This window comes from Leiobunum rupestre, chromosome 6 (genome assembly GCF_980474605.1).
Source record: "Leiobunum rupestre chromosome 6, qqLeiRupe1.1.hap1, whole genome shotgun sequence".
In the NCBI taxonomy this organism is placed as follows: domain Eukaryota; kingdom Metazoa; phylum Arthropoda; class Arachnida; order Opiliones; family Sclerosomatidae; genus Leiobunum; species Leiobunum rupestre.
This window is the reverse complement of record NC_143389.1, coordinates 20,062,834-20,134,922: the sequence shown is the minus strand read 5'-3', so window position 1 is coordinate 20,134,922 and position 72,089 is coordinate 20,062,834. Positions and strand designations below refer to the sequence as shown.

At 37.7% G+C, this 72,089-nt stretch overlaps 4 protein-coding genes across 5 annotated transcripts; all 4 read left to right on the top strand.

Moving 5' to 3' along the window:
- The first annotated feature begins 83 nt into the window (after window positions 1-83).
- On the top strand, window positions 84-2,943 carry LOC149940256 (uncharacterized). Its single transcript, XM_090179191.1, has 5 exons — window positions 84-137; window positions 327-690; window positions 1,337-1,711; window positions 2,326-2,390; window positions 2,470-2,943. Exons 1-5 carry the CDS (start codon window positions 84-86, stop codon window positions 2,941-2,943), a joined length of 1,332 nt encoding a protein of 443 aa, XP_090035317.1.
- A 9,267-nt stretch (window positions 2,944-12,210) lies between these two features.
- On the top strand, window positions 12,211-15,769 carry LOC149940255 (uncharacterized). Its single transcript, XM_090179190.1, has 2 exons — window positions 12,211-14,899; window positions 15,345-15,769. The coding sequence occupies exons 1-2, from the start codon at window positions 12,211-12,213 to the stop codon at window positions 15,767-15,769; spliced, it is 3,114 nt and encodes a 1,037-aa protein (XP_090035316.1).
- A 20,180-nt stretch (window positions 15,770-35,949) lies between these two features.
- On the top strand, window positions 35,950-44,760 carry LOC149940254 (mannan-binding lectin serine protease 2-like). Its single transcript, XM_090178082.1, has 12 exons — window positions 35,950-36,033; window positions 36,093-36,287; window positions 36,370-36,597; window positions 37,347-37,523; window positions 38,167-38,424; window positions 40,011-40,217; window positions 40,864-41,043; window positions 41,106-41,251; window positions 41,518-41,626; window positions 41,879-42,055; window positions 42,954-43,160; window positions 44,427-44,760. Exons 1-12 carry the CDS (start codon window positions 35,976-35,978, stop codon window positions 44,624-44,626), a joined length of 2,142 nt encoding a protein of 713 aa, XP_090034208.1. The 5' UTR covers window positions 35,950-35,975; the 3' UTR covers window positions 44,627-44,760.
- Window positions 44,761-50,172: 5,412 nt separating this feature from the next.
- Window positions 50,173-51,818, top strand: LOC149940253 (uncharacterized). Of its 2 annotated transcripts, XM_090178922.1 has the most exons (7): window positions 50,173-50,419; window positions 50,484-50,595; window positions 50,658-50,908; window positions 50,967-51,138; window positions 51,198-51,353; window positions 51,638-51,713; window positions 51,773-51,818. In XM_090178922.1, the coding sequence occupies exons 1-7, from the start codon at window positions 50,404-50,406 to the stop codon at window positions 51,773-51,775; spliced, it is 786 nt and encodes a 261-aa protein (XP_090035048.1). In that variant the 5' UTR covers window positions 50,173-50,403; the 3' UTR covers window positions 51,776-51,818. The 2 variants fall into 2 exon arrangements, with proteins under 2 accessions (XP_090035048.1, XP_090035047.1); XM_090178921.1 differs by having other exon boundaries at window positions 51,638-51,816.
- The last annotated feature ends 20,271 nt before the right edge of the window (window positions 51,819-72,089 follow it).

Below are 72,089 nucleotides of genomic sequence, written 5' to 3'. Positions count from 1 at the left end.
GAGATGGAGCAACCTTAAGATTTTAAGACGCCCTTCAGCGAGAGGAAGCAATCATTTCAGAAAAGATTAAAGAAGTGATACCGATGAATCTGACGAACAGCGAAGAGGAGTCATTTCAAGCCGCTACTTTGTGTTACGTATGTAGCACACGATTTACTAGAGAAGATATAAAAGTTCGGGATCACGACCACTACAACGGTTCATATCGGGGGGGCGTGTCCCCAAAAGTTGTAATCTTAAGCTGAAAGCTCCTAAACACATCCCGGTGTTTATTCATAATTAAAGTTCGTATGACGCTCATTTAATTATGCAGCATATCGGAACAGTTAAAGATAAACTGTATTCCCTCAAATTCGGAAAGGTACATTTCGTTTTCCCTTGAGAAACTACGGTTTGTGGACACTTTGCGATTTCTACCCGCTTCTCTACAAACCCTCGTTACCAACCTGACAAAAGAGGGATCTACAAAATTTCCTATTATCAATTCAAATTTTGCATCAGAAGAGGTCGCGCTTCTTTTAAGGAAAGGCGTATATCCGTACGATTACGTAGACAACACCAAAAAATTTGAAGACACGGTCCTACCACCGAGAGAGGCTTTCTTTAACACGCTGACCGAAGAGAAAATTAGCGACGACGATTACCAACACGCCAAAGATGTGTGGGAAACGTTTCAAATTTCGGATCTTGGTAAATAGAACGATTTAGTTAACAAATTTCATTTCATTATATCCTTTATATATATATATATATATATATTGTTTTTTTTTGTTTTTTTTTTTAAAGGGCAATATCATATGATGTTTATGTGACGTCAGATTGCCTTCAACTTGCAGATGTTTTCGAATCTTTTCGAACCATGGGCCTTACGTATTATCGTTTGGATCCGGCACATGCGTATACGGGACCCGGTTTTGCATGGTAAAGTGCCCTGTTCATGACTGGAGTTGAACTTGATCTCATTTTGGATTCCGACATGCATTTGTTGATCGAGAAGGGTATACGAGGTGGTGTGTCGATGATTTCTAACCGACATGCCGTGGCGAATAATTCATATCTACCAGAAACGTATAACCCCGAGCAACCTGACACTTTCATCACGTATCTAGGTAAAAATGTGTGGATTTTTTATATTTTTAAAAATAAAATATTTTTATAATAATTATATCAAATTAATAATTAATACCTATTTTGCCGTCAGATTGTAATAAACTATACGGGTCAGTAATGAAAGATCCAATGCCCATGAACAACTTTAAATGGTGTCAGGAATAACTCGACAAAATCCTAAGTCATCCCGATGAGCACGTCAACGGTTATACATGTATACTGGAAGTCGATCTAACGTATCCCAGCGAAATCCACGATGACCACAACGACTACCCCTTGGCACCGGAAAGACGTTCAATTTTAACGAAGGAGCTTTCACCCTACTCAAAGTCGCAACTAGAACATCTGAAGATACCGGTGAAGGACAGTTTACCTAAACTGGTACCTAACCTCAACGCCAAGAAAAACTATGTAGTGCACTACAGAAACTTAAAGTACTACGTTAGTAAGGGGATGGAAGTCACGAAAGTGCATCGCGTGCTTTCCTTTGATCAAGGAACGTGGTTAAGGGAGTTCATTAACTTCAATACAGAAAAACGTAAAGCTGCGGCCAACAATTTTGAACGAGATTTCTGGATTTTAAAGAATAACTCCGTTTTTGGTACGTACGCCTTTTAAATTAATAATTGGATGTAGTTTACATCTGCCACCAATACTAGTTTTGGGTGACATAGGGTACGCGACGATCGTATTAATAGTTGTGGACTAAACTAAGGTTAGGTTAGTTGTTAGGGTAACATAAAAGGTTTTCTATTTGGCATTTTTTTTCTCACCTACAAAAGAACCAGAAATTGGTTACCCAACCCAACCCAACCTATCCCAACCTATCCCATCCCAACCCAATCCAACCTAACCCAACCCAACCTAACCTTAGTTTAGTCTACAACTATTAATACAATCGTCGCGTACCCTACGTCACCCAAAACTAATATGTAAAGAACAGCCAGAATATTTTTGTTAATTTTGACTAATATATTTTTTTTAATCCATTTTCCTGGAAAAACGATGGAGAATTTACGGAATAGGATAAAATTTTGTTCTCGTTCAATCTCCGGAGAAAGCTACCAAAAAAGCCAATTCACCAGCTTTCGAACGGTTTACAATTTTCAACCAGGACCTTGTTGGAATTCACTTGAAAAAGAAAAGCTTGACGTTAGACCGCCCCATTTTCACAGGATTTGCAATACTTGAACTTTCCACATTGCTTATGTACAGATTTCACTATGACGTTATTAGAGCCCAATACGGACATAAGGCGCAACTACTATTCACCGATACTGGTACGTAACTGCTGATTTTCAATATATATTCATTCCATTTATTTTCATTTTAAAACTTATATCTTATAATTACAAATAGCCTAACGTATGTCATAGAAACAAAGGATTTGTACAAGGACTTTGGACAACAAGCCGACAAGTACGACTTTTCAGCGTACCCCCGGACCATCCATTATTCAGTATGCAGAATAACAAAGTTCTGGGAAAATTCAAGGACGAGATGTCGTCAATTCCCATCAAGGAATTTTGTGGACTTCGACCAAAAATGTATTCCCTATTGTCTGCTAATGGAGAAAAAAAAACAGCAAAGGGAATCTGCAAGCGTGTCGTCAAAAAATACGTTCAACACGAAGAATACCGGGATTGTCTCCTCAATCGTAAAGTAACGATCGCGCGGATGATACGCATTCAAAGTAAAAAGCACCAGGTATATACGGTTAAACAATCTAAATTGTGCCTGAACCCTTGCGACGACAAGCGGTACATTTTAGATGATGGAGTCACCACCTTAGCGCATGGACATGTCGATATTCCCACTTTGTCGGAAGATTAAAACCGGTTTTTTGATTTAATTACAAATGTAAAACAAAACAATTTTTATATATCTCTTTTTAACCCGCGTTCGCGCGCGAAACATTTTCATTCGTGTACCGCGGTACGTGCTGCTCGACCCAGCCCGCCCACCCGCGAAAGATGATTATGTGAAAATAAAATGAAATAAAAATTATTTGAAAAACTTTATTGAAAATTTCTTGTACATGAATTCTTCAATAATACGATCGTTTACATTTTTATTATTTTTAAACCTAGAAACAATATCATACATTTTTACACCCCTGCACATATTAGTAGCGAAATAAACGCAATAACCACCGCAAGTTTGACTATTATTACTCTGAAGTTGTTTAGAATTAAAAGTAACGGTTTTGCTATTTCTTTCGACAAAATCATTAAATTTAAAATAATCCGGTGGAAGTCAAAAGGAGTCTAGAAATACAGTATTGCGATTTGATGTGAAATATATTACAGTCCAGTGTTTCCCGTTCGTATTCGATAATCCAGTATTGACAATGTAAACGGATGGGAATATCCTCACATACTTTGGTAATTTATCGGCCGCAAAAACACCGCGAAATAATCTTTCGGTGTACGGATCTTTTCGCAATATTTTTGTCAATCGTAATGTGTCCATCAACTTGTGTAATCAAAGACAACAGTTCTATTCTTGTCGATTTCTACGAGGTTTTGATACTCAGCGTGGTATAGTACGGTAACCGTTTTGGGTAAATCTGTCTCAAACTTTAATTCTAATCTCACACTTCCGTTCCTGATCAAGTGAAAGTGATCTGCCGAGTGAGAGAGATCCGGGGTGAGATCATAAACAAATAGGCAAAATCCTTCGACGAATTCTTCTCGATTAATTAGATTTCCTTCGTCAATATTAAATTGTCCGGTTTGAAGAAATAGATTAATGTAGGATCTCATACTTAAACCGTTCCTGAAATTTGGAGTTAGCGGCTTATGGGGAAGACACGTACCATCTACGTATAATGCCACATGGTTTACGCCAAAGTTTTGGAAATTAAAAGGCGATTTCGAATAATCACCTAAATAGGCGCTTTGTTCTAATAATCCAATTACGACTTTCTTAGGAATTGGAGAATTAAATAAATTGTCACGTGTCGACATTTTCGATCCGACCGGAATAGAATAAGTGTTGCACTCACTTCTAATAATTGGATACTTCATAGAGCCACGTTCCAACGCTTTTGCGTGTGCGAGTATAATTTCCGGATTAAGTTTAACTTTTCTGATATACAGCGAAGCTGTTTCAAATTTAACTTTATATTTAATGTCGCCTATCGAGTGAATGCTGAACTCGTTCGGGTTTTTGATAAACCGGAATCTGAGGTTGAGCAAATTTGGTAGAAAGCGCGACTGCTGACACATATCGATGTGAACTGTTCCAAACATATCAATTGTACCTTTTTTCGAAAACGACATTATTTTCTTAAATCCTTCATTGCTCGTCAGTTGGTCAAATTTTCCGACTGTGTCTTTGTAGAAGAGAAAACTAGTTAAAAAGCTCTCTTTAGCCGGCCCTCCGAATGTTAATAGAGTTTGAATCATGCTTTTGTAAGCGCAATTCTGCGCGGATGTGGTAACCAATCTCTCATTCATAATTAAATGAACCTCGCTGAATAAGCTGTGAAGGAACAGATTTACTGGACCAACGGTTTCTTTATCGTAGTCGGGATCAGTACAATCAGGTTTCACTAATTTCACTTGTACGTGGAGAAGTGTCTTGGACAGATCTAAATAGGTCTCCGAGTTTCCGGGAATGTCGAAATTAATGTTCGAATTTTCGTCTGCGTTGGAAAGAGGATTAAATTCCACCCATTCTCCACTCACAATTCCGGTCTGCGTAAGCGGGACCTCGAAAAGATCTTATTCCGAGTTGGTATATTTTCCGGACTGATGATCAATTAGTGCCATTATTTCGAGAATATATCAGGAACTGACGAGATGAACCTTTCTACGCTTCCTTCTTATACCGTTCCCAGACCTATTTGGTTTTACCATATCCTTTAACTCCGAAAGGGTTTCCTTCCCGATAGTCGCACCGTGATTTTTCAGCGAGCTTCTAATCGGAACCTCTCTGGCAACATCGTCCGCGACTCTAGCGCCAGTTTTTAGGAATTTTTTCCCCAAGAATATAGCGCCCTTTTTTAACAATGGGACAGCTTTTCGAAAGGCAGACGCCAGTATATTTCCGAGCCCATAGCCACGTTGCGTCGATGAGCCTTGATAAAATTAAATTGATCCGCTCCCGACTTGCGATCGGTAATACTGGTCATAATCAATAGTATTATTTGAACCGAACCGCACTTGATTCAAATAATATTTTTCGTAATCTGACTCCCCTTCTTTAGATGTTATTTTCGTGGTGCGTTTGCTTCAATATCTAACAGAAAAATGTGGACCAAACACATTAGGGTTCCCTTTTATAACGACATTCACATTCTTCTAGGTCTAAAATGGAGGGTGATATGAACTTTTCCTCTTTCGAACTGAACTGGTACACCCATTAAAAAAATATTGTACAATAGTGGGTTACGTTTATTTCATAGAAATCTCTATCTACAGTGTCACCGTCTTTTCCCTGAACGCTCACAATCCTTAAAAGCGGTGCGCTACAGTCCCCTACAGCACGATTTTCTACAATATCAGAATATATAAACAAAGAATGAAGGCCTACATCCATATTGACGGTATACTTCGATAGCGTTTCCTTTTTGTTAATATTGAAATCCTCTTCGGTATTTCTTGTAAATCCAAGTATTGTCACTAGGTTCCCCGACATTTTTAAATAAACCTTGTTTTCCAATTTCACGTAAACCTTTCTCAAGTGTTTCACGTATTTAAATGTGACTGGTAACACCCGTGACTCTGTGGCGTTTATAATAGTTTCGCGTTTGATATCGAATTCGAATTGAATTAGTTCCAGGAGATCCTTGACGCATCCGTAATAACCTTTTGGAACGTCGATATGAGTCGGAAACTCGCGTTCGTTGTTCTTCGAAAGAGTTACGATACAATCAACTCTAAGATTATTCCATGTTCTAGGATAACTAATCTCAGCTAAACCAACCTCGTAAGAACCGTCTAGTTGAACGCATTCCGGAAGATACGTATGAAATTTGCTCATGGTATTCCCCTCGAAGAACTTCGAAGATGAATCCGATGGTAATGTGATGTAGAAACCCATACTACAATAATTTCTTTAACCCAACTGTCGAACGTGGGTGGATATCCTTTCCAGCGTACTAATTTCTCAACTTGCCCGTCGGGAGTCCGTCTGCTTCTTAAAATCTTCGCAATTATAAACGGACAATTTTCCAGGTCTTTACCGACCCGCTGTATTTCCTCCTTGTAGAAAACACCCAAAATGAGCTCCGAGTTGAGATCACTTAGCTTATATACCGGCGGATTTCTTGGAATTTTTCCACTACACGGAATAATTCCTCCGTCCAATTTGCTAAATATCCCTTTTCAAATGTTTTCTTATTTTTACTTATTCTAACAATATCACCGATATCAAAAGCAAACGAAATTGGCGGGGAAAAATTAATCTTCCCATATAAGGTCTTCCAAACTTTTTCCGAATTTTCCCTAGAAACGTCAACTGGTTTACATTTTATCGAGCTGTGAAAATTGTTGTTGTAAGATCTGACAACTTCTTTCAAAATATCTATATATTTATTTGTATTATTTTCAGTAAAATAACGATACATCCGTTCTTTAAAGGTCCTCTGGAAACGTTCCACAAGGGACGCCATTGGTTCAGAGTTCGTTGCGAAAAATTTAATGTCACTTTGTTTGAAATATTTCTGAACAGCCGAACACACAAACTCACTGCCGTGGTCGCTTTGAACTCTTTTGGGCCGACGTCCCGACGTTAATATATTTTTAAATGCCTCCACCATGGTTCTTCCCTTCTTATTTTTAACTACCACTACAAATGCGAACTTGCTGAAGACATCGATACAGCAAAGCAAATATCTATACCCCTTATTCACACATTATAAACTTTGTTAATCGGCCAAATCCACTTGCCATTGCTCATCTATACCGTAAACAATAGTTTGGTTCCTCTGAAATACACGCCTAACAGGTTTGTGCAGCGTGTATGTATCTTGATGTTTAAGGAAATTGTTTTACTTCCTTTAACGTTACCTTGGCGCCTTTCGATTTAGCCGCTTGATAAAGCGCTTTGGCACCCCCAAAGAAACCGGGCTCTCGGACATCGAAGTATATATCCTCTAGTCTATTCATTACGCGTACAGCTCGCGCTACTGTAGTAATGAAACGCCAACTCGGATAGTTCGAAAATTATAACTATAGCTACGATTAGGATCGCGGTCAGTACTTTTGGATATTTAAAAAAGGAATGAGTCAGACTGGTTACAACAGCAGCTTCCATCGCACTACTATCCATTGTGGTGGAAAAGTTGGAAATTAATAGAAAGTACAATTGTTTTTCTTAATAAGTAAAATTTTATTCAAAACGTTTCAAGACAATAAAATTTCGGAACCCGTTACCAATCATATTATCATTACTATTGTCAGATTTTAAATCTACAGTATCTTCCATTTTACATTTGTTTTTATTTTTATTGACTATTATTTCCCTAAATAGGGATTTAGGTACATTTTCCTTTACTAAACAATCATAAAACTCGTCAACTCCGGGAACGATTTTAATTTTTTTAGAATTTACCGCCCAATACGCCAAAAGATCTATAATATGCGAACCGGAAATGGCGTCACCCCGATATATTAATTCACCATTTTCGTTAAACTTAATATTTGTAGATTTATTTATCCATTTGTACAACGCCAAGCACTGATCAATATAATATCCCGGTATAACAGAGGTGATTTGCGTTTCCCAGTTTTTTACCAAAGTTTTTTTCTTTTCTTTCACTACTTTTTTGAGACGTTGCTGCAGTTTATGATTAAAAATATTTAGTTTTTCAGTTTGGCTCAATTTTCTTCGTTCCATAACATTGTTACGGTCGGTGTGCAGTTCGAGCAGAGAATCCACTTTCGGTATCTGCTCGTGAATTTTCCCCGCTTCGGTACTTCCAGTTTGGAGTCTTCTATAAACGTCTTCCGACACTAACATCATTTTCCGAGCCATCACTTGATTGCTTTGCCTATAGCGGCACCTGCCACAGAGCTAAGAATTGAGAGGATCGGGGCCAACAAAATGGGTAAAAATCCACCCGTTTGATTAAGAATCTTTCTTCCCCTTGATGGGGATAGCTTTCGATTGAATTTACGAAGAACACTTCGATGTTTCTTCAACCGCTTCTTGTGCTCGTCTGAAATTTTAACCGAACCACGTAAAACATTTATACAACATTCGGCTAAAGTTTTTAACTCTTCATTGCTGGCGTTTTTAACGGCGGCTTTTCTCTGACGCGCTTTCCCACTCGATAAATATTTCAAAAAGTTTATATTTTCTTGCACCCTATTCGACGGAACCATTTCGCGATTTTATGCGCTTTAACGATGGCGCAGCGATTGGGATCTTGATGGAACTCGCAATGTTGCGGTGGATTTAAACAGTATATGGTTGAAAGACGGGGGCAGCTCAAATCTTCCACGTTGCTAACATCAGTCTTTAGAAATTTGGAGAGAACTTCCGCTTTTTCTACCCCTTTGCAATAGAATTTAGTGGCTCTCTCTAGGATAAGTTTCGCGACGGTTTCTCGACTGCTATAAGCGTGTTGTCCCTCGTTCCAACGTAAGTCGCAAATGTTCCACGTTAGCCATCTACACTGTCTTTTATCCTCCGACGAAAGATCCGAAAATGGAAATGGTGGTCTGAATGTCCACGCTTGATAATCTCCCGTTCCGTCAACGTAAAGGGCCACTTCCTTAATGATCCATTCTCCCCTCGCTCTATAGAAGTTCGCTTCGATGAAACCCGTCATTTCTCAGCAGTGCATACGGTCGCCAATAAGTTTCGTTATAAGAAAACCCAACGGTTTAAACAGTCTCAAGGAAAATAAAGTTTACTTACATTAAAACGTCTTGAAAGAGAGGGGTTCGTTTGAGCTCTTTGGAGGTTTTCCTATTGACAGCTTTCCGGATCACAATGATTTTCATCAAAGATCTCCCCCACTTTTAAAGGAATCTCATACGGTTGAAGTTCGAGTAAATATTTATAGCATTGCAATAAATAAAGTACAATGTCGATTGGTAAAACCCCAATCAATAATCGTCATTAATCTAATCGACTAGATTGAGATATTTGATTTTCCCACTCATTATCACCACGTTGATAGATAAAAATTTCCGCAAGATTGATTATTTTGGTAAATATATGGCCGCTTGCTCTCCGGGTATAATTCCAGACCGAAGTCTATGTTTGTCATGCGTATTCGGTTTCAGATCAACCAACAAGTACCCGAGGGGTCGGACACTTACCATTATTTTGAACGGGATTTCGGGATTTCGTAGAGATTTTGGCGATTTTATCATTACTTTTTTAAGTGATTTTGTGATTTCAATGTTAATTTACCATAGATAGAGTTTAAAGATTTTGCGATTTTAGACAAAGTGTACGGGATTTTGAAAAATGTCCGACCCCTCGCAAGTACCCGTATGGTTCCGCTACGGCTTGCTTGAACGCGTCTATAACAAATTTGATATTTCCGGGTGATATTTGTATGCCAAGATGATAAATAGCTGACTGGTCACGTGGCGATTTAAAAATAACTAAATAGTGCGCATTAAGGTTCAAAGTTCGTATCTCTTTTCCGGGGTAGTACAAGTTTTGCATTAGAATCAGGATTGAGGTATTTCGGTGATAGCTGACTCTAACGAAGAGGTTTGTCACACCTTTGTTGTTCGCAATCTCGCAAAGCAAATCATCGAGTATAACCAAATTCTTTATATTCGGATCGAGGATATGTTAAAACAAAACCTCCCCCCCCCCTCTTCTTACTATTTTTCTTTTCTAAATTTGATTTGTGAATCTATTTAAATATATCACCCTTTACACGTTTGCGACAAGAACGTACACCTTGTATTTTCCAACGCCGATTTTCGCGGGCACATTCTTTAGCCGACGGTGACGATCGGACGCTCGTTCCCCTTTACCACCCGAAGTGTCAGCTTCAGTAGCGTTCAGTCCGGCTTGGGTATTTTTCCCTTGGCTTTTCTTGGAAATATTGCCCCTCCTTTTGTAAAGCATCTTTCACGAGCTAGAGTTTGTTAAATTGGAGGGGAAAAGGCAGAATCACGCTAAAACAGCAACGGGCCAACAGCGCCTAAAATTCTCTCCCGCGAACTCGGAATAAAAATTGCAATTAGTATTATTGTACGTTAACAAAACCAGTCGCGGCGATTATTAATTTGTAGACCCCTTTTGTAACATTTTAGTTTCCTCTTTTTGTAAATAAAGTTTGTATTAATTGTATCTCGCATTCGTCATTCCGCGTTGTTACATTAACCAAATTCAGATAGAGATAGACCTTTAGATTTTTCAGTTCAAAATATTCCCCTTAGTTATCACAGTAAATTGGTGCCGAAACCCGGGAACATTAACAACGGCGAGTTAGAACATTCGGATACTATACGGAACTTTATATTACAACGATGGCGGACGATTTAACCAGATTAAAGGCACGAAGAAAGAGTACGAAGCAAGCAACTACAAAGGTGAAAGACAAACTAGATGCTGAATTAAACAAAGAAAACCCGGACGCGGGTATCATCGAAGGAAATTTGAAGGTGCTAGAGAGAAAAGAGCCAGAGCTCCGGACAATTTTCAAACAAATCGAGGGACACATCACGGATTAAAAAGAACTTGAAAAGGAATTATAAGCCGCTCAGGACAACATGGACGACCTTACGGTGATAATGATACGGGTGACCCGTTTCATCACCGAAAAGAACCAAGCGACGATGGCGTTTCTACCTCCCGTTCAACATGCCCAACGGCCTTCAGTCAATTTTCCAAAGTTACAAATCAAACATTACAACGGAAAATCGAGTGACTGGCAAACCTTCTGGAGCACGTATGAAAATCAAATTCATAACAACTGTAATTACGACAAAGTGGTAAAGTACCAGTATTTCGTATCTCTCTTGGAAGGGGATGCCGCTAGGGACATAGAAGGGTTGCCAGCAACGGAGGCGAATTACAACGAAGCTATCAAAATATTGAGGGATGAGTTCGGCAGCCCAGCTATTTTAATTGGGAAACACATGGAAAACCTACTAAAGCTATACCTGAAGTTAAAGAGGCTAACGACGTGGCAGACCTAAGAAAATTACATGACACATGTAGAATCCAGATAAGAAGTTTAAAGTCATTAGGCCTCCTAAACGACTCCCAGCGGAGATCAACTTAGGTTTCAGCAGAGCGTATGCAGACGAAAATCACCTTAAAGTAGAAGATTTATTAGCTTTCCTTCAAAAGGAAATCACAAGCCGAGAGCGCGCTAAAATTCTTGGGAAATCGGAATCGGAACGAAAATCGAAATCGTCGACATCGTCTTCCGAAAGATCGAGCTTACGCGGCCAAACCAGCAGTCGCAGTCAACGCCCGTCGCCGAAACCCATATCCAGTGCAGGTGCGCTAACTACCGGATTTACGCCGCTTCCCTGTTTATTTTGCGACGCCACCGAGCATTTAACTTCTAGCTGCGACAAAATGTCCCTAGAAGATAAAAAGAACGCCCTAATAACGAAAAGGCGCTGTTTTCTATGTCTACGGGAAGGCCATTAATTAAGAGACTACCATCCTAGATACATGAGCTGCCGTAAGTGCGGTCATAAGCATCACCATTTGATCTGTGACAAGCCACCAGATCCCACTCCAACAAAACCCAGCGAGCCGGAAACTACGGGTTTAAAAGTAGCAGCCAGTGCGGCCGCAGTTTGCGCAGGGTCAATCCTCCTCCAGACAGCAGTTGCCATCGCCGAGAGCTCGTTAGGTGGCAAATCGCGTTCCGTGCGCTGCCTTCTAGATTCTGGAAGCCACGTGACATTTGTCAAAGAGAGCGTCTCAAAACAGCTTGAACTTAAGGTGATGGGCGAAGAAACGCTTGACCTGCATAGTTTCGGCGCTCGCAACGCCGTAAGAAGCAAGAGAAGAAAGGTACTCCTCAAATTGAAGAGTCGCCACGATCCCTATCAAAATGTAAGCCTGGAAGCCTATGAGATCCCTGAAATCTGCGGATCAGTGTTCGCAGTTCCGGACTCGGAACTCGCGCAGTAATTCCGAAAGAGAGGACTATTGATGGCAGATGCAGTAGGACTCGAGAAGACGAGACGAGACTCGTCTTCTATCGATGTTCTTATTGGCGCTGATTACATTGGAAACGTTTTGGTTTTAAATGGCCAAATCGAACGCTTTGGATCTACGCTAATTGGAATGGAAACAATTTTCGGTTGGACTGTACAAGGTCCAACGGCTGTCAGTTCGTCAACTATAGCAATCATTACAGTCACAATCATGCGAGTATCTGTAGAGGTCAATCAAGAAGACGATTTATCAAACCATCTGGAAAGCTTTTGGAATATCGAGTCTTTCGGCGTAAAAGACCAAGACCAAGATGTCAACACTGACAACCAAATTCTTGAAAACTTCGAGAAAAACACCGTATACAAAAACGAGCGCTATACAACAGCCCTACCTTTCAACTTGAACGTTTCGGAGCTCGGTGACAACCTTCAGATCGCTTCCATTCGTTCGCAAAATCAATACAAGAGACTTTTGCGAAACAAGCCTCTCCTTCAGGAATGCAACTCGATCTTCAAGGAACAACTCAATTCGGAAATCATCGAAAAGGTCCTACCAAGAGCCAAGTCATCTCATCTCATCTATCATATGCCATTCTGTACAGTTGTACGCGAAAACAGCGAAACCACGCGAACGCGAATCATCTACGACGCTTCCGCTCACGCCGTCGGAGTTCCATCCTTAAATGAATGCCTGGAGGTCGGACCGAACCTCAATCCAGACTTATATGACGTCCTCCTTCGATTCGGCGAAAACAAGGTGGCGTTCACCGGAGTCATTGCCAAAGCCTTTCTCCAAATCCGCATTCGAGAAGAGGACGGGGATGTATTGCGCTTCCTTTGGGTCGATTTGGACAAGCCGCAAACAGGCTCCAACTTGGAACTTTACCGTTTTACGAGCGTCCCTTTCGGAGTCAAATGCTCTCCATTCCTATTGGCGGCCGTAATACGATTGCCCGCCAAAAAGTTCGAGGCGACAAAACCGGACGCAAGCCGTATCCTGGACGATTCAATGTACGTAGACGACATGGTCTCTGGAGCCGCCAACGATAACAAAGCATATCAGTTAATCAAAGACTGTCAAGAGATTATGAGTTCCGCTGGCATGCAGCTACGAAAATGGAACAACATCCCAGAAATCGGATATGGTCCGAACATGACCGCCTTTTCCGAAGCCAAAGTACTGGGTCTCACGTGGAATAGCTCAGACGACTTGTGGACATTCAACATAAGTCATCTACTCCAATTTATTCAAGAGCGACGGAACACAAAACGATGGGTCCTCAAATCAGTGGCTCGGATTTTCGATCCACTAGGGCTAATCACGCCATACACGATTCGAGGAAAGATGTTTTTCCAGCAGCTATGGAAAGAAAAGGAAAAAGAGATAACATGGGATACAGAACTGTCCGAAGAGGTGGCGACCACATTCAACGTTTGGTGTGCAGAGCTCAAAGACTTGACGCAAATCGAAGTTCCACGACTCTATTTCGAAGGCAAGGTCAAATCGGATAGCTCCCTGGAAATACACTGTTTCACAGACGCAAGCCCGCGCGCTTACGCAGCCGTGGTGAACTTTAGGTTCCAGTCGGCGAAGGGAGAGATAAAAACCACCTTCATTACATCAAAATCGCGTGTAGCACCAGTCAAGTCCTTAACCATCCCACGCCTTGAGCTAATGGGAGCGCTGCTAGGCGCAAAACTTGTCAATCACTTGAAGAAAACATTGAGGACAAAACCTAGTCAAATCTACATGTGGACTGACTCCCGAATAACATTGGGTTGGATTCAGAGCCCGGCAGAAAAATGGAAGACCTTCATCCAGAATCGAGTCAGGGACATACAGAACATATCCGAACCGGCAAGTTGGCATCACTGCAAAGGCATTGAAAATCCCGCCGATCTCCCAACGCGTGGTCTTAAGATTCTCGACCTAAGGGCTAACAAACTCTGGTGGGTAGGTCCTCCGTTCCTGAGGAACAACAGAGAGTCGGAACTTCTTCCTGATGAGGTTGAAGACGTCGAATTAAATAACGTCGCGGACGAATTGCGTAAAACCACGCTCCTAATAACAGTAGCTCCGGAAGAAATACTGCCCATCAAGATGTATAGCTCATTGCGAAGACTGTATCGAAGCACCGCCTTTGCGTTAAGACTAATTCATAATCTCAAATTCAAAAATAACAAGAGAACTGGAGAACTCGTCTCCGAAGAAATTCGCGAAGCCGAAACATACTGGGTGAAAGCCGCCCAAACGGCAGCCTTTCCGGACGAAATTCGCCAGCTAAAAGACGGCAAAGGCATTCCTAAGCAATCGCCCATTCTAAGATTACATCCTAAATTGGATGACAATGGAGTTTTCTGCCTTGGAGGAAGACTGCAGAAGAGCGAGCTTTCCTACGAAAAGCGTCATCCCTGGATCCTCTCCCCAACGCATCATCTGGCTGACTTATTCGTACGCGCCGCCCACGAGAAAGTTATGCACGGAGGAACAAATCAAACCCTAGTCGCTATACGCGAAAAGTTCTGGCTGATAAAAGGTCGTTTAACGGTCACAATAAATCTTAAACGGTGCGTCATCTGCAATTACTTCCGGGCGAAACCCTCGGACACCGTGATGGCGCCACTGCCAGATTATCGAGTCAGACCGGCTCCGGTTTTCAACACTACGGGTTTGGACTTCGCAGGTCCGCTATATACGCGCGAAGAGGCGAAGTGTTACATCGTCATATTTACGGTAACCCGTGCGGTACACCTTGAGTTAGTGAGTAATCAGACCACAGAAAATTTCCTTTTAGCTTTCCGACGATTCGTGAGTCGCAGAGGAACGGTGCAAAGAATCGTTTCGGATAACGAAGACTTTCAAACGCGCCGACCATGAATTACGCGAGTTATGGCAGCAAGCCAACAATCCAAAATTCACGCAGTATTTAGCTAACTCGCAAATATCATGGGTGCTCATAGCTGATAGAGCGGCCTGGTGGGGCGGGTTTTACGAACGCCTTATCCGGTCCGTAAAATCCTCACTCCGTAAAGTTCTAGGTCGCGCGCGTCTTACCTACTAAGAACTCGAGACGACACTAATTGAGGCAGAAGCAACAATTAACGCTCGCCCTTTGACCTACGTGTCAGAAGATCCAGGTGAGCCCTATCCATTATCCCCCGCGCATTTCTTAGTCGGAGATCGTTTGACCGGTCTGCCACCGAGATCGGCAAGGCAGAACAACGTGCCGAATTCAACCAGAGGAGATTTGTTGCGTCGACGTAGATATCAACAAACCCTCACCGAAGGGTTTTGGAAAAGATGGAAAACGGACTATCTTTTAGAGCTACGCAGTGCCCACTTCAAAACTAAAAACATTCCTACTAAGCCATTAGAAATCGGTGACGTCGTTCAAATTGAAGAACCAAAGATGCCCAGGCTGGCTTGGAAGATAGGGATCATCAATCAAACATTTATAGGTCGTGATGGACAAGTGCAATCTTGCATAATAAGACTAGCCAACGGCACAAAACTGCGGCGTCTTATTCAGTTATTGTACCTTTTGGAAATTTAATGTTTATTTTTGATTGGACTTATAACAGTCCAATGGGGCGGAATCTGTTAAAACAAAACCTTCCCCCCCCCCTCTTTTTACTATTTTTCTTTTCTAAATTTGATTTGTGAATCTATATAAATATATCACCCTTTACACGTTTGCGACAAGAACGTACACCGTGTATTTTCCAACGCCGATTTTCGCGGGCACATTCTTTAGCCGACGGTGACGATCGGACGCTCGTTCCCCTTTACCACCCTAAGTGTCAGCTTCAGTAGCGTTCAGTCCGGCTTGGGTATTTTTCCCTTGGCTTTTCTTGGAAATATTGCCCCTCCTTTTGTAAAGCATCTTTCACGAGCTAGAGTTTGTTAAATTGGAGGGAAAAAGGCAGAATCACGCTAAAACAGCAACGGGCCAACAGCGCCTAAAATTCTCTCCCGCGAACTCGGAATAAAAATTGCAATTAGTACTATTGTACGTTAACAAAACCAGTCGCGGCGATTATTAATTTGTAGACCCCTTTTGTAACATTTTAGTTTCCTCTTTTTGTAAATAAAGTTTGTATTAATTGTATCTCGCATTCGTAATTTCGCGTTGTTACATTAACCGAATTCAGTTCAAAATATTCCCCTGAGTTATCACAGGATATTTACGTCTAAAAGTCCTTCAAGAAATTCCACCGCTGGAGAGTGACGTAGTACAGAATTAAACAAGGTAGATTGATATTCAGTGTAACACCATATTACTCTTTCGGGAACTGGCGATATACATATTTGTATATTCTTTATTAGGTTTGCAACAAACACGGACTTTCCCGATTGGGTTGCGCCACTTATTATTCCGTTAAAGGGGTGCTTTAGGCTTAGGTCTATTTCCATGACTATTAATGTCGAGGAACGGAGAACAAATGATATATATTTAGCAAATTTATTTTTATTTATAAGAGCATTTTTTTCGAAGTACAAATAATAATAGTTAAAATTTCTTTACAAAATTCGTGACTAAGAAATGTTTTGTTTAGAAATACATTATGGGTGGAATTAATATCGAGAGACTTTACGGCATCCGGGAAGGATGTCTCCACTCTCTAGGCCCATTCTTGAACTAAACAGTCATGTTCTAATTGTGATGGAAGGGAATACATACAACCGTTACACTTCATTTGAATTGATTCGCGCAGCTGTGACACTACGTTATTTGCAATAAGATCTCGAACACGTATGGTCTCTCCTAAGATAGTCATTACATTTTCGTATTTCTCAACTAAGTTCGTCCATAGCACGAACCCGATGTTAAACCCTTTCTTCGTCGGGAAGAGCATAATAATAATAATAATAATTTATTAGTTTCGTAACGGGTTTACAAATATGTGTGACACCAGAGGGCCAAGTCGGTTAGTCGACTTTTAGCCGGTTTATAAAAAGAAAAAGAAAAGAACAATGCAATATATAGACCGACAATAAATAAACTAGTATATTAATTAAAAAAACATCAAGTTAAATTTAAATTGAATTAAATAGGCAAGTTTAAGAACAATTAAATGTTACATACTATTAGGTAGGATCGAATACTGCCGTGCTAATTTTTTTAATTTGTGTAGACCGATATTATTAGGTGGGTTGAGTTGATTGAATATACGCGGACCGTTACCAAATATTGATTTAAGTTTTAGAGTAGTCCGTGCGTAGGCAACTTCCACAATACAAACACTTCGAGAAAAATATTTTGAGATTTTACTTATGTTAAACGGGTTATAAATATAAGAATTTAAACATTTAAAAATTAGAATTAAACTTTGATTAGTAATAATCTGGAAGACAGTTAAAATTTCGTTTGAATGGAAAAGAGGTTTCGTGTGAGCAAACATAGGCAAATTTTCGATTATTCTAAGCGCTCTTTTTTGTAACAAGTGTAATCGATTTAGGTTTAAAATAGATGTATTCGCCCAGATGGGCGTACAGAAAGTCAAATGACAATAAATAAAGGTATAATACAATTGCCTGAGAACTGTTTTCTTAAAAATGTGTTTGTTTCGCCCGATTAGATAGATCGCGTATGTTACTTTTTTGGAGATTTGATCGATATGAGTTGACCACTTTAGCTGAGTATCGTACCATAGACCAAGATAATTGTAAGTTTTAACTTCTTTTAAAAGAGTATTTGCAAGTGTAACTTGGGTTTCGTGGTTTCGATTTTTATTTGTGTTTGAGAATAACATATACACGGTTTTTTCAGTATTTAATTTTAAAAAATTATCCTGCAGCCATTTATCTATTTTAGAAAGATTAAGATTAGTTTTTTCAATTAGATTTTCTAGATTTGGACCTCCTAATAGGGTCAACGTATCGTCCGCGTATAAAGTCAGTGTGTCTGCGATGTCAAGGGCGGTAATATCATTAATGAATAAATTGAAAAGAGAGGGCGATAGGATCGAGCCCTGGGGGACACCTTGCCATGTTATTTTTTCATTAGATAAATTACCATTAACTCGGGTTTGATTTGTTCTATTAATTATATATGATTTGATCCAATTATATGATACACCCCATATTCCATATATATATAATTTGGCTAATAGTCTAGAATGATTTACGGAGTCGAACGCTTTTTTTAGATCTAAAAAAGTCCCAGGGCGTAGTTATTGTTATCAAGGTGATCTATTATTTGTTTATAAACATGAGTATGCGCAAGTTCGACATTTGAATTTTCCCTAAACCCAAACTGTTTTGGAGATATTAAATTGTATTTTATTAGGAAACCGAAGCCTTTTTGAGAAACACTTATCGAATAACTTTGCAAATACGCTTAATATTGTAATAGGTCTATAGTTTGATGGTAAATTTTTATCATTTTTCTTATGTATAGGTATGATTATTCCCTTTTTCAACCGGTCTGGGTGAACGACAGATTGATCAGGAAGACAAGAGGGGTTAATATGTAATTCGCGGCCAGTTTGATTATTTTCGGGGAGACCCCATCCCAACCGGGCGAGGAGTCCGAATCAAGATTTTTTATAACTTTTGATAGTTCATCCTTGTCTATTTCAAGAAGGGCCATTGAGTTTAAAACTGGTTTTAGAGTATTCAGGTTTCCAATGTAATTGTCATGAGGTATATCGATATCTGGTTTAGAGTTAATATATTCGTTAAACGTATTTGGATTAATATTAATTGAATTATTGTTGATTTTTTTTGCTATTAAGAAGCTCATTTATTATCTTCCACGATTTCTTTAAATTTAGTTCCTCCAATTCCAGAGCTTTTTTATAATATTTGGTTCTCGCGTTACTTACCAAGTTGTTACAGTTGTTACGGGCAGTTTTATAATTGTGTATATTTATATCTATTGGGGTTTTTCTTGCAATAACTCTTAGCTTATTTCGGTCTTTGATTTTAGCGATAATGTCTTTCGTAATCCATTTCTGTGATTTACTATTCAATACGTCATAAAATGGAAAATGTTTATTGTACAAGTCTATAAATGTGGAGTGAAATAACGAAAAAGCCTCATTTACGTTGTGGTGTCTCAAAAGAGTTTCCCAATTAGTTATTTCTATATGTTTTAAAAGTTAGTTATATTATTTTTAGAATAGTTTCTGATTTGGATTTTAGTTTTAGGTTGAAGTTGACAATCGTACTGAATACTGATCTCGTGAAATATATTAACTGCTGAAATACAATTAGAATAACAGTGGTCTATGAGAGTGCCCGTTTTAATTCTTGTAGGTTCGGTTACTAACTGTACTAGACCATAACACATTGTTAGGTCAGTAAGTTGTTTACTATAAGTAGAAGGATCTAATAGATTAATATTCAAGTCACCTATTAGGATTTTTTTACTGTGGACTGGGCCCATTTTTTCAATGATAGATTCTAGAGATGAAAAAAATCTTCAGTTATAGCACCTGTTCTATAGATTATAGCTATGTAGACGTCCTGTATTTTGATAGTAAAAAATTCACCGTAGGTCTCCAGTAAACAAGCCTCATTAACCACTTCTACATTTATTGTGTTTTTTATATAGAAACCAATGCCACCGCCATCTTTATGTTTTCTGCCAAGACCCAAAAAATTGTAATTCGGGTAGATGTCACCATAGTCATTTTTAAACCAAGTTTCTGTTATTGCGTATATGTGGATATCTTTAGGGATGAGGGTTTCACAGGAGCACAATAGGTTGCCGAAGTTCGCATTAGCGCTACGTACATTTGTATAGATTATATTAAGCATTGTAATTTTTTTTACAAGTTGAGAAAAAAAAGTAACTTTTATTAATTATATCATTATTTTTTAGTAATTTTTTCTGTGACATAGTCATATCTATAAGTATCCAACCCAATGGTAATAGAGTTTGTTGCTACCCATTTATATTTTAGTGGAAGTATAGTTTTGGCAAATTTTCTAAGGTTGTATCGAGCTAGTTGTTGATTGACTGTATAGTCATGATCAATAAATATTTGTGTACCTTTTAGCATAGTATTTTTGGATAAAATAGACATTTTCATATCGTAGTTTTCAGCTCTAAAGATAACATTTCTAGACATATTGGCTTTATAAGGACCCATACGGTAAGTTTGACTAGCTAAAACCTGTACTTCTAAGCCTAAATTCTGTGAGAAAATATCTTGTACTTTTTTGCAATTGTGTTCCTGTCTTCGTTCTCTTTATCTGGGATCCCTCTAAGCACTAAGTTATTGCGTTTCAGGGTAATTTCAACATTCTCAATGCGAATTCGGATAGCTTCGTTGCGATCTTTGGCCTGTTTATCTACAGTTTTTATGCCATCCTCAGCAGTTGATAATCTGTCTTTAATATCACTAATTTCAGATATGGCCTTTTGTATATTTTGAAATGAACTTTCCATATCCCCTTGTCTAATTTCTATTTTTGAGATAAGAGTCTTTAGCGACTTTCATATTGGTATTTAAATCGTCTAATTTTGAATTCATGGACCTCAGTTCTTTTAATAAGTCAGAGTTTGCCATTAGATTATTTTCTGTTGGGTCCGTATCACTGGATTTTGAGGAGGATCTAGTATGTTTTGCCATAAGATTGTTAGATCTTTTGGCAGAGCCGTTACGGAGATAAATGCTAGATTATATGAAAAGACGGTACCAACCTATTAAAGATAGAAAACTTTAGTTGAGAGAATCCAATAGTTGCCTAACGGCTCTGCCAGCGGACTAGAAATGAGTTTATTGAAGGTTCTTCGATGCTCTCACGGAATTACGTCTGCACTTCGTACCGCGACACAGTTGGCGATAACGCCCATTCGCTGAGATAAACCGGGTAAAAAATTTGTCGTGAGTTAGTATTAAATGTAGTCTTGTGATATATTTCTGGTGACGTAGATGTAGGGAAGATAATTTCCTTCTTGCACTTTACCGAAAATGTTTGTTCAGTCTTTTTTTTTTTAAATTGCAAGAAATAGATGCGCACAGTGTCGGATATCGAGAAGAAAAAAAAATATTTTTACGGCAATCCAACGCTGATTTTGTAGACGTGGTGGACAACGTAAATAATTAGAATAGTTTATAGCAATACAGCGTCGAATTGGTGGTAGTTCTTTCCAGTTCCAGGCACCATCTCTTGAATGTCCAACACACGCCGGTCTTGATAAGTAGACATCTCGATACGTTTGGTTGTTGAACCTTCGAAGAACGATGTAGAGGGCTGGATAGTTTCGCTTTCCAAGAATGATGGGATCACCGTTCGTCTGTTCCATAACTCTTTGAATTCGGCCTCCGTCAAAACGATCCCTGATGAGCCGTCTATAAGTCCGAGCTTTATTTTTCCTTCCGCCGTGATAGATACCGCTTTCTTGGCCGAAATTTGAAATACGTTCGTACCAGACCTTAAAATATAAAAAATATTTCTATCGTCAGTTGCTGAGCTTGGAATTTCTAAGTTAATTAAGAGAAAATTACACTTACATTTTAAGAGTCTTGTTGTTCCGTCTTTTCCTTTCTTGATGTGGTTGGAGAGAATGATGGTAAAGATCTCACGTTCGCCTTTTATTCTCAATTAAAAGGATAAAGGTCGATGTTGATATCATATATGAACGTCATTGGGTTTTCCAAGATGTATTTACATTCTCAAAGGGTTTGTTTTGATTTAAATTATAAAATTGTTTTCCGGGGCAAAGATTGGCATATTTGTCTATTGATTATCATATTTCGCAATTTTTTTTATCTTATATGGAAAATTTTAATATACCTTTACACCCTTTATCATCCTCTGTTGTACGTCATTTACCAACCAGTTGATAAATATCGGGGATAGTAATGGTTCAAATTTCAATTTAATAAGCATAGTGAAATGTTGTTTATTTCTTAGAACATGATTCAACCGGTCTTCGTAAGGTATAAAATGTACGGTTACATCGGAGAAACGAACACGCTTCACTATGTTATAACTTATAGAATATATATATATCCCCTTTGGATAACAATATATCATCAAAGTTCAGTTCTCTGTCCTCTAAGTACCGATAAACATAAAATATCTGTAAGTATCGAAAAACACTAGGATAGGTACACGATCTTTACTTTCGGCTCACCATAGGCTTAGAATATACATATTTAGTTCAGTTCTCTGTCCTCTAAGTACCGATAGACAGATAACACCCTGGGATAGGTACTCTAAAATTTACTTCCCCTTGACCCCCCTGGTGTAATGGTAAAATTTAAAAAACACCCCAGGATTGGTATGTGAAAATTTGCCTCCTCTTGGCTCCGCTTGGCTCCCCTAGTGACAGAACATACACTACACTACTACTGCTGAAACCATCGAGAGAAAAATGAAATTATAAAAAAGGTCGGCATTGGACAAACTTCGCCTGTTTGTGGCGCCTCGCGTAGAAAAAAAAAGTTAAATAATTAGCCATTTCGCGTTAAACGTGGATTTTTTACGCATGCTGGAATATTTGAATTTCATTGAAAGTATGACCATTTAGTATGACCAGAAATAACAAGTAAGTGTGGCACTAATCGAAACATTATGCGTCACTTTCAACGATAACTGTTTGGTTATGACAAAGATAAGTAAACGAAAACTATATGGTTATGACAAAGATAAGTAAACGAAAACTATATGGTTATGACAAAGATAAGTAAACGAAAACTATATGGTTATGACACAGATAAGTAAACGAAAACTGTATGGTTTAGACACAGATAAGTAAACGAAAACTGTATGGTTATGACACAGATAAGTAAACGAAAACTGTATGGTTATGACACAGATAAGTAAACGAAAACTGTATGGTTTTGACACAGATAAGTAAACGAAAACTGTATGGTTTTGACACAGATAAGTAAAAGAAAACTGTATAGTTATGCCACAAGCGTTACAAATTTAAGTGTATGGATACTGTATTATCAAAAGTAATATAATAAAACAAGCAAATTTTTACGTTTTTCCTTGGTGAGGCTTTTTTTCGTACGTAAATGTGTTCTAAGTGTACAGGGTGATTAAAACATTCTTCGTAACTAATGAAAATGTTAATTCAAATATTGCTTATAGTTAATGTATAATCGAGGTCGAGTTGGCGAAACGAAGAAGACCTCCATCAGCATCCCCCTTTTGAAATTTTATTTACCGAAGCTTCGTCCCCCCCTTCTTGAAATGTTTCGTCAGCATCCTCCCCCTTGAGTTTTCCTTAACCGTCGAAGTTATAGTTGGCAAAACCATGCCTTGCCCCCCCCCCAATTCAACCACCTCCGCTACGCCCCTGAATGCGCAGAGTACTTAATTATGTTTTTGAAATTTAACTATAATATGTACGATACACTTAAAACACTGCTTGGATTATTTATACTCAAATGTCCGTGGCATTTTGATTTCTACATTCGTTGTAGGTTCGTGGGTGGCGGCTAGAGGTGTCAATGAGCGAGCCGAGTCGAGTTTCGAGCTCGACTCGGTTTAGGTTCGACTCGGTTTAGGTTCGACTCGGTTTAGGTTCGACTCGGTTTAGGTTCGACTCGGTTTAGGTTCGACTCGGTTTAGGTTCGACTCGGTTTAGGTTCGACTCGGTTTAGGTTCGACTCGGTTTAGGCTCGACTCGGTTTAGGCTCGACTCGGTTTAGGCTCGACTCGGTTTAGGCTCGACTCGGTTTAGGCTCGACTCGGTTTAGGCTCGACTCGGTTTAGGCTCGACTTGGTTTAGCCTCGACTCGCGTTTAGGGTCGACTCGCGTTTAGGGTCGACTCGCGTTTAGGGTCGACTCGGTTTAGGCTCGACTCGGTTTAGGCTCGACTCGGTTTAGGCTCGACTCGGCTTAGGCTCGACTCGGCTTAGGCTCGACTCGGCTTAGGCTCGACTCGGCTTAGGCTCGACTCGGCTTAGGCTCGACTCGGCTTAGGCTCGACTCGGCTTAGGCTCGACTTGATATGTGCTCAGCTCGTTTATGGATCGGTTCGGCAAAGGCTCGAAAAAAACTGACTCGGGTCGAGTTCGACTCGGGTGGCGTTTTAGCTCCGCGAACCCTATTTTAGTCGCGCTCGACTCGTTTAATACTCGCTCGCCGCATAACTCGCTCAAAATGTCTAAAAGTCAAAATTTCAGCCGGAGAATCCAACCGTAGACGGGTTTTGCCCTTTTGTGGCTCATCAGTACTGTGTAGGATTTCTGGCTTTTCTTGAAAAACTACCGATATCATTAAAACTAATAAAAAGCTGTGTATATAGGGCAACACAGTTGTATATTCGCTCAAAATGGTTTCCGATTTAAATTGCTCTGTTCGACTTGTGTAAAATACATAGTTGTACCGACCGAGTTTATAAAAAAAATAACCCCTTAAAATCCGTCAATTTATGTTTTAAAATTAATTACCCAAACAATAATAAATGCGGCTATTTTAATTGAAACCTTTGTCACCACTCGAGAATGCTATTTACAATTTTTATTCTAGCACCAAAAAATAAAGTAAAACTTATCGTCGAACTAGACAGTTTAAAGGCCCATCCACACTATCCAACTTAAGGTAGCTGACAACTTGAAAGATTTTTGTCGGACGAACAAGGCGGGTAATGTGAACTTGTCAGTTGGTTAGTGTGAATGTAAAATAAGTCAGGCTGACTAGTCTGCCTAATTTGGTCAGCTGACTAAAGTTGAATAGTTAGAATGAGCCTTAAGGGTGATTTCAAAGTGAACTGATGAATAACAACAAACATTTAGAACTTTAAGTCAGTGCAAATGCAGACCGAGTAAAAGCACAGTTAACGCGTAACGTTCAAGTCAATGAGGCAATGTAGAAATCCACAAAAAAATGCATAGAAAATGTTTTCAATAAGTAAAATAAAAAGGAACTGTCCAAGCCTAAATATAATTTTCATAATCAACTATTACTGTGTAAATCGTGTTAGGATATAAGACCGTTAAAGGTCTTTGTTATGTACAGAAACGTCAATTAAGGCCGCTAAATTCAAGACCACACCGACCCATAGGCCGAATTAGCGATCGCCCTTTTGCCCTGGTCTCAAGAAGCAGTTTTACCACACCAGTTTGAAACCCTACTGCTGACTACAGCAACTTTCACCTGAGTCTTTACGTACCCAGTCCGACCCTAGCTTAGGCAAGCTACACTAAAGCTGAAATAAATACATTTAATTTAGTGCTCCAGTAAACCACATTTGTTTAAACGGTTTATTGTCTGGGTTTAAAATAAAGGCCAGCTATATTGTAGAAAAAGTTTTATATATTCATCACTATCCATTATTATCGCTGAGCAACGACCTGGTTGCTCCCACCCCCAAAGAACGTCCTTGAATGCCTCAAATATAACACTGTATAATATGAACCTAATATCCATTTTTAGAAAGGTGTTACGATATGCGTTCCTTTAACCTTAGAAAGTAAGCTTTCGAGCTATTAAATAGCGAGTAAATGGTTTTTTCAAGCGAGGGCATTTGATTCGTTTCAGGGCTCAACTTTTTAGCTCGTAGTTCGATGCGTTCGCCAAGAAACTAGCTCGACTCGTTGTTCGCTCGATATGGCATAGGCTCGGTTCGTGACACGGTTCGTTTTCTGCTGATTAACGAGCGAGCTCTAGAACTCGGCTCGATACGTTTTTGCTCGCTTCGACACTCGACTCATTTATTCTTAGCTCGACTCGGTTCGATACACTTTGAGCGTGTCGAGTTGCGAGCCCTCGCGAGTTTGCTCGTTGACACCTCTAGTGGCGGCGTTAGGTTAACGTAAGCCTACCTCTTTTGTTAATTATTAAATTTAGTTTTCTGTATTAAAATGGATTAAATTTAATTATAATAAAGATTAAAGTTGTTTATATTAGCATCACCTATCTTACACTAGCAAGGAGACTACCCGTGGTGTAAATCACCGATTTTGTTTAAATTCAGGGATTAAGTAGACCTTCATGTAACTTGAAAAACCCCAAAGGGAAAAAATGCGATGGGATTTAGTTTAACCATGACAACTGAAAACGTTTTTGACAACTAAAATGTTATATTTCTCTATGTAAATTACCATGGCTAAATCGATTCTTATGAAATAATTAATTTTTTTTTAAACAAAGGTGGTTAAATTTGGGTAAATATCAAATTTTGGGTAAGTGTCTCAATTTGGGTCGGTATTTTAAATTGGGTATATAAATTTAAATAATAATTAGGGTACAATCTACTTTATGTTATGTGGTAAATAATGCTAATAGAACAACCATTACTGTGTTTTCAAAAGCGCAGTAAAGGTCTCCCGGCAGTATAGTAAGAGTTCAAATTCAAACCATTAAGCTGCTATTGGAAGCGCAGTAAAGGTCTCCCGGCAGTATATTAAGAGTTCAAATTCAAACCATTAAGCTGCTATTGGAAGTGCAGTAAAGGTCTCCCGCCAGTATAGTAAGAGTTCAAATTCAAACCATTAAGCTGCTATTGGAAGCGCAGTAAAGGTCTCCCGGCAGTATAGTAAGAGTTCAAATTCAAACCATTAAGCTGCTATTGGAAGCGCAGTAAAGGTCTCCCGCCAGTATAGTAAGAGTTCAAATTCAAACCATTAAGCTGCTATTGGAAGCGCAGTTAAGGTCTCCCGCCAGTATAGTAAGAGTTCAAATTCAAACCATTAAGCTGCTATTGGAAGCGCAGTAAAGGTCTCCCGGCAGTATAGTAAGAGTTCAAATTCAAACCATTAAGCTGCTATTGGAAGCGCAGTAAAGGTCTCCCGGCAGTATAGTAAGAGTTCAAATTCAAACCATTAAGCTGCTATTGGAAGCGCAGTAAAGGTCTCCCGGCAGTATAGTAAGAGTTCAAATTCAAACCATTAAGCTGCTTTGGAAGCGCAGTAAAGGTCTCCCGGCAGTATAGTAAGAGTTCAAATTCAAACCATTAAGCTGCTCTTGGAAGCGCAGTAAAGGTCTCCCGGCAGTATAGTAAGAGTTCAAATTCAAACCCTTAAGCTGCTATTGGAAGCGCAGTAAAGGTCTCCCGGCAGTATAGTAAGAGTTCAAATTCAAACCATTAAGCTGCTATTGGAAGCGCAGTAAAGGTCTCCCGGCAGTATAGTAAGAGTTCAAATTCAAACCATTTAGCTGCTATTGGAAGCGCAGTAAAGGTCTCCCGGCAGTATAGTAAGAGTTCAAATTCAAACCATTTAGCTGCTATTGGAAGCGCAGTAAAGGTCTCCCGGCAGTATAGTAAGAGTCAAATTCAAACCATTAAGCTGCTATTGGAAGCGCAGTAAAGGTCTCCCGGCAGTATAGTAAGAGTTCAAATTCAAACCATTTAGCTGCTATTGGAAGCGCAGTAAAGGTCTCCCGGCAGTATAGTAAGAGTTCAAATTCAAACCATTTAGCTGCTATTGGAAGCGCAGTAAAGGTCTCCCGGCAGTATAGTAAGAGTTCAAATTCAAACCATTAAGCTGCTATTGGAAGCGCAGTAAAGGTCTCCCGGCAGTATAGTAAGAGTTCAAATTCAAACCATTAAGCTGCTATTGGAAGCGCAGTAAAGGTCTCCCGACAGTGTAGTAAGAGTTCAAATTCAAACCATTTAGCTGCTATTGGAAGCGCAGTAAAGGTCTCCCGCCAGTATAGTAAGAGTTCAAATTCAAACCATTAAGATGCTATTGGAAGCGCAGTAAAGGTCTCCCGGCAGTATAGTAAGAGTTCAAATTCAAACCATTAAGCTGCTATTGGAAGCGCAGTAAAGGTCTCCCGACAGTATATTAAGAGTTCAAATTCAAACCATTTAGCTGCTATTGGAAGCGCAGTAAAGGTCTCCCGGCAGTATAGTAAGAGTTCAAATTCAAACCATTAAGCTGCTATTGGAAGCGCAGTAAAGGTCTCCCGGCAGTATAGTAAATGGTCAAATTCAAACCATTAAGCTGCTATTGTAAGCGCAGTAAAGGTCTCCCGGCAGTATAGTAAGAGTTCAAATTCAAACCATTAAGCTGCTATTGGAAGCGCAGTAAAGGTCTCCCGGCAGTATAGTAAGAGTTCAAATTCAAACCATTAAGCTGCTATTGGAAGCGCAGTAAAGGTCTCCCGGCAGTATAGTAAGAGTTCAAATTCAAACCATTTAGCTGCTATTGGAAGCGCAGTAAAGGTTTCCCGGCAGTATAGTAAGAGTTCAAATTCAAACCATTAAGCTGCTATTGGAAGCGCAGTAAAGGTCTCCCGGCAGTATAGTAAGAGTTCAAATTCAAACCATTAAGCTGCTATTGGAAGCGCAGTAAAGGTCTCCCGACAGTGTAGTAAGAGTTCAAATTCAAACCATTTAGCTGCTATTGGAAGCGCAGTAAAGGTCTCCCGGCAGTATAGTAAGAGTTCAAATTAAAACCATTAAGCTGCTATTGGAAGCGCAGTAAAGGTCTCCCGGGAATATAGTAAATGGTCAAATTCAAACCATTAAGCTGCTATTGTAAGCGCAGTAAAGGTCTCCCGGCAGTATAGTAAGAGTTCAAATTCAAACCATTAAGCTGCTATTGGAAGCGCAGTAAAGGTCTCCCGGCAGTATAGTAAGAGTTCAAATTCAAACCATTAAGCTGCTTTTGGAAGCGCAGTAAAGGTCTCCCGGCAGTATAGTAAGAGTTCAAATTCAAACCATTAAGCTGCTATTGGAAGCGCAGTAAAGGTCTCCCGGTAGTATAGTAAGAGTTCAAATTCAAACCATTAAGCTGCTATTGGAAGCGCAGTAAAGGTCTCCCGGCAGTATAGTAAGAGTTCAAATTCAAACCATTAAGCTGCTATTGGAAGCGCAGTAAAGGTCTCCCAGCAGTATAGTAAGAGTTCAAATTCAAACCATTAAGCTGCTATTGGAAGCGCAGTAAAGGTGTCCCGCCAGTATAGTAAGAGTTCAAATTCAAACCATTAAGCTGCTATTGGAAGCGCAGTAAAGGTCTCCCGGCAGTATAGTAAGAGTTCAAATTCAAACCATTAAGCTGCTATTGGAAGCGCAGTAAAGGTCTCCCGGCAGTATAGTAAGAGTTCAAATTCAAACCATTAAGCTGCTATTGGAAGCGCAGTAAAGGTCTCCCGGCAGTATAGTAAGAGTTCAAATTCAAACCATTAAGCTGCTATTGGAAGCGCAGTAAAGGTCTCCCGCCAGTATAGTATGAGTTCAAATTCAAACCATTAAGCTGCTATTGGAAACGCAGTAAAGGTCTCCCGGCATTATAGTAAGAGTTCAAATTCAAACCATTAAGCTGCTATTGGAAGCGCAGTAAAGGTCTCCCGGCAGTATAGTAAGAGTTCAAAGCCAAACCATTAAGCTGCTATAGGAAGTGCAGTACAGGTCTCCCGGCAGTATAGTAAGAGTTCAAATTCAAACCATTAAGCTGCTTTTGGAAGCGCAGTAAAGGTCTCCCGGCAGTATAGTAAGAGTTCAGATTCAAACCATTAAGCTGCTATTGGAAGCGCAGTAAAGGTCTCCCGGCAGTATAGTAAGAGTTCAAATTCAAACCATTAAGCTGATGTAAGAAGCGCAGTAAAGGTCTCCCGGCAGTATAGTAAGAGTTCAGATTCAAACCATTAAGCTGCTATTGGAAGCGCAGTAAAGGTCTCCCGGCAGTATAGTAAGAGTTCAAATTCAAACCATTAAGCTGCTATAAGAAGCGGAGTAAAGGTCTCCCGGCAGTATAGTAAGAGTTCAGATTCAAACCATTAAGCTGCTATTGGAAGCGCAGTAAAGGTCTCCCGGCAGTATAGTAAATGGTCAAATTCAAACCATTAAGCTGCTATTGTAAGCGCAGTAAAGGTCTCCCGGCAGTATAGTAAGAGTTCAAATTCAAACCATTAAGCTGCTATTGGAAGCGCAGTAAAGGTCTCCCGGCAGTATAGTAAGAGTTCAAATTCAAACCATTAAGCTGCTATTGGAAGCGCAGTAAAGGTCTCCCGGCAGTATAGTAAGAGTTCAAATTCAAAGCATTAAGCTGCTATTGGAAGCGCAGTAAAGGTCTCCCAGCAGTATAGTAAGAGTTCAAATTCAAACCATTAAGCTGCTATTGGAAGCGCAGTAAAGGTGTCCCGCCAGTATAGTAAGAGTTCAAATTCAAACCATTAAGCTGCTATTGGAAGCGCAGTAAAGGTCTCCCGGCAGTATAGTAAGAGTTCAAATTCAAACCATTAAGCTGCTATTGGAAGCGCAGTAAAGGTCTCCCGGCAGTATAGTAAGAGTTCAAATTCAAACCATTAAGCTGCTATTGGAAGCGCAGTAAAGGTCTCCCGGCAGTATAGTAAGAGTTCAAATTCAAACCATTAAGCTGCTATTGGAAGCGCAGTAAAGGTCTCCCGCCAGTATAGTATGAGTTCAAATTCAAACCATTAAGCTGCTATTGGAAGCGCAGTAAAGGTCTCCCGGCAGTATAGTAAGAGTTCAAATTCAAACCATTAAGCTGCTATTGGAAGCGCAGTAAAGGTCTCCCGGCAGTATAGTAAGAGTTCAAAGCCAAACCATTAAGCTGCTATAGGAAGCGCAGTAAAGGTCTCCCGGCAGTATAGTAAGAGTTCAAATTCAAACAATTAAGCTGCTTTTGGAAGCGCAGTAAAGGTCTCCCGGCAGTATAGTAAGAGTTCAGATTCAAACCATTAAGCTGCTATTGGAAGCGCAGTAAAGGTCTCCCGGCAGTATAGTAAGAGTTCAAATTCAAACCATTAAGCTGATATAAGAAGCGCAGTAAAGGTCTCCCGGCAGTATAGTAAGAGTTCAGATTCAAACCATTAAGCTGCTATTGGAAGCGCAGTAAAGGTCTCCCGGCAGTATAGTAAGAGTTCAAATTCAAACCATTAAGCTGCTATAAGAAGCGGAGTAAAGGTCTCCCGGCAGTATAGTAAGAGTTCAGATTCAAACCATTAAGCTGCTATTGGAAGCGCAGTAAAGGTCTCCCGGCAGTATAGTAAGAGTTCAAATTCAAACCATTAAGCTGCTATAAGAAGCGGAGTAAAGGTCTCCCGGCAGTATAGTAAGAGTTCAAATTCAAACCATTAAGCTGCTATTGGAAGCGCAGTAAAGGTCTCCCGGCAGTATAGTAAGAGTTCAAATTCAAACCATTAAGCTGCTTTTGGAAGCGCAGTAAAGGTCTCCCGGCAGTATAGTAAGAGTTCAGATTCAAACCATTAAGCTGCTATTGGAAGCGCAGTAAAGGTCTCCCGGCAGTATAGTAAGAGTTCAAATTCAAAACATTAAGCTGCTATTGGAAGCGCAGTAAAGGTCTCCCGGCAGTATAGTAAGAGTTCAAATTCAAACCATTAAGCTGCTATTGGAAGCGCAGTAAAGGTCTCCCGGCAGTATAGTAAGAGTTCAAATTCAAACCATTAAGCTGCTATTGGAAGCGCAGTAAAGGTCTCCCGCCAGTATAGTAAGAGTTCAAATTCAAACCTTTAAGCTGCTATTGGAAGCGCAGTATAGGTCCCCCGGCAGTATAGTAAGAGTTCAAATTCAAACCATTAAGCTGCTATTGGAAGCGCAATAAAGGTCTCCCGGCAGTATAGTAAGAGTTCAAATTCAAACCATTAAGCTGCTATTGGAAGCGCATTAAAGGTCTCCCGGCAGTATAGTAAGAGTTCAAATTCAAACCATTAAGCTGCTATTGGAAGCGCAGTAAAGGTCTCCCGGCAGTATAGTAAGAGTTCAGATTCAAACCATTAAGCTGCTATTGGAAGCGCAGTAAAGGTCTCCCGGCAGTATAGTAAGAGTTCAAATTCAAACCATTAAGCTGATATAAGAAGCGCAGTAAAGGTCTCCCGGCAGTATAGTAAGAGTTCAGATTCAAACCATTAAGCTGCTATTGGAAGCGCAGTAAAGGTCTCCCGGCAGTATAGTAAGAGTTCAAATTCAAACCATTAAGCTGCTATAAGAAGCGGAGTAAAGGTCTCCCGGCAGTATAGTAAGAGTTCAGATTCAAACCATTAAGCTGCTATTGGAAGCGGAGTAAAGGTCTCCCGGCAGTATAGTAAGAGTTCAAATTCAAACCATTAAGCTGCTATTGGAAGCGCAGTAAAGGTCTCCCGGCAGTATAGTAAGAGTTCAAATTCAAACCATTAAGCTGCTTTTGGAAGCGCAGTAAAGGTCTCCCGGCAGTATAGTAAGAGTTCAGATTCAAACCATTAAGCTGCTATTGGAAGCGCAGTAAAGGTCTCCCGGCAGTATAGTAAGAGTTCAAATTCAAAACATTAAGCTGCTATTGGAAGCGCAGTAAAGGTCTCCCGGCAGTATAGTAAGAGTTCAAATTCAAACCATTAAGCTGCTATTGGAAGCGCAGTAAAGGTCTCCCGACAGTATAGTAAGAGTTCAAATTCAAACCATTAAGCTGCTATTGGAAGCGCAGTAAAGGTCTCCCGCCAGTATAGTAAGAGTTCAAATTCAAACCTTTAAGCTGCTATTGGAAGCGCAGTAAAGGTCTCCCGGCAGTATAGTAAGAGTTCAAATTCAAACCATTAAGCTGCTATTGGAAGCGCAATAAAGGTCTCCCGGCAGTATAGTAAGAGTTCAAATTCAAACCATTAAGCTGCTATTGGAAGCGCATTAAAGGTCTCCCGGCAGTATAGTAAGAGTTCAAATTCAAATCATTAAGCTGCTATTGGAAGCGCAGTAAAGGTCTCCCGGCAGTATAGTAAGAGTTCAAATTCAAACCATTAAGCTGCTATTGGAAGCGCAGTAAAGGTCTCCCGGCAGTATAGTAAGAGTTCAAATTCAAACCATTAAGCTGCTATTGGAAGCGCAGTAAAGGTATCTCGCCATATTAGTAAGAGTATAACTTTAAACATTTGTGGTATTTGCAGTAGCATATAAATATATTTAAAATGGTTTATATACAAGCCATTATTAAACTCTAATATCATATAAATCGTTTTATATTGCTACAGTAATGGTTTAAAATTAAACCAAATAAATAAATGTTAAATTCTCCGGAAATATAAATGGTTTAGAACTAAACGAATTAAATTTAGAATGGTTTTTATGAAATCCTTCGATGGATTGGATTTTGGACAAAAGGTTTTTACACATTAATGGTTTAAATTTAAACCCTTAGTTTTTAGAGTGCGTAAGAGCTCATCATGACGCTTCTTTTCCTTTAACGTAGATAAATCGTGGTGGACCAGTTGTGTGGCCAGCATGGTCTTCCAATTTAAACCGATGCGAATTTTTCATCTGGGGCTATCTTAAAGACTTAGTTTACAAGACTGAAGTTCAGGACAATGACGACCTGCGACAACGCAAAATTGATGGCTGTGGAACTATCCGCAAAACAGTTGGAATCTTTGAAAGAGTGCGAGAATCGTTGGTACGATGAACTCGTACCTGTAGTAGAGCCGCAGGGGCGCATTTTAACCATTTTTGAAAGGTTTCAAATAAACCAGAAATTTGCATTTGTAACTTTTATTCTATGTTAATAACCTTTATGTAGATTCTTTAAAAAGCTTTAAGTGTTATTAAATCCATTGTAGGAATTATGAAACCTAATACTCAAATCTGTTAATGACATCAATTATGATCATTATCATTTCACCATTAAAAACCAAATAAATAATAAATTGAGTTCAAGGCAGCATATTGAACTTCACATTACCAGCTATTTCGTTGTTTTGGGGCCCGGTTTTGGAGGGCCTAAAACTCTAAAACAAAGCATTTTAAGACCCATTTTCAAGGGTCATTTTTGATTCATTAAAATCCAAAGAACCCACCCTAAAATGTATGACATACTTATCAGTAACACCCTGTATGTAGATCAAAATATTTGTAAGATAATTTTGGGCAAGATTTTTAAGTAAACTCACTCATTCTTAAGAGTGCCGGTAAAACTTGAGAGCCACGGAAGATAATTAAATAAACTAAACTGCTTTTCAATTAGAGATTATCTTGGAATATTTCCACTTCTGATATAAAAGGCGAGAAATCTGATAGTAATCACAATAAACTACATATCAATGGTTGTATAATAGCATTTCTAAATTTGCAGGGAGCCCCAAACAATAAGGTTAAGTGGTTCAACATTAAACATTTTTGCTTCTGCATTTTTGGAATTCAAGAGGACATCTTTCAACTGGTATTATTTTTTAAACTTTTAAAAATTGTACTTTTTAAACAAATTACCGCACGCAAAAAGTTTTATGAAAAAAATATATACCAGAAACTTTACAAAGGATAAATTTCGATAAATCCCTAAAAAGCGCGTATACGTTTTTCCTTATCGTCTATTGCTCAATTTTTGCTTAGGCTCTTGGAAATTCGTAGCGTTTGGTTTTAAATTATTACCATAATTGTTTTTTGAAATATTTTCTTCTGAACATCTGCCAAATTATTATTTCTTTGAGCATTAATTCAAGTGGTCAATTCTATAGGTTGCCCTCACCGATGCTGCCATGACTAGGCGAATCCATCTGAAACTCGTATCCAGGCCCATAGAGACACCGTCACTGGTCGATAGAAGGACAACGGAATTAATTTTTGGATCTGTAGCTCCGGAAGACCATTTCTCCTAATCGGGACACAATAATAAAATGTTATCTTCACTAAGCACAATTTCGCCCAAAAGGGTCAAATGCAGATGGAGAGTGACAGCTCGTATTCTTCTTATTTGAAGCTGTCACTCAAGGTTATCAAATTCCTATGTATCAAAAACCTAAGAAAAGTGGAAATGTGGGAAGGGTTAAAATTCTTGCACTAGGAGAAAATAAAGTTTCTGTTCCAAGCGGCGGACTGTTATTGAAATAGTACCAGTAAGCTTAGAAAAACCAATGACCTGAAAAGTAAGAAAATCTAAATTAAAACTTAATCTAATGCTCTTGTGAGTTTAGTTGGGTCTTGGTCATACGTTTCATTAGTTCTTTGCGATCTTGCCATCCATTTAAATAGGAAGTACGACTAGAACCCCTCCCAGATATTTTATTTAAACTTAGAATTTGTAGTTCGTACTGTGATATTTAAAAATTTGAGGCGTTAGCGGTATTTCATGAGGATATTGAATTTGTAGACGAAGCATTTACCCAGATTTCAATTTAAAACATCTTGATGGCCATAATAAATGCCACTGAATTGGTGGAATATACCACGTTACCCCGGACTCAGCTGTGCAAATAACACGAACTGTGATTAGGTCCAAAAGTGCGATTAAATATAATGATATAGTTACCGCTTATTTCGGCAATAAAAGCGTAACACCATATATTTCGCCTTTAACGAACGGTTTGCCGAAATGTAAAGAACAAAAACACTGTGATTAAGTTCGTACCTTTAAATGGATTAAAATATTTGTGACGTTTATAGTTTATAGCTCGTAGTTTTTCGGATAAATTTCAAGATTTAAACCAAATTCGAACAAACGATGGTGATCCTGAAACCTCTAGAAGACTTATCAGGAAAGTTCACAAGCCTAGATTTTTAAAGGACTACGCCGCTACCTATTAATGTAAATGTAAAGTTATTTTTATCAAGTTCTATTTTATGTAAATATTCAACTAGGAGTGGGAATTTATTTGGATGACAGAATATTAGGAATGGTAAATTTTTAAAGAATCAAATAATGATCTAGTTATGAACTGTTCGTAATTAAACTGTTGTTATCCCCAAACCTCTACTAGTTTTTCGTAAATAAAAAGAACGAGAGCCAATATGTAGAAAATGCGTTTAAATAGATTACCAAACGAAATATGTAATTTGAGAACATGCGTATCAATCGATAAGATAGTCTGAGCCCCGTCACTAATGGAATAGTTAAATAGCGCCATTTGAGCAGATAGAGTCGTTCCTATAAATTATTAAATTTAAACTTTTCCAACTCGAATGAAACTAAAATTTAATATCATCGCTTTAGCCGCTTTTCTCCCTTTGGTGGAAAATGGTACGTGATAGTAAAATTATAATTATGATGTCTTAATCATCTTATGGTCCTTTACTTAGCCTGCAAAATTCCTTCTTCGTTTAAAACACCTATAAAGTTAGCAAACGGATCAAATGAAAGTGATTCTATTCAATTGCTTATTAACGATGGTGGTTCGGTTCAGTTCGAATGTCCAATTGGCTACGAACTTCGAGGTTTAAAAAAACTTAGCTGTTATGGAGAACGTTTCGGAGCAACGTTCCCAGAGTGCTTCAGTGGGTACATTTTAAATATAATTATAAATCTAACACGGTATTTTAAATATCAAACAATTAGTCGTAACTTATATTATCGCAGAGGTGTATTGCGAATCACCTCCTCAACCAATTGATGGATTTTATGTCGACATGGCCAATAAGACCTCCGAGAGAATGTACGGGATTTACCCAGTTGGTTCATTCTTGCTGATTGGATGTAACGAGGGTTACCGACTGCCTTCCAGTTCTTCGCGACAAATTAATTGTAAAAGCAACGATACGGAACTCTTTTGGAACGGACTTTCAGTGCAACCGACAATTTGCGAGAGTGAGTTCAGTTTTAACTATGCTACGGGACCATTAAGAGTTATATTTTGTAATAAAAGTAGCATTGTAAGTGATTGAGAAATACTAAACGGTTGTAAAACGAGGAAGATAATTTACCTCTATCTATATTAATTTTGCTAAAATGATGGTGTTCATGTTCCTTTACAATTATTAATATTTATATAACAATAAGAATGGGAAAGACGTTTCCAGGTAATTTTGGTACATTTGCCTTCGAGGCCAAAAAAATTGCAACCATAAAGTTAACATTAAACTGTTACCTTATGTCTTAAAATTAATGACTTCCTGATATTAATTATTATTATGGAGCTACAACCTCTTTAAAGTAAGGCCACAAAAAGAATAATCTAAAAGTCACTCCAAGAAGCGTGGATGAAAACGAGAAACAATAGAAACTAGAAAACTTCAGAGAAAATAAATAAAATAAAAACTATGGTTGGGAAAATTTATCAATACAAAATATACAATATGTAATATCTTACATCATATAGTAAATATAATATAATTTTTAACCGTAGTCGTACGATTTTAAAATCTGGATGATGTGTACAACTATCGTGTGGTTACAGCGTGAAAGTCACACTGTTTTTGACTTCATTTCTCTAAGTTAAATTGAAAACCATTATTAGAAAACAGCTTGATTTGATACCACTGCTAAACGCTACGAGACCCTTATTCCAATATTGTATCAAACTCTAATAGAAAATTCTTGGTGTTTTTTTATAACAGAAATTCCTTATTGTGGTGATCCCGGACTATCTTCTCATGGAAAAAGAATTGGCAAAGACTTCCAGGCTGGAAGTAAATTGTTTTACTCGTGTTTTGGAGGCTACGATTTGGTTGGCGAAAAATCGATTATGTGTAAAGATAATGGAAAATGGGATAATGAAAGGCCGAAATGTAAACGTAAGTTCCAATCCGGAATCAAACTTCGTGTTCTCTTACACTAGGCCGTAGGGTTATTATATTGCAAACAAAAAATATTTAGAAACAAAAAAAAATTGATTGTGGGAGTCCTTCGTAAAGGATTAATTGGATGTTCTTCGTCAAGTTTAAAAATCAACAGTTTTCGGGCCAGTTTTGCAGTTAGTGCTACTTACTACACCTAACTTTTCATTTCAAACAATCTAGTTCTTTCTTTAACGTTTTAGTTAAAAGTTGTAAATTGTAAGGTTGTTGGTAAAAAGAATTAATATCTTAGCTGAAATAAATTTATACTTTTCAAAGGTAAAGTAGGTTGGTTAATTTTAGAATGGTAAACAACTGTGGCGTTTTCAATTACAGATCATATTTTGTAACAATGTACATTATTGTATTATGTAATTTTTTAATATAAAAATACAGACGCAATTCGCAGATTTTCTCAGTTTTCAAAATACGTAAACCTATTGGATACTTTATTTAAAATTTTCCTTTTTTTCTTCCAAAAATCTGTTGATGATTAGTTATATAAGGTGACCATCTCGAATTTACTCACAAAAATATTCTTATTAAGTAATGTCACATGAAATTGAGTGCAGAAATATTCACGCGTTTTGTTATAATTTAGCTGACCTCGTTTGTAATGATCCAATGCCCGTGAGAAACGGTACTCTCATTAGTTGGACGAAAGTCGGTGATTTCTACGTTCCTGGCGACGAAATTGAACTAGCCTGCGATTCCGGTTTTCGTCTGGTGAATGGAAGCGACAGAGCCCATTGCTTGCACATCGATACCGAGTTGGAAAGCTTCGAAATGCCCGAAGACTTTATTTCACTCGCGGAAGTGACCCCGCCGTTCTGGGATGATCAACTAGGAAAATGCCAAAGTTCGTAGGGTTTATCTGTAATAAAATAAATGTAGCAGCTAACTAAAAAATTAACTTTTGTGTTCTATTCTGTAATGTGTATTTGTGATTTTATGATATAGTTAAATTGAACGGTGAGTCTTTTTCCAATTAACTAAATATAAACCTAGAGACACGGTCAAGATACACTGTTTTAATTCGTTTTAGAACAAAACGCCAGAAGATCACACGCATTATAAATTTGCTCATTATTAATTTCTCAAATATGGAAAAGGTTTATTTCGACTATGCTATAGATGGCGCTACACAATTTTGGGGTTTTCCCACTTCTATTAAAGATATAGTGTCAGAATTTTCTACGTATATGAAGATTTTTAATCAATTATTTAAAAATATAGTAAAGAAAAACATAGCTATAAATCATTTGGTATAAATATAAATATTCACGATTAATTTCAAATTTTAAAATAGAAAGATAGCGTAACTTTTTTTTATCACATACTGTCTACGTCATAGATAGGTTGATTTTTATTCGCTGCTACTAGAGCGAGCTGGAAATATAATTTTTAGGGGATGACAGGAGGATATTTTACTCCCATCGCTTTCTTTTGATCCGAGTTTCCCGCTTTCGCACGCTTTAAGACCCTCATTCGATGGAAAGTAATGGAAAGATAAGCCACTTTTGTTGTTATTATTACTGCAGGAAGGAACTGCACAATACACTGTGGCGCCCACGGTCTGCGGTGCTTTCGGTGGAATCTTTCGGTAGAATATAAATATTGTTATAATGACTACGTATAAGAAATAATGATATAATTTATAAACAATACCTTGTTATCGATTTTTTCTTCAATTTATACTTTGAAAATAATATTTTTACACGTAGCCGGCTCGTGAAGTCGTGATTCGAGAATCTCGAACCGCGTGGTCCGCGAGAAGAAAGTCAAAAAAAGCGCATACAAATCCTCTACGCGATAGTATAAAAAGACCACTGGAAATTCCCCGCCGCCCTAGCGAGCCGAAATCGACCAAACTCATGACGTCAACAATCTGTAAAGTTTTGCGCGGCTATTGAAATACCATTATTTTACATTAAAATATAAAACTAAATACTAATTGAAAGTGCTAATATGTATATATATTCTGATTCCGGACTTAAAAATCTATCATAACCTGTAAGCCAAAGAACCAAATTTTAAATTAATCTGAGTTGGCACTATCTCTTTAAGTAACGACGCGCGACGCACGCTCGGTGGCACGTTCCAATTACCACGTGTTAGCGAGTGTGCGTCGCTCACCGTTATTAAATAGACGTGAAAAATGCCTCTAACGATGCGCAGCGCCATCTTGAGCATAGTCGAAATAAAAATCTGCCTAATTATTTTATAGTTTATATAACGCTTTTAGATACGGTCAGCATAACGGGATGGGGAGATTGTCCGTCGTTCAACATATTAGGAATATAAATTATGTTCGATCGCTTTACCAAAGGGTAAGGTCGAAACTTAAATTTTAGTTTTGACAATTATGAGGCAAATATTCAGGCATCTTTCTTGAAAATAAAGTTGACGAAGGCTTTAATGATTTTTTCTATTATCTTTTAATAGAAATCAAATGTTTAAAGCCTGATGTACTGGATAATGGATATTACGCTTCTAGTACCTTAAATAGTTATCAAGTGGAACCAAGAGAGGTTTTCCCGTTCAACTTCAAAATAGAGTACAAATGTAATACAGGGTATCGTGTCATCGGAAGGAGAAATAGTCGTTGTACAGAGAAAGGATGGAGTCTTCGCAGGCTTCCTATTTGCAAAAGTATATTTCTTCTCTAGTTCACCTATTTCAAGTTGAAAATTACAGATGATATTTATAGTTATGTTCAAGAATGTATTCATCTATACTAAGATATATGAATATTTTGAGAAGGTACAACAACACTGGTTAGCCCATCAATAGAGTAGTAGCACTCCGTAGCTTTGGCCATGGCCGCCATTGTGGTCGCGAATTTTTTATGAATAGGAAAAAGCATGGGTGACGTCGTGTGACGCAGCACTGCCATTACTCTATAGCGTCTTAAACCTCATATTTACGGTAATAGTTAGTGTAGGGAGCTTTTGGCTCGCGTGGCATGCGGGGCTTGCCATCACCCTCCTACGCATCAGCACCCGGCCACCTGAATAATGGCTTGTAAAGTCGCTTGATGACTTAGGCCTAAGGTGGTGCCTTGGGTATTGGCCTAGCTGATTATTATTATTATTCTTACTATTAATGCCGGACTGATTTGATTATTTAAACATAAGGGGGATAAGAAGCAACGTTAAAATCGTTCGTTATTATCGTTTAGTACAAATAAATGTATTTTTATTATTTCCAAATACCTAAATTACTTCAAAAACAATTGTGTCCTTAATGGAAAAAATCACCATTAATCGCAAACTTCAATGTTTTTTAACTATGATAGAAATCAGATGTCGCTCACTCCCGCCGCCACAAAATGGATGGAAAACTGATGGCAGCTCTAGGGCTATAGGCTCTTACGTGAATTTTGGATGTAAAACGGGTTATAATATGAAAGGAAGCAAAAGCCGTATTTGTCTGGATAGTGGGAAATGGAGCGGTGAAACGACCTCATGCGATACGTGTTAGTTATCAGTTAATTTAATGATTTAATTTAAATATAATACTTTATATTATTATATTTAGCTAACAATGATTGCGGAAGGATACTGAACTACGATAAACCAGCCGGGTATGGCAGAATATTTTCTGGGGAAATAGTCACTCACAGGTGGCCGTGGATGGTCGCTTTGCATTTGCGATATCCGCTAAACCGAAAAAAGGGTTACGAAGTATGTTAAGTTTCCGTTATTAACATTTATACAATCTTAAACAAAACTCAACTTTTGAGGATCGAAACGCGGTTTTGCCATTTTCTATTACTTATAAAACATAATAAGCAGAAATGAAAAAAGTGTTTACCAATTAAAATTAGAAGTACGACGATAAGTACAATATAATACTCAATAAAACGTTATTCAAGAAGAAAATAACTGTACAGTAAATGTGGAAAATAACTACTTACAATGAATATTTAACAACAATTTAATTTGTGTAGTTCAAATGTGGTGGGTCGTTGATTGCACCGCAGTGGGTTTTGACCGCAGCTCATTGTTTAAAAGGAAAATATCACGACTTAGTAGAAGAAGACGTATTTGTCGAGTTGGGTAATTATTTTTAGGGAATCAAGAGAACTATGTTGATACGATTGACAGCGGCTATTTAACGAACTGCTACTCAGAGGGTCCCTTAATCTTACGTGTTCCGACGCGATTGATACACACGGGTAACGTTTCCTCTACAAACCCTGATGCCAGGGGAAAATTAGACTATGGTGCCCGCGGTCGTCCAACATAGCCATTCTCCCAAATATATTCATTTCTTTTATATAAAAATTCTGAGGCTTTTTCTTTATAAAGGTCACACAAACACCACTGATCGAAATCGAGCGTTTAAACTGCAAGCTTCGTTTCTGGTGATTCACGAAGACTTCGGGAGAATACCTTTTGACAGTGATTTGGCACTCATTAAACTCAATGAAACTGTAGATACCTCACGTTATCTAAGGACGGTTTGTTTGACTCCAAATCAGAATGGTCAGTGTCTCTTATATGGCATTGTTAATGCTAAAAAAATATGATAACTTTAAAATTTTATTTTAATTTTCAATATGTAAGGAAGACTAAATATTCATGTTAAACCAGTGATGAGTTATGCAAATTAATGTATGACGGGGACCAAAAGTATTCGTAGACCGGTCTTTAAAAATGAAACAGAGAATATTGGTTTGGATAGGTATAATTTAGACATCAAACCACTTTCATAAGTAAAAGTGGTGTCCGTTGAAGAGAGGCAGTTTCAATAAAGGACCCACAGCGATCAGATAACTTAAAATAAGATCATTGAAGTGTTGTAAATATTTTTGTTTAACCCAAGATGTTGAGGTCTATAAGGCTAAGTTACCTCCATCTCCAGTCACGCAATACTCAACAGTTAAATTTAGAATTTATCGACACTTTTTGTAAATTATATTTATGAATTTATTTAAAAATTTATAAGCTTATATAAAGCCTAACAGGTAGTAAAAATAATAAAGTGACAGCAGAAAGCCAGAGTAGATAGACGGTAATACTGGAATTAATCTGCCAGCAAAATTGAAAAGGCATAAATTATAAAATAAAAATAGAAGGGAATACTACCAATTAGACATTAAAGAAAAATTAAATTTATGAAGAAAGATTATGTAACGAAGATAGTAGATCTGAATATTAAAAAAATATATAATGATACAATTTCTAAAAGCCCAACAAGACACAGTTAAATACCTCCATCAGGCGATAGGGCAATTGGCAAGATTCCAATGTCTTAGCTTAATTTTAACACTAGCCTTGGTGGTTTTTGCACTTTTCCCCATGTACGATGAAGGCACTGAAACAGATCTGCTTTTATTGGATAAATCGTTTACGAAAACCTAAATAAATATTTATATTTTAGCCATTTCTTCGGATTCAAAACTGTATCACCCGGGTGAAATGGGAACGGCTTTGGGGTACGGAACGTTCCTTCCGAAAAGCCTAAAAATGTATGACAATCTTCGGGAGGTAAATCTGACTATACGATCCCCCGATGAATGCGAGCACAGTTTGAGAAATTCGTCCTTAAAGTACACTCGAAACATGTTTTGCGCCGGTGGCGAAGGAGGTTTGTATAAATCAAAATATTTGGTCTTGCTATTTATTGTTTGAATATATACATAATAAAATTGAAATCGGCAGTGCGAAACTAGACGCTCGAATGAGCAAACAATTGGCGCCATCTAGCCCTTTATAATTTTCTTAGTTTTATTTAAATAAATACGTTTTGGCCAAAGTTAAGAAAACGATAAACCAATTATAATTTACCCCTTCTTTAAAAAAAGTCGCTGATATTTTATGTATATTTCCGTTTTATTTAAAAGGGATAGAAATTGATTTTCTAGGAATGTCTAATTTTCTGTATTGATTTTAGACCGCGCTCCGCTTTTTGGCTATCTCGTTATTAACAAGAACTCTCTATTTGTTGATAATTTAGGTGAATTGTAAGGGCTAGTATACAGAATTTACTGACCATTACTGATCTAGAAAGGGTGTCTTTAGATTAAATAATTAGTTAAATTAGTTTTTAACTTCAATATTTTTATTTGAATAGCTTTATTATAAAATCATATAGTTTGCTATAACTCTATCTTTCTGGCGGCCGGGAGTAGTTGCGTACTCCTGTAATCCCTGGGAGGCAGAGTTTGTGGATGACCGTGTGAGGACGACCACCAATCCCCAAAACGCGTGGTCGGTATACTTCCGCCACGGGTGTCCCCACCCCTGTCCCCCCGTTGGCGTGGCCGTTACACATATCTCGCCCTGAATTATCAGATCTTCGCCGGGCTCGCGGTCTTCTCAGACTCAATCAGCCCTTCTTTCTTCCTTCTTTGATTAAAAAAAATATCTTTCTGGCGGGCATCGAAACAAGCCAAATATTATCGAATGCTTAATCAATCGTTAACATGTCGGACAACAGGTTAAAACGTTTAATGTTTTTCTACGTCACTAGAGCACGTGCTCGAGTCAATAAAAATTTTACAATTTGAGGTGCAAGCCCGAAACGCAGGTGCCAATGAAGAACGTACAGAAAAACATTTTAGACTTTTAATTTGGCAATGTATTTATTTATAATAAAGTGGCATTTTCGCCTCATTTTTTCGAATCTGAAAGTAAAACTAATCCTCTAGACTAGTTTAAACAGATTAACAATGTAACACTATTAATGTTTTTTAGTATGCTTACTGTTATTAGACATTTTATATCGATAAAAAGTTAAAAACATTAAAAACCCTTAAAAATTAATTTATGTTTCAATTTTTTATTTTTCCGGAAAGTTAACAACATTTTACAAATTCAAATTCATAATGGAAAACGTTGAATTGAATTACAGGTAAAGATACTTGTATGGGTGATAGTGGAGGACCGATGCTCCAAGCAGCCACAAATACGCAAGGCAGTGAGTATTGGATTCAAATTGGCATAGTGAGTTGGGCTAAATCGGAAAAGTGCGGTGAAGATGGAGAATATGGCTATTACACTAAATTGTCGCGCTTTATACCATGGATTGAACGTATTCTGAGTAATAATTAAAAACAAAATTCATATTTGTATGGTTTGCTTAAAAAAATTAATCTACAAGCTAATGCATTTGTATATGGTAAAGCATATGGAATTTCATTTGTAATTATACCCAATCAAAGGTCGTAATAATATATTTCGATTAAGCACGGAAATTTTTTTTACTTATATAAAAAAGCTCGCCATTAAAAATTAAATAATAATAATAATAATAATAATCAGCTAGGCTAATACCCAAGGCACCACCTTAGGCCCAAGTTATCTAGCGACTTATAATGAATTTAAACAGGTGGCCGGGTTACATTGCGTAGGTGGTGGCAAGACCTTCATTTTATTTTAGACAAATCGTAGTTTTTTTGTCGAAAGATAATTTTCTTGGAAATCTCGGTATTTTAGTAATCCTTAAAACAGCAACTTATACGAATACTTATCCACAATTTGGTGACCTAATGCTAGATCACCTAAAAACGTTAAGGGTTAAGCAGGCTTGGGAGGTTTCTAGTTAAATTAAATACGTGAGCTTTCCCATTAACATTAATCATCAGAATATTAATTTCACGATGAAAAAACATTAAGTAGGCAAACGACTGCTCAAGAGTAAATTCAAATAAAAATTAAAAATAATTTGAACATTGGTTATTTCATATAAATTTAGTTAGTGGTGCAATGCTTTAAAATTGGCGAGTAGCTCCTTCTTATATTAATCAGAGGTAAGTCATTCTAAAGTATAGTTCAAAATTCGTACTCTAAGAAAGACCTACTGACCTTCAAATATTACGTTATATAATAAAAACTGCTGCTCTTTCACAGCCAGCTACATAAGGGTTAACTCCCGTTTTTCGATCAATATTGTGAACAAGAATTGATTTTTGGCTTGGTTCTTAGCGACATCGCCCGACAACGTAATAAAATACATAAAATTTATTTATGGAAATAATTTTACGTACAATCATTGAAATATCATAATAGATCCTATTACAATTTTACGTAAATAGTTAGATACCTAAATAAAAAAAATATATTTTCATAGACCAAAATATTTAGGAGTTCATTAAGTACTCTCAGGCACCATTGTATTTTTAATGTCAGAGGTCGTAAGCGATGGAAATTTCTAGGTCCTTTTATTTACATTTTAGCAAAGGCTTATTCCCAATTGAAACGCTTTTAAAAGATAAAATAACTCTACATTTACTGAATCGAAATCCGTTTTTGATTCTGAATGTAAATGTTTTAGAGTTTGAGAAGTAAAAGCGATTGAAGTCAAATTTATCCGCTTTTACCAGATAGTGCATTAAAATAATTTCAAAGTTTGATATTTATTGTGGATTACCTATTTTTACATATTGGTCTCAAGGTTTTTTAGAAACAAGGGTAACTGAATCTAGCTACCTTATGAAAAGGGCAAAGATGTAGACAAAGTTTAATGCCCTTTTACGCTTTATATTTTTAAAATCTGGATAACAAAAAATGAATAATTTTCGAAGCGACAATAGAAATTCTATTGCGTAGATTTTAAATAAATAAGTACAAAATACGTATTTTCCGATGGAGACTAAGGTATATTATCCTCGGTGCAACGACTTTAATAGCTGCTAAACTATTTTAAACAGAATCTGCTTTTAACGCTGTCGATGGGTAGGACATCAGCCTTTTTAACTTAAATGGAGTTTGGAATTTCAAAATATCCTGGATTTTCATTTAAGCATTTTCCGAATAAAATCTATACCAGGAATATCTTCAATAATCACAATTGTGACGTGATGGTGCCATGGCTCTTTATCTACACGCGTCTAGTTTTAACATCCAATTACAAACTTATATAAAAATAATAATCTGCTAGGCTATTACCCAAGGCTCCACGGTATCTGCCTATTAGCGCAGTTCCCGTTTGTGCAGTTCCCAATAGCGCGGTTTCCCAATAGCGCAGTTTCAATTATTATGTATATGTATATAAAAGTTAATGAAAATGAACCAAAGGAAATTTAAAGGAGATTCCAACCACCCATTATTTAAAGTGCGCAAACAGGAAACCGCGCTTTTGGGAAACCGCGCTATTGGGAACTGCGCAAATGGGAACCGCGCTTTTGAGAACTGCGCTTTTGGGAAACCGCACAAATGGGAAACCGCGCTATTGGGAACTGCGCAAATGGGAACCGCGCTTTTGAGAACTGCGCTTTTGGGAAACCGCACAAATGGGAAACCGCGCAAATGGGAACTGCGCTAGTGGGCATAAACCGGCTCCACAATAGGCCCAAGTCATATAGCGACTTTTAAATCTTAATTCCGGTTACAATGCGTAGGAGGATGGTAGCCAGCCCCTCATGCCACGCATACCATCAGCTCCCTACACTTACTATTACCCTTAACCTCAACAAAGTTTTGTAAATAAATGTATTCTTGATTAAATATAACGAATAATATATTTATGCCTGACCGTTCAAAAGAACATATCAGAGGATCATAGGGGGAATGCAGTTCTGGGAAACGTAAATTCTAGGTAATGGCAGTTTTTTAAATCTTCCACTTACGTCGTTAGTTGCATTATGACCTCAAGTCGGTTGAAGCTTTCGAAAAGTACATTTTTTATGTCTAATAAGTGGATAGTGATGTCGCGGTAAAGATGTTTCCGAGTATTTCTCAAAGTGACGGTATTCGTAACTGTTCCCCTGGAAGTTTCAACCCAAGTATTTTGGCCTAAGGCAAAAGCATCGTTTGAAATTTTTATCAAGTGCGTATACATAATAAATGTACGGTCAATAAGAAATTTTACTTCAGCGAGCACGCTTTTCGAAACTAAAATAATGTGGAAAGATGATAATTAAATTATATGGCTATATCTGTGGAAACGCGGGCACCTTTCTCCCTTTTTTCCGTATAACATAACCTTTAAGAAATTGACATTTAGCGTTTGGTACTCGGAGCACGAAAAACTTGGACTGTGTGCCGTTAGATTTTCTCTCAATGGCTTTTTATGGTTAGACAGATAAGCTTTAGTTGGTATTCCGGGCAATGCAGTCGAACGTGATCGAACAAAAATGGACTGTTTAACCTCCATCGGAAACGCTACAACCCGAACTCTATCATTATTTGCTATTAATAGATCAACCTGCGTACGATGTCGTTAACGTACCTACCATTCCTTCAAAGTTTAATTGCCAATCCAAACTGTTATTTCATTTATGAACAATTTGTACTTCGCGTAGAGTCAATCAATACCCCTGAAAATTTTACATTTTTTAAATCATTTTTGGATAATCAGTTCAAGATTTTTGTTTGAATATAATTATTGAAATAAAGTTCCATCTTGGGATAATAAAGTTATATTTTGATTTAGCAATGAAGATTCGTTTTCTTAAGTGGAGCTCAACATAACTAGTAAAATAATGGTAATTTTACTCAAAATCGTAATGTAAGTAAAGTATTAGGTTGAAGGTCAAAAAACTACTTTATCCATTAATACTTTTTTCAATACCATTTTTGCTCTTTGTGTTGTTTATCAGTTATAAATATAACCAATAATTTGAGTGTTCTGCAGCTAACCGGAAATTAATTACCACAAAAAGTTTTATTTTCGGTGACAAAGATATCGTTCTTTAAGAAATCATATAATGAGGTTCACCGAGTAGCTGAAAACTATAGGTGTATTTTGTATGAACTTTCGGTAATGGAATCTAAAATGAGTGGCTTTATTTTGCCTGCCAAGTTCCTCACATACACCGAGTTTGTATTTCTAAATCGATATTCTCATTAAGCAAATTATTCCGTGTTTTTTCTACTTTTGAGATATCAAATTAAATAGGTGCTTTCGCTATCAATTTGGCAGGGATGGGCTCGGCCACTGTTATTAAATTTCCGACAAAGAGCTTCCAGAGACCTACATGTATAAGGGGCGCCGCGATGAGTGAAGTGAAAGTCTGTTGGAAAGGGCGCCATTACTAAATTGGAATCATCAACACGTGTCCTCGTGATAAATTGTTCTCTTAATGGAAGCCGAGCCTAATTAGGTTACTCGCGCAAGAGCCATTTCACGCCAAATACGTTTCTCGAAATCAGCCGTGTAAATGAAATGGCTATCACTTTAATGTTAATGTCGGCAATTATTTTACGCATCATTATTGCAAAGATTTCCCCGAAAGGATTTGTTTGGAACGCGATCTAGAGAATATAAATACGAATTTACTAAAAAAAAAAGAAATGAAGGAAAGATAGTGGAGGCAGATATTTATAGTTGGAGACGGAAATTACATTTCTGAGAAAAGGGAGAAAGGATATTTAATTCACGAAGGAATTAAGCTTTACAAATCAAAAAGAGAAAGTGAGGCGCAGCCCAATCGATCCTTGAAGTTCAGAATTGACCCGTATAATACCATGAACGATTAAAAATATCTTCAAAAGAAATGGTAATTTATTATTTTACAATAATGTTACCTTAATCTTGTCCGAGAAAAATTACCCATTTCTTGTCCGATAAATATAACCCAATTCTTGTCTGATAAATATTACCCAATTCATGTCCCAGAAATATTACCCAATTCTTGTCCGATAAATTACCCAATTCTTGTCCCAGAAATATTACCCAAGTTTTGTCTGAGAAATATTACCCAAGTTTTGTCTGAGAAATATTATCCAATTCTTGTCTAGAGATCGGCGTTTGAATATGAAATTATCCAAATAGTTATTTTTATTATTAAAAAATACACGAAAAAACCCAATATTTTTGCATGTTAAATCGCTGTTTATTCGTATAAAATGTTCATAAATAAACAGTTAACCAAAATGTTTATGATTAATTGAAATTTTGCCGGTTAATTTATTTGTGCCGCCGATCTCTATTCTTGTCCGATAAATATTTCCCAATTCTTGTCTGATAAATATTACCCAATTCTTGCCTGGGAAATAGTACCCAATTCTGGTCATATAAATACAGTATTACCCAATTATTGTCCCGGGAATACTACCCAATTCTTGTCCCGGAAATATTACCCAAATCTTATCGCTCAAATATGACCTAATTCTCATCCATCACATATTACCTAATTCTTGCCATTGTAATATTACCTATTTATTTTCCTAGAGATATTACCTATAGTTTTTGTACCTTCCGATATTACATAATTTTTGTCGCTACCAATATTAACTCATTTTTGTTCCTTCCGATATTACCTAGCTTTAGTCCCTTTACCTAGTCCTTAATTTTAGAATTGTTTACACAATAATTAGAGCAAGGTGATCGGGGACATAATGTACGGAATGTTTCGTAATTTTTGACGAAAGTTTTATCCGTATAATCCAGGCAATTTTGTGTTCAACAGTTTTCATAGCGTTCAATGTCATATGTTTTAATGTGCAATACTAAGGGCAGGGCCATTTTAACTCTTAAAGCAAGTGGCGAACCCTGTGTAGTAGCATTCCCGTTCAATAGATGTCGCTAGCGTAGTTATAAAAAAATTATAGAAACAAGTTGCTCAAGCCAATTAAGCCTCTAAAGGCGTGAACTAACAGCTACCAAGTTGCTAATAGGCGTTTTGAAGTAACATGCTTATAAAGACTACTTAATTTCTGAATTGACAAATCCTTAAGTTTTCAGCTTATTGTTTTATTCTAAAATATGGAGAAAATGACAGTCCTTCCATTACCTAGTCCGTCTTAATAAAAATTATTTGTTTGGTAGTTGTGCTTGTGCATTTCGGCAACGGCTTGTCAAAAAAAGTCAAATTGTTACCTAGGCTTACAAATTCGTTTAGCGTTTACAACGTTTTAGGAGTAATACGAGTTGGAATTTTGGCAATATGGCTAAAGGTTCAGGTAAAACATGTATATATTTTGTTTTTAAAAGTTTGTATTGGTATAAAGATATTTTTAAATATAGGTGGAAAACATAGAGTTAGCTTGAATGATGAGGCATTTATCGCTTTCCAAACGGAAAGAAATAAAAGAGGGATGTCATTGGATGCTTTTGTGCTACTTCTGTTGAAAAAACTGTAAGTTAATTCAAATTTAAATATGTTATTATTAGCTTTCATATATTAAACTTTTCAATAAGCAATGAGACTCCCTCTCCAATCAAAATATCAGTTGCAATACAAGCAACACCGGAGACTAAATCAGTTGGGTCCCAAAAAAGAGACGAAGAACTATCATCTGTTCAAGACAAACCAACTCAAACAGATATGAAATATTTTGGAGATATTCAAACTCAGACAGTTGGGAAACACTTCAGAGATTATGAAACTCAAACTGACTTTAGTATATTTGCTACAAAACTAAAGAACTATGAAAGAATACCACAAGCTAGTACGAAGTTACTCATGCTTAATTTGATATATTTAGTTTGATTAATTTTTTTATGTAGGACCAGTCTCTCATTTAACCTACGGTTTAGCTGCTGAGTCTCCAGAAAGCACACCAGAGAAGCTTATACAGAGGTCTCAATCATTAACATCCACCCCAACCACTCCTATTAAGACCAGAGTTTCACTACGAAGTCAAAACTTATTTGGATCTCTAATGAATGTATCTCCTATGTGTGTTAATGATTACATATACTTTGCAATACACATGTCTTATATATCATTACTGATAGCTCGGAACACAATGATGAATTCTTATACAAGGGAGATGAAGATTTGTCTAACAGTGAAGATGATGATATGGAAGAGTCATCGACGTTAAAAGCGGATGAAAATAAGACTGCAAGTCAAGAAGAACATGAAGTGGCTGGTGGCTTTGAGAAAATTGAGTATGTGGTTTATTATTAGAACTGTAAATACATTTATCAATATTTTCTAAATTGGTATTAGCAATTATTTTACCACCTGTTGCTAGTGGGGCACCCAGAAAATTATTCATATGAGGGGGAAAACTTGATTAGGGGGGGTCCTTGTTTCTCTCTGGGTGAGCTACTGGTGGTTGCCAGGCTGTTCTAATTATAATTCTAATGGCTTCCAATTAAAAGATATGCAAAATTTAGATGCCTTTCTATTTAAAAAATGCCTTGTTCAACGTATTTTTTATATAATTTAGCATTGATGAAGATGTTGTAGAAAATGAATTGAACTTTTCTCATACTTTCACCGAAGAAGATTTATCTCCTGAAGTAGTAATGAGACCATTGTACAATTACAAAAGTCATAGAACTAATTTTAATTAAATTTGAAGTAGGATGATTTAAAGCATGATGATTTGGAAGAAATTGAGTCCGATTTAAGTTCTTTGGTGATATAGCCAAGTTTTATAGTAAGTTTTACACAAATGTTTTATGTAAAATCAGGTTGTAGGTCTTAAAATAAGGGCTCAGTAACCTTAAGGTTTTGTGGGGCCTTAAGTAAGTTTGGCCCAACCTCAAAAGCCATGTTGTAGAGGTTTTTTAACAATACTCTCATTTCAAGAATAATGTTGAAAGTTTATTCTTACTATTCATGGATTTATTAATTTTGAAATTACTACCTTCAAAGAAATAAGACATTTTCTAATTATGAAAATTGGTATAGATTACTAATTCACTAGTAGTAAAATGTATATTATTTTTATTGCTAAATACCATATACAAAGTAAATTACTAAATCATCTTTATACTAAAATTACTAATTATGGCTAATTATAAAAAAAAAATTGCAAATAAATAATTACTTTTTCAATTTATATAATGATTGTGATTTTTGTTAAAAATTTCTGAATATCAATTTTTATATTCGTAAAACTAAATTTCATAAATTAGTAACTTAAGATTGCAGGTTGTTTTAAAAACTTTAAATATTCATTATAAATCAGTAAATTATACTTAATTTTTTTGTATAGTTTTATATTATTGATTTCAATTTATAGATGATGATTTTTGTGTTAAATAATTATTTTCAGCCTCATTCCCATCCGACCAAATACCATGTAAATGACTCGATGGCATTAGTGCACTATCCAACACTTCTAAATTTAATCAAAAAGGCATACGGCGTAAGATGCAAGTGGTGTTCGGAACCAGTTGCCTATGACACAAAGCCAATTGGTTCTGCCATTTTAGTATCTTTTAAATGTTCAGGTCCTGGCAGTGATGGCAAACGTCATCTCAAAGTGAGCATTTGACTATTTACTTGCCACTTAAATTTATACAATTGTACTGATTTTTTTTTGGGAAAATGGGCAAGTCAACCCATGTTTCATGGGCTATATTCTGGGAATTTAGCTATTGCAAGCTGTATTCCTTTATCAGGAAATATCTACGGCAAGATTGCTTTGCTTATGAGGCACACAAAAATATTTTTCTTTGGAAAAGACACTTATTACTGGTAAGACATGTTTTTTTTCTTAGAGTACTTACTGAATAACATGCTCTGTGTCCAGTGGCGTTGCTTCAATGGCCTAGTGATAGTACAGGAGACAGCGGAGTGGCTTTATTTTTTTGTTTCCCTCGGTATGGGTTGCATAACCGCCTAGGGCCCGGTTGTACTGAGAAAAATTGAAAAACGTATATCTCGCCACTGTGACAGCCTGAGCTTTTGAACAGGATATGACCTTCAGCATTTCGAAGTACGGTCTCAATTACGGTGACCGTAACAATATGCGCGTTGACTATAGTATGTATGGTATGGATCTTACAATATTCTTGATTTAGGGGTCTGGAGCCCCTCTGTCTGGTTACCAAACCTCACATACTAAAGCATAATATAATTACTAATCTCACTGTGGGCCTAGACGCACTTACAGGTTAGCAGCGAAATGCTAGACTTCACATTAACATCCCACTGTTCCGCCATGCTGTCAAAGAGCCTACTTCATTCTTAAACTTTTACTACTAACGTAAAACTCATGGCCACAAAGCGAAAATCGTGAACACGCGAGTTAAAACTAGTATTCGACGATGGCATTTAACATACAGGGTGATTAAAACTTGGATTTCCTGGCGTCTGGACTTTTTTTCCTGCGAAACTCACTGGACATTCGGGAAGCAGGTAGGGGACTTCTTGCGCTAACAAACCGAATGGGACTCAGAGTCTCAGAGTTAACCCTACTCACCAGTATTATGTTATCATATTTTCTCATTTTACTGGGAATGTGCGGATAACCTTTTACCAAGGGTTATCAGTACGGTTTTCGGTTCGGTTAATCTAACCGAATTTTCATCATTTTTTGAGAAACCGTTATCGGTTCGAAATTCGTTTTGGGGGCTTATAAAGTATTCGATAATTTCGGTTAGAGATTTATTTACTCGGATTTTTTTAATTTGGTTAATAAATTTCAATTTTTTTTTAATTATTATTTTTCATAATAAATATCTGAATAAAAAGATAAATATCGGGTATCCGAGTTATTTTAACACCCGAAGCATATTTTTAACTGAAAATAGGAACGAGATACGGGATAGGGGGAGCCAACAGGTAGAGAAGAAGCCCACTAAAAGTGACGACAGAGGTTTTTTGAAAACACGTTGGGCGGCTACTTTGGTCTTTGGAAGGAAAAAAAGCGGCTGATTAGAGGGGAAGCCGCGTGTTTGAGATAAGTTATAGTTTTACAGTTTTACTTTCGCCTCTCTTATTGACTCTCACCAGTTCCGTGCAGACAGAAACTGCCTTTTTATCAATCTATCTCCCTATAACGGTAAAACCTTTAATTTAGGCTAATGCCCATTTCTTTGTTTGAAGAAAGCTATTTATGATGTCAAATGAAACCTCAGCTGATAATTAGGTTAATAGTTAATCGTTTATTATTCTAATGAAAACGATTAAAGGATTTGTATTTGAAAAGAAATCGATTACTAAACCGAAATTTATCAAAATTGAAGCCGATAACCGATTTCCAAGTTTCCATAAACCGATAACCGAAGCGAATTATAATTTGAAATTTAACTGTTATTCGATATCCATACCGATACCAAAAATTCAGTATCTGCACATCCCTACGGTCTATCTCTTTCATACTTCATAATTTTGTCCACCTGTTATTAGTTTCAAAATATTACACCACCATAAACTTGAAACTCATTCATTGGTATTACCTTAACATAGAATACAAAATACATCCCCTAGGGGAAATTAAAATTTTTATTATTAAATTGGATTTTTGCAAAACTTAAAATAAGAGTTAATTTTTTTAGCAATTGCCTTCAGGGCCGTCAACAGACGTACGTTCTCTGTTTTTCTAGCTTGAACCGCGATAGTGCCGTGGGAAAAGGCGGTGGTATTGGTGTATTATCTAAAACAAACGATCTGGTCCTAATGACAAAAATTCACGAACATATGTCGGTCGAATTTAAAGACTATCTGGAAATAGCTTATGGAATCGTAAACTATGCCACAGTCCTCGGTGGACTGGAATAGGAACGAATGTTAAGAGTTAGAAGCTGGAGCCGGGTAGGAAAAGGTGTTTATACTGGAAGACCAGAATGGATATTTTGTTGAATTTGATGGAGGAAACGATGCAAATGGTCGTATGCTAAAGGAGTTTAGTTCTCTTAACAATCTGGTAATTGGAAATCTAATGGACGTATGTGATGGAAAAACAACGTGGCAGAGGCAGGGTTTAAGTTCGACTATTGACTACTAAGTGGAGACCTCGTGCCTAGCATTATCTCGATCGCTGTCGTTGAAGATGGCTTTAACAGTCTGGATAGTGGTCATAGCCTTATCACGACTTATTTCGCGTTGCCAAGATCCTTGATTGCGAAATGCACAAATGTAGCTTCCGCTAATAGCACACGCTTTTTGGTAGATTTTTCGGATTTAAAGATGATGGATAATTATACCTAGGAAATGGAAAGATGGGATTTGTTGTCAGGAGAAGAGTGCTCTTACACTGACTTTGTTGACGTGATGAACGCGGCAATCCCCCGTCGACGAACCAAACGTAACCATAACAGTAAAGAAAACTGCCTTAAAATTTTCTGGGATGGTGAAGTGAAGATGGCGATCTCCCAGCGAAAGTAAGCGTGTAGAACACACCGAAAAGCGATATTTCAAAAGGAGGATATCCTGATCGTAAAAGTGAAATGGGACGAAAACATGAAGGCTAAACTCGACTGTAAAATCTTGATTGATAAGAAGATACGTCTAATTAAATAAAGATAGATAAGGTATAGTGGCGGGTGAGAGAGCTACACTCTTAAAAAGGTTGGGTTGTTTTCGATCCAAAATTGGTTTATTAGCGATAATGTTTCTTCTACTACGGGAGTTGTCTTGTGTGCAATAATATGGTACAATTGGTAATAAGACACAATATGTCTTCAATCGGTGCTATGTGATGAGTGCTAGCATGACTATTTCCTGGCTGCGTTACTCTTCTTTGGTAACTACGATGTCTGGTACTTCGAGATCTTGCTCGTCCAGCGTTAGCGTTTCCTGTTTGAAATCAAGCACCTTCTAAATATCCTTTCTTTGACAATGTCTGCATGTGGATTTCAAGTATGGACATTCAGTGGAATCATGATCAGTATTATTACATTTTGTACTGCTGAATTCCGCTGTTGAAATCGATTTGTACGTGGCTGTAGAATCTCATTCCTACTGTGATGCGATCTTATTTGTCTATTTCTATAATTATGCGATCTGCCATAAATCTTATAGATGTTCTCTCCGCCATTAGCTGCATTCATTTAACAATTTTACTATTGGAATTTAAAATATAAGTTTAACATGGACAAAAGTTTGCCGCCAATTTTGTAATGATTCAAAACAAGGCTAATCAAATTTTTCAATTGAAAGTTTCTTTTAAAATAGCACCAATGAAACGATTAATTTTTAAATAACTCACTATTCTTTCTTTTAATTCGGCTAAAATGCAAGCTATGTGGTTTATAATAAGCTGTTTTTACCTCTCCCTGGGTGGGGTTTTACAATCACCGTGACTATTGGGGTGTGTATGTTCGCAGTTTCTCGAATGTTGTAGAAGGGGTTATTGTTTTCAAAGCGCCTGAATTCAAATGCTTTATTTATATTACGACGTGTGTGAGTGTTGTGTATGTAAGGGGTCCCTACTCTTTAACTTCTATTTTTAGGACGGTCCGAGCTCTAAGGGTTACTTTAAATGGCAAGGTTTCTACCAAATGTTCACGTTATTCGGCTTAATATCAATTTGCGAAACCGTCGGGTGAGTTTTGAGCCCTGGCCCTCCTGCTTGGTAGGCGAGTGTTCTACCACAGAACCACCGACACACATTGAGGGTAGTTATAAATTCAGCCTACGCGGAGGCGTATATTAATAGTTAAAATTGTTTTGCATTTTGGTTCTTATTTAAATATAACGGGATTTCGCGTTCGATTTAAATTATTTCGTAGAGGATTTCAAATGTTGCCTCTTGTCTATTGAAAAAAAAAACAGTAAGGCGATCGAGATCTGAACTCAGGCCCTCCTTGTCAAGCCACTGCTCTACCACCGAACACCGACCCATATAATATTACTACGATATTTAGTGAAACAACTTTGGGGAAAGTCCGTCTTCCTTTACGTTTTTATGAACTTTTTTACGTCAATTTATGCATTAATAAATTTACGTTAATATGTTTATAAAACTTAATTTATTCTGTATTATTTTAATTATTTCTAGATTAAATTTAAATTATTGGACTTAAAATACGGTTGTGACCAGGAATCGAGCCCGATTCATATTTTTAGCAGGCGGATATTTTACCGCTAAGCCATTGACTATTATGCCAGAATTTTAAAATAAGCTACAACGATATTTAGACAACAGCCGTGGAGAAAGTCCATGTTCCTTTACGCTTTTTTAAACTTATTTACGTCAGTTTATTCTATGATTTTTTTAATATTTATAAATAAAATTAAACTTAATTATCCTAATGTAAAATACCATCGTGGCCCGGAACCGAACTCGTGTCCTATTCTTAGCAGGCGGATCTTTTACAGCTGAGCCATTGACTTCCACGCCTTCCAGTTGAAAATAAATAATATCATGGAGGAATACCAGGAGAGTTTAAATTTGCCGCGCCATTTAGTACAGAACGACAGCTATGTGACTTTAGCATCTCCTTTAAAAAAAAACTTACTAGCCCAAAGGCTGAGTCGGCCCTCTCTTCGGCGGAGAGGTATATTTTTGCTTGCCAACTTGTTATTTACTTTTTGACTTTCCAATCTAGGCCGGCCAATTTTAATCACGTGTTTGGCCGTGCACCTAGGTAGGAAAATTTTGAGACCTAAAGATTTCGTTTGCCTATAGGCTTCGAGCTTAGGAAATATAATGCCATCAGTTCTGCCTTAATATCTGTTAACTAAATATGTGAAGAAGAGATAGCAGACGACTTTTGATTTTCTAGGTTTTCCGGTTGAACTTTCAGCTGTTATGCAGAGATAATTTTGAACGAGCAGACAGCTTTCATATATTTAATATAAAACTAGGTCGATACATATGACCAAAATTTAAACTACGCACGAAGCCTATATGAATAAATAAATGTCCATCTCTTATCACCAACCAAAGATGATAGGGTTATAAGATTTCTACGAAATGATTACCACGACATATGTCTGTCTATTTACTGTGAAATTTATATGATCGATTCGTGTTATTCTTTTTAAGTATTTTTCAGTATTTTCAAACACAATTTCGTTGAATTAGTATAGAAATGATGTGTACTTTTCAACAAATATGATAATCAGTAGAAATAATCTAACCACTGTTGAAAGTTTTGAAACCCAAATCAGGGTTGAAAAGTTTCTATATAGATTTCAACCCAAACTTTTAACCTAATTTTGGTTAATAAAACAACCCATAAAAAATTACATAATTTTTGAAAGTTAACTAATGTTGGATTGTTTTTAACCAAAATTTGGGTTCGTTAGAAACAACCCAATTTTCTTAACTCTTCAGTTTTAAAGAGTGTAGGGAAAATAAATATTTGAAGAGGTTGTGAATCACAGTAGGAAAAGGAAAGCGCTTACGTGAATTAAAAATAAAAACTGGCTCGCAGTTATCGGAAAAGAGAAATATTACGAATCGTATTCAAGAATATGTCCGTGATCTCCAAAATGATCTACTGTAGACCAGAGCAAACTTCTATTGATATAGCAGGTGATTGTTTCTCAATATTGGAGCTGAAATCGGCTTAAGAGCCATAAATTAGGGTAAAGCAGTGGACACTTACGGAATTTACGCGGCATGTCTCAAATCGATGCTCCTCTGCCCAGACGCTGCTTTTTGATGGAACCGGAGCGAGAGTTACGCTCATTCACTAGGGCAAAGACAAACTGAGGATGAACTGAATTCGTCAGTGTTGTACAAGGTATATGCTTGCGGTTGGCTTCTCTTTCAAGCACGAACTGGCGCATTGCTAACTAGCGAACGCTGTGGTCAGCTATTTTACGGCACGCCTAGATGCTGGCAATGCTATGCAATAATGGAAAGCTTACTACGCGTGCTTCTGGAATGTCCGGCTCTAAACGCCTTCGAGAAGATTTGAGACTGGTGAGAGTTTTATTTGAACCTGGAAGATCTTCTTGGCTTCACCGACATACAGCGTGTATCCATACTCAGTAAATAAATATTAAGGGCTTATAAGAATTGAGACTTTGTCGCGATCATCTGCGACGAATTGTTAGGGCACTAGAGAGTTTGAAGTTTGGCCTAAAACCCCCAGTAAGTAGGCTGCCACACAAACACAACCACCCAGCTAGAAAAACCGATTTCATGGGTAGAAGAAAGATCAATTTTAGTAGTAGGAAATGAGTTTTAGTTTTTTATTCAAGCAAATACTCAACATTTCGTCCTCCAACTCTAACACTCCAGGCGTGGTTCGTATGTGTTCCGCAGCGGCGTGTATTCTTTCCACCAAATCTAACTCCGAGTCAACTGGGGTTTCGTAAACAAGTTCTTTCATCCAGCAGCCACAAGAAAAAGTCTAGCGGATTGAGGCAGGTGATCTTGCAGGCCATGCTACTGGACCTCCTCGGCCAATACATCTGTGGAAAATGTTCGTTAAGGAAATCACGAACCCGTTAAGCAAACTTAGCCGGAGCTCCGTCGTGTTGAAACCGCATTTGTCGCAAAATTGGTAATGATACATCATCCAGAGAAGACATTTTACTGAAATACCAGGTACGCTGTCCCATCAATCTCGGCGGTAGCGTGTAAGGACCCACGAAAACATCTCCCACTATTCCAGCACACGTTAACAGAAAACCATGTGTAAACGTGGCATGGAGATTCTCATGGGCCTACTCGTGATGGTTGTGTGGGTGTAGAAAATACCCTCCGAAAAGAAAGTTGAAACTTCTAGAACTTCATGATGTTACCATACAATGTACTATTAGCATTCAAGAAAGCCTCAAGGACATCATAGAGGAACAGTGTTATTAAATGTTTTTCCAAAAGCCGATCTCAAGTACTTAGACGATCAGAAGTGGAATTATGAAATCCACGAAGAAACTTGAGAACTTCATAGTCGAACAGTGTCATTAAACGTTTTACCCATCGACGGACTCCATTTCTTTTACAGTATGAAGCGGAACCATGAAATGTAAAAAGATCACTAGACAAAACTTCGAAGACACCCTTAACGAAGTGCCATTAATCTTTTTTTTTTTCACCAAAGTACTTTTGACGATCAGAGTAGTTAAATTTAACACGGAATAACGCGCGAATATTCATTTAAAAATTTCCGCTTTAGTTTATTACTTTTGTAGTCAGTGCCGAAGCTTTGTGATGCTCAGGTAAACAGTTATTGAAATGACTAGTACATCGGTATATTTATTTATAGTTTTTCTAGAAATTAGATCTATTTTTTGTGGCTCACAAATTTATTATAAAATCAGTAGAAAAGAGACAGGCTATTTTTTGTACCTATAATAGACCATTTAATTCTGTGAACGTGATACAAGTTATAACTAACTTAACACCTTCGTTAATCGAAATATAAACATATTTACACGTTTTATATACAAAGTTAATGCAATACTAAAAATGAAAATTAAACTAGTTAAATTTAAACAAAATGGTTAATACTTATAAATTGCTATTATAGAGATAAAGTTATAAACAAATTAAAATTATATTAATTGTAATTTTTTAATGTTTTTCTAATGGAAAAAACGACTTTAAGGTTAAATCTTTCCTTTAAAGGGAGTATAACCCTTCTGCTTTGGTAGGGTGCACTTAGACTATACCGAGTAGCTTCCACAAGCCTTCCTAGCGAGGGGCGGCAAGGAGTTAGTTTAGTTAGGGTTTATAAACGTTTTCTAAGTTTGGGGGGTAAAACCCGATCAAACTAACTTTTTGCCTCCCCTCGCTAGAAAGGCTTGTGGAAGCTACTCAGTATAGTCTAAGCGCACCCTACCAAACAAGAGGGGTTATACTCCCTTTAAGGAAAAGATTTTGACTCGTCCTGGAGTCTGGAGAACACCTATTAATCCGGGTAGTAACCTGGCCTAAAACCTCGATATACTCCGTCTGGGCTCGGAAAGCGTTGTCTTATTCTCAACACCGCGCAAGCAGGGTGGACCAATCGATTCCCGACACCCAGACGTCCGTATAGCCACAATGCCAAATTGGAATAGGCCGCGAACCTCAATTGGTCGTTGGAAATATTCAACATATTTGCATCGAGAATAAGTTCGTTTCTCATTCTCATGTTTAAGACTAGAACGAACGGTTCAAGGCACAAGATGCGAAACTCTTGTCCGTTCGTTAAACAGTCCGGACTGTTACAGCATCTGTTTTCTTGTTCCGTAGGCATTGGTTGGCAATGCCTACAGATGCAAAAAAGTTCTGGTTGGGCATCGTCTGGAATAGGCTCTTCTGGTCCTGCGCCGCCGTCAGCTAAATTGGAATGCATCGTTTCGCTTCTCTCAACGTTTAGGTCCATTTCCGCCATCCCTGATGATAGGGTTTCTGCAACAGATTCGTTGGCTAGTGAAGCAAATTCTGGTAAAATTCTAGACAATTTCAACAGCAGTGAATCTTTGCCTGCCTGGGACATCTTCTGTATGATCTTCTAGAATAGTAAATAGTGGTTTCGTAACTTCAATATGATTCTACAATTTGGAAGACTAACTTGCATCTCCATCTCTCTTTCATCTAAACCACTGTTTATTATGGAGGCGTAATTTTTATCAACTTTTTTTTACTTTTTTTGATAGAGCCGAGACTTGCTTTAAGTAAACCTTAGGCAAAAATATCATTTGCCGTCTTTTCGGACCTCGTAGGCCCCATTATATGGAATCGTAGGCCCTTATTTATCCAAAAAAATGTCGTAGACCCTAGGCACTTTGCCTGGTTTGCTTTATGGATAAGGCGGCCCTGACTGAGGGAATTTTGTGTTCAACAACAGTTTTTATAGAGTTCAATATTAGCTGTTTTTAATGTGCAATACTGAGGGAATTTTTGGTTCGATATCAGTTTTTACAGCGTTCAATATCAGCCTAGTCATTATTCTCTTGCAGCAACCAGACAGTTCTTCGGCAGTGGCATTGCAGCCCGAACAAAATTATATATTTTTTACCATATTATAAATAATATAACCCTATAAGTTAAACACCGTCATAGACAATATATAAACGTCAATTTCTTCTGAACTTGGCGCGCTTAAAGGAGAACTGTCACCACCCTAAAATTGGTTAAAAACTAATTAAATGGATAGAGAACGTCCGAAAATGGTAATACAAAAAATTTAGTGTTAATATTTCCAGTATTTGATTAATTATAAGCAACCAAATTTCGTATTTTATCCACCCCGACTTGAGAATATCAGAACCTACCTGCAGCGCCATCTCGGGAACGAAATATTTTTTCCCCGGTTTAATCGTTTTTCGGTCGGAACTGCCGTCTGCTGCGACATTCTCCTTGGCTTTTCAACATAGTTTATTAGTAGATTGTAGTTAATCGTGTTTTTAATATGCCTTACATTAATATTGTATACTTCTGATACTAGAAATTAAAGGTACCTATTTTGTAGTAAAAATCATAATTTTTTCATCCCCAGTACTAAACCTAACGCCTAATTAATTACGATTAAAAATATATTTTGTTATATTAATAATCAGCTAGGCTAATACCCAAGGCTCCACCATAGGCCTAAGTCATCAAGCAACTTTTAAAGCCATTAATTAGGGTGGCCGGGTTACGATGCGTAGGAGGGTGATCTCAAGCCCTGCATGCCACGCGAGCAAACAGCTCCCTACACGAACTATTACCGTTAACCGTTTTATGGAAGGGGAAACCGAAGATCTCGGGGGAAAACCCTTTGAGCCAGTGGGGAGAGAACTTGCAAACTCAACGCAGAAGGAGTTGTTCCGAGTTTTCAACCAGTGCCACTAGCCGGGATCGAAACCGTCTCCTCTTGCTGCGGGGCGAAAGTGCTAACCACTCCGCCACCCCACCTCAACAAATAAGTATACAAATTCGTGAAAAAAACAAGTTATACAATTTTATGTTGAACGCGAACGTACCTTTTTGCTTATTTCACCACAACCAGGGGCGGCACCAGCAATAGGCACAGGTAGGCACGTGCCTACCTGTGAATTTGAAAGGGCCTCCATGAAGCTATGACTAGGGGCCCCCGAAAACTATGTTTACGGACCTCGAAAAACCAAGATGGTTAAGAACCTCCAAAAACTAGTATTGGGGCCTTCGAAATTTAAAATAAAGTCATCGTAATAAATACAAAATTTGTTGTTTGAATGGATGAACTCCAAACTATTTTACTATTTCGCTAATATATCCACAGTGGGTATCGGTAGCATAGTTCTCAAGCCTAATCTCGTAAAGGGGGCTCAACATTCGACTTGACGATAGCCGGAGTAATGCACCTCATTTTTATTGGCTGACGAAACGTCGCAAAATAGTAGAAAAATGCACCTCATTTTTATTGGTCGCAAAATAGTAGAAAATCATAAATAAGCACCTATATAACGAAATTTCCAAAATGCTTAGTGCAGTGGGCAATACGACTAAAACAAAACGTTGTTAGACGATAATGAAAAAAAACTGACGAATATTCGTCAGTGGAATAAATATAATATTTTCGGAGCAATTCTAAGAAATAATAACGGGGCCCGGGGAATTAGGGGGTTTTAAGGGTGGGGGAGATAATTAAATACACAATTTTAATACACGGAAGAAATTGTGGATTTCGGAGTCAAATGTTTCCAGGGTAAACGCATTTGGCGGAACTACGGCGGCCATTTGCCTCCAAAATCGAGCGAAAAAGTCGAAGCTGCTAAAGATGGCGTCCAGGGTAAACGCATTTGGCTGAACGACGGCTGCCATTTGGCACCAACATCGAGCGAAAAGGGCGAAGCTGCAAAAGATGGCGTCCAGGGTTAATGTGAAATATTGATGAATTTCGTGTACTAATACAACGCATAAGCCGTCTAAGCAAGCGTTCCCCTTATTGGCACCTAACGGTGCCGCGCACTCACTTCGCTCGAGCGCTGGGGGCGCGCGGCGCCACCCCAACCCCATACTTGCTAATCAAGCTGGGCCGTCTATAACGCGACCTAGAGGACAGTACCAAGCCAAACGCACTTAGTATCGTCCAAACACGAAATGACCGTTGACTCGTCGGGTGTTCTACGTTATCTAAAAATCCATTAAATTTAACGAATCGTCCTATGGAAAACGTACTATAAAAGCAAAATTTTGGAAAATCATAACTTCGTAAATATGCATTTCCGCGCGTGCTACATTTGATAAAATTATAACTACTTACCTTCTAAATTCAAAAATATACAATCTTCTTGGTGTTTTTCAACATTGTGAACAAATGTCAGATGTTCCCCTAATAGTCTTCTTTTTGACGTTACAAATTCGCACTCGGAACAAATAATTTCTCTATTTACTTCAGTATTGGCAACTTCAATCTGAAATTTCTGATGAATGTTGGTTATGTGTCTCTTTCGGCTAAATCCAAACGCAAAACTTTTATCGCAGTAGTTACAATTAAAACGTTTTGTCCATTGCAACTGATACTTTCCAACGTCAAGTAAAATCCTCTACAAATATGACATTATCCACAAAAACGCCGAGGGACAGCGCTGTCAGATTTTCTAACGGAAATTATGGTATCGACGATAAAAAATTATTGAATTCTGGGCAAAATTATTGCAACTTCCATTTATTTAGCTAGTTCAACTTAAAAGTAATGCTGTAGTCGTTTTAAGTGTTTTCCTCAAAGATTTACATGTTCTTGAAATACTAGTTCCTGTTATTCGACCATAGTAAATATCTTCTTGAACCTAGGAGCAACAAACTCAGCACCCCACACAAGGAGAACGCAACCAGTTAAAAGTCGTGGATTTTCTTGCGTACAATTTTCATTAGTTAGACGCTTTAGTGCCCGCTGCCGTCAGAAAGTGAAAATTCGGAAATTGTCTTCCCTCCGCCCGTAAAACGTTCAGCGTAAAGGCTCGTCCAATAAAATTTTTACACAACACTGCCTTAGAGTGTTTAAAGGCTAGCTGCGTTCTCCTTGTGTTTGTTGCTCCTAGCTTGAATCACTTTGTTATTTGAATATGATACTATTTAAAAAAATATTGAAATAATAGTACAACCTATCAAAATTATTGTAAATAATCGTACCATATGGTATATCGCTAAGATTATGGTACCACCCAAAATTCTACCAAAAATTATTGATTTGTACCATAATTATGGTACGTCTAACAGCGCTGCCGAGGGACGATGTTAAACTCCGTATCACTATTTCTTATATACGTAACAAATCAAGCCAAGAATCCATAAGGTACTATAATAAAATGCTAATTTATAGGCCAAAAACCTAAGAAACCTTATATATCGTCATTTTTGGCCTAAAATCAAGAAAATGCTCAAAAAATGGCATGGGCATGACATGCTTTAAGTGCTCAAAACGCGGAACCCACCCAAATCCCTGGTTCAGTACATTTATGAAGGTACCGTCATCATTCCTACCGAATTACACGAGCTCAGAATGTTATGCCACTAATAATGCGACCCGGCTAACGGAAAGCAACGTTGTCGAAATCGACTAATTGTGCGACCCAGCTTTCAAAAAAACCCCATTGTGTAGCCAATCAAAAAAAGGTGCATTACTCCAGCCAGCTACTTTCAACATTCGTGCCTACCAAGGAATAAATTATGGTGCCGGCACTGGTAATTGTTCATTTACTATTAAATCGTTAACTTTTAACTACACTGTGATTAAAATAAGTTGAGAACTGAACCATATAAGGTGCAAAGTAAATAAACCTAGGGAGCAACATATTTAGTTCGGAATTGAACTTTTTAAATTGGTTCAGATTCAGCTGTTGGCTCGCGTGACATGCAGGGTTTGCCACCACCCTCCTACGCATTGTAACCCGGCCACCTGAATTATAATGGCTTTAAAAATGGATTGATGACGTAGGCCTATGGTGTTGCCTTGGGTATTAGCCTAGCTAAATATTATTATTAATTTGGGGTTCAAATCTGCCACTAAAAACGGAACCATTTAAAGTTAACATTACCACCCACAGTAAGAGCACAGCTAAACCTCTTTCGGAGCAATTAACCAACTTCAGAATGAGCAATGCCGAGCCTCTTTAGGTTCCTTTATCCACCTTTATTAAGTTCGCCATGTTTGGTTGGTATTTTCTAAGCCGTCACTCAGAAAGTTGATTGTTTTTAGTTCCACATCGATATATATATATCGAAGTGGGACTATTGCTATGGATGGAATGCCGTTAAGTGTTGTAGTTTGTTTTGTGGCGTGGAAAAGCGACGACACGGTAGATGGAGCTGCGAAAAATAATTTTTATAAATTATATTTTTGGCGACACCGGGATATGAACCCAGATAGCTGCTGGCCGTGTAATCTCCAAAACCCGACGCCTTTACCAAGCTGGCCACGGCGTTCTCTGCAATCTGTACTCGGAACTTCTAGTCGTTTTTAGCGACGCGGGGGGACTTGGCTAGTTAAGTTGTCGCAATTGCCGTTCCTTTTTCCGCGTTATTTTACGTATATTTACGGCGTTTAAGGTCAAGTGAACCTCAAACTTAGCTCCTTATAGTATTGAATTACAGTGTGGGGCTACACAACTTTTACCGATGGCCAATTTCAGGTCTGTCAGGTAAACAGGGGGCACAATTTCAACCCCCCCTTATCGAAATCTTGTATGGTCAGAAGTAATAAATAAGTGTGGCACTTACTTATCGAAACCGTGTATGGTCAGAAGTAATAAATAAGTGTGGTACTTTCTTATCGAAACCGTGTATGGTCAGAAGTAATAAATAAGTGTGGCACGTAAACGTTAATTGAGTAGGGTTTTGAACTAAAATTCAATAGTATATAAACAACTGAAGATTCGTTAAGAGAATAAACCTCCGTCGATATATTATTGAACTCCGTTTGAACGTGCCTTGAAGAAGGAACCTCTTACGATTCATTTTTGAACTTCTTTGAAGTTTGAACCTTGGATGGAGTATGATCCTCCGATGGCTAATATATGAGCTACTATTAAACCTTTTTTGTACAATGAACCTCCGATGAACTCTTTTAAAAATTTAACCTTCAAATTAAACTTTCCTTATAGCAGTGTATGATCTGAAGTAAATAAACCGTCTTCGACTTTGAAGAAACGATAAAGTTCGACCTCTAGCAGCCATGAAAAACGTAGTTGTTTTGGAAGACGAAGAGCTAGGAGTAGATCCACAACAATTATTCAATAGAATAGCTTGTACATTGCAAGGTGGGGCAAATTTGAAATTGTATATAACCTACGAACTTTCTCCGACTGCTATTCGACGAAATTCCGTTCCGAAAAACTAATAAAGCAGCTTAGTCGGTTATTTTACAGACTCGCGATCCTCGCGTTTGTTACGATTCCCAACCAAATTAAGCTTAGAACGCACATACGTAAAAAGGGGACGTAAATGAAACTGAAACAAAAGATTTACGTAAAAGAACAACGTAAGCACTGGAATTAAAATAACTCATTTCCTTTACGGATTTTGAGTACGTTTCAGTGATATTTTTACGTATGTGTGTTTTAGGCTTTAATATTACGGAGTTGTAGACGGTGGTTTGTTGATTCATCTTGTTGTGTGGCGTCGCCCTACTTGATTCAGCGAAATTTTTACCCTTTACGATGAGTATTTAATGAAAAATTATCGACGAAAAGTAGTGGTGGTTTTGACGGATATAGCATGGGTACCAAGAGTGAAGACCCCGGCCCGGATTTTATTTTTGCGGGTATAGTTGAACCCCGACCCCGACCGTAACTTTATTTTTCCGGGGATTGTCCATCAACGCAACGCAAGCAATGCACAAGCTATTCTTTTGAATAATTGTTCGTCGTCGAAACAATAATGTTTTTCATGGCCGCTAGAGATCGAACTTTATCGTTTCTTTGAAGTCGCACCTCAGAGAAAGGTTCATTTACTTGGGATCATAATTAAGAGTTAACAATTTTATGGTAAATGAACTATTACTATTAAGAAATTAGAGCTCGGCATTTGGATAAAAATTAACCACTTATTTTATTTTTATCCATAACCTACAATTATCCTAAAATATAAATTATTTTTTGCGTATCAAATCGTTGTTTATCCATGGATAATATCCGTAAATAAACAGTTAACCAAAATATTTACAATCAATCGAAATTTTGGTCGCTAATTTATCTGTTACGCCGAGATCTAGATGTAATATGCTAAAAGCTACACGTTTTTGCTACTCCTAGGGTACGTTCACGTCCAACAGAAAGTTGTATAAATAGTTTCTTCACGAATTTTAATACAAGTTTATTTGTTTAAATAAATTATATTTTTAATCGTTATTAATTGGGGGTAAGGTTTAAGTTACGACAAAATGTCTTCGAACAAATGTTTTCGGTGACGTAATAACGAATCGTTAAAGGTATGACACATAAAAATCGGCAGAGGTCATCATTAGTTATGATGTTTTAAATCTATTTTTGGCCGCCTTTTTCCAAGATGGCGGATATTCCTGAGGTGGCTGATTGGGGGAGATTGCACCACGTGAAAGAGCGCCTCGAATTCTATAAAATACCCGAGTTTAAAAACTATAGCATTTTGTTCCGGGTTAAGCCATTTTTTGAGTTAGTTTGACTGTACTAAGACATGCATCAGTTTATTGAAATTGACTTAATATTGTCGAATAAATTATATATGCTGAAACAATCACGACCATGCTATTATCTACAGCCATTCAAGAGATTAGATATTGGAAATTTTGTGTTCATTGATTTTTTCGCATTAATATTTAAGGCAGACATGATATGCACAATGTTTTCTAAGAGTGTATCATAACACTCTTTTGTTGATTTGATTCATGTAAAGTTCAATTTACTTTAAACTACAATAATGATTAAATTATGAATATTATATCGAAGTTGATCAATCATCGTGACCTAATTCCTGTCATTTCAAATATATTTAAAAAAACCATTTGTTGATCTCAGTTAACGCCTCAGCAGATGCCAATAATTTATTTAAAAAATACTTGACAAATTGAAATATAACTAGGGCTAAGAGTAGACAAAAAATGCAATTATAAGATAACACAGATTCGTTTTACTTAACCCAAATCTTTATAAAAATAGTGACCTGCTTAAAAAAAGGATGGGGTTTCGCGAAGGTATTTGCAAGATAAATTATCTGGCCATAGCCTCTTATTTGGCCTGACACGTAAAGCTTTCGAGTTTCCAGGGAAACCTCTTTACTGCAATGTCGTTGACGTCAACGGTCTTTGAGATAAGTAGACGGCCTTCTGCCTTTCGTTTTCCCTGTAAGAATGGGATCTTCGACGTTTTTAGGAGGGACGGAATCGCCTATCGCCGGTGATAAGGCTGTTTCTATCGGACGTGCTTGTATGCCTTCTTTTTATCTTCTACCAGGGCTACTTAGCATAATTAATTCGAATACGAGGGATACTTCACTATATGTAACTTGATAGAAGCGAAGTATATTTGGCGGAGAGAACGACGCGAGCGTGGACTACTTTTATACTCTAATGATAATGATTTTTGCCCCGACAATGTTGAAGATGGCGCCATAAGACACGAGGTTCCTACCCACGTTTATTTTATAATTGCACCGTGCCACCGAGCGTGTGTCGCGCGCCGTTAATAAAAGAAGCGGCTGTTGTGTGGCGCCATCTTCAGCAATGTCGGAGTTACCATCTTTGTCATTGGTTTTTGAGTTTCCGCATTGTTATCCTGTAATGTTCAGTAACGAGTGTACCAATCCCTATCTCCCCTTTACCGCGTTGCCTAATTTATGAACGGCTCTTTGGCGGAGCAAGCTTCAACTACTACTGGTTGGCGTGTTTGACCTCGACGTTGTAATGTGAATACACGGGGTACTTATTAATATCTAATTTGAGAGAAGCGAAGTATATTTAGCGGAGTGAGCGAAGCGAGCAGGGACTGCTAGTTGACTCGAATTGCTTTTTGTGTGTTACCATACTGTCAGCACACGATAACTCGTTTACAAGAGTTACTTATCTACATGTTACTTCAAAGACGGGAAGCTAGCGTTGACTACTAGTAGATTAAATTTTTTTTTGCATTTGTGTCTTTTGTCCTGACACGATCAATTTTAATAGACTTTACCAAACATCTTTTGATATACGTTTCTTCGCTGGTGATTTGCTGTGGCGTAATTTTTTAAATATTTACATAAAACCTACCAAAGGATTTTATAATATGACTAGCCGAGAAGCCCACCCTACGGGCGGGCCCTCAGATAGTTGTGTGTTTCGAGGCACTCCTCCCCAGTAAGGCACTCCTCCCCCTTTTCCCCATGCCAGAATTACCAGGGTACCCTTTTCCCCCCGCAAATATAACAAAAAATTCGCCTTTCTCTCTCGTCCCAAACCCCCCCAGTAAGGCACCCCTCCCCATTTTTCCCATGCGATAATTACCGTGGTACCCTTTTCTCCACAAAAATTACTCAAAAACTCGCCTTTCTCTCTTACAAACCTCCCAGTAAGGCAATTACTTAAAAACTCGCCTATCTCTCTCTTCCAAACCCCGCAGTAAGGCACCCCTTCCCCTTTTCACATTGCCAGAATTACCCTTTTTCCCCCACAAAAATAACAAAAACTCTGTACCCCTCTAAACCCCCTGTACCCAATGGCAGATTTGCCCCCCCCTCATGACGAACAGCAACAAATACGCTCATCCCTTCAAATTTGAAGAGACTGAGAGACCGCATTCCCCTCCCAGCTTTGACAATGTTACCTTCTGCTGCCCCGACTGAGTAAAAAGACTCCAAGAGACCGAGCTAATAGGTTTTCTCGACCACAGAATAGCGTGGAAAAACAGGGGCCACTACCCATACGCACAGACTTTACCACTCGGCCGGCTTAACAGGGTTTTCGATTACAGAGGCCAGAAAGACGAAGCTCGGACGACGACGACGACGATACTTTTTATTTTTAATATCCATATTGTTACGTTTATTAAATATAAAGAATTAAGATGGTACATATTTATTTACCGTAACAAAATTAAATATGTGCATATTTAATTAATATATCAATTTATTCTGTCTTAATTTTAATAATTTGTGAATGATTATTTGAATTTAAAGATATGTTAATTGTCAGAAGATAAAAATTTTAACCCAGATTTAATGAACACACACCCTGTTCCGGCTATACTCGGAAAAGAAAAAATAGTTTTGGGGACTCTTAATACTTTTGTTGTTTAATTAATGAAAAAGAGTCTTAATTATAGTGGACGCTTTCGGGAACTAGCCCTTTTTTCATCTTTGCTTGCGTTGGGTCTTTATATGATTAATTATTTGCTGTCCAAAAAAATATATTTTTCTTATATTTACCATAAAAATGATATTAAAGAGGAGAAGTTCGGCAAATGGAAAATAACAAATCAGTTTTCTATAGGTGTAGTACGCAAAATAAGGGATTATGTTCAAAGCGCCGTTAAAGGTGTTATTTTCGTTCGAGTAATCAGCTGCCACTAAATCGATATTATCATTAGGTAAATTAATTTGTTTTAGGCCACGATTTTTCTATACTTAATTTTACTTTTATAACCGAACGAGAGCTGGTTGCCATTTTTGACTTGGTAAGATTGAAAATTGCTGTCATTTAGTGCAAGCTTAATTTCCAAATTGAAGTCATCAACCCGTATCTGGGCGATTAATTCATAAGCTTAATTAGGTGTAGGGCTCATTATCAAATAATTTACTGCGAAATATTCACAATATGGAGACGAAGTTTGCTATACAGTCGTGGATGTTATTTAGTCACAGTATAAACTTGGGGTGGCGGAGTGGTTAGCGCTTTCAGTAAATATTTCAGAGAGATATGGTTCAAATCGAAGTAGCCAGTTTCACACATTTTACTTGACTCGCGTAATTTTATACTTAACGAGGCAAAATTAAGACTTGACAAAACTCTCTTGTCAGAACAATATCCGTTTTAAATATTTATGTTTTTGAACACATCGAGGTGAAAATTTAATAGTTGACGGATATTTAAGAGCGTTATCATTGTCCTCTTCTATGACTTTGCTTGTGTCTCCGGAAAACCAAC

Bases quoted from the DNA above. Each gene is read 5' to 3' on its own strand.
- LOC149940256 (XM_090179191.1), top strand. From the start codon at position 84: ATGAATCTGACGAACAGCGAAGAGGAGTCATTTCAAGCCGCTACTTTG. The intron at 691-1,336 runs GTAAATAGAACG...GTATACTGGAAG, and splicing joins GTTTCAAATTTCGGATCTTG to TCGATCTAACGTATCCCAGC. The intron at 2,391-2,469 runs GTACGTAACTGC...AATTACAAATAG, and splicing joins ACTACTATTCACCGATACTG to CCTAACGTATGTCATAGAAA.
- LOC149940255 (XM_090179190.1), top strand. From the start codon at position 12,211: ATGGCAGATGCAGTAGGACTCGAGAAGACGAGACGAGACTCGTCTTCT. The intron at 14,900-15,344 runs GTCCGCTATATA...CCTACGTGTCAG, and splicing joins TACGGGTTTGGACTTCGCAG to AAGATCCAGGTGAGCCCTAT.
- LOC149940254 (XM_090178082.1), top strand. From the start codon at position 35,976: ATGAAACTAAAATTTAATATCATCGCTTTAGCCGCTTTTCTCCCTTTG. The intron at 36,598-37,346 runs GTGAGTTCAGTT...TTTTTATAACAG, and splicing joins GCAACCGACAATTTGCGAGA to AAATTCCTTATTGTGGTGAT. The intron at 41,252-41,517 runs GTATGTTAAGTT...TAATTTGTGTAG, and splicing joins ACCGAAAAAAGGGTTACGAA to TTCAAATGTGGTGGGTCGTT.
- LOC149940253 (XM_090178921.1), top strand. The intron at 51,139-51,197 runs GTGTGTTAATGA...CATTACTGATAG, and splicing joins CTAATGAATGTATCTCCTAT to CTCGGAACACAATGATGAAT. The intron at 51,354-51,637 runs GTATGTGGTTTA...TATATAATTTAG, and splicing joins GGTGGCTTTGAGAAAATTGA to CATTGATGAAGATGTTGTAG.